Here is a 59,635-nt window from a genome sequence, read left to right on the forward strand (position 1 = left end):
ATCCATTGCTGATGGATTGAGGTGTAACTTGGCCATTCGGTAGATTCAGGTAGTCAGCTGACTTTACTTTATTGCTACATAACATTGCTGAGCAGTAAAAATGATCCAGTCATTGGCTCTTATGTATTTACTGATATAAATTGAAATACCGACTTTTTTTGGGCGGGCAGTGTGTGTGTATATATATATATATATATATATATATATATATATATATATATATATATATATATATATATATATATATATATATATAACGAACCTATAACGAATGAGGTCCGCTGGTCCTGGCTGTGCGCCTTTAAGAACATGTAGAAAAAGCATCGGATATAGCGGACTCGCATATAATGGAATTTCACTTATAACGAACAAACAATTTGGTCCCCAGGGCTGCTTTTAGCTGTAGTTTTGTTCACTATTACGGACATGCAGGCTCCGCCTACAAGGCGCGTGGCGTGCCGGTGATATCCAGCGCAGATACGTAGTCGGGATTATTAATAGTCACACATCTGGTCAGGTAAAGTTAGATTACTACACGTATAATGTAATAATCTATACCACAAGTGTGTCTGCTGGGGTATGGCATGAGTAAATGGTGTCCTGTAGTTCAGGGACGGATTATGGGTTGTGTGGGCCCCTGGGCAAAACGTTCGCGAGGCCCCCACCCCCCCCCCACCCCCACCACCACCACAATTCAAGGGCCCTTGGCAGCCAAACACCCTCCCTATAGGGTCAGGGGCCCTTGTAGGCAGAGGATCAAAGAATCTAGGCCCTTTAAAATAGACAAACGAAAATACATTGTTGATAAGCGTTGCAAATTGTTTTGGGCTAGGGGCCCCATGGGCCCCCTGCACCCCAAGGGCCCCTGGGCAGCGGCCCCGCTGGCCCGGTCCGTAATCCGTCCCTGCTGTAGTTGTGTTCTGGCCATACAGCAACTCTGGATATAAAGGACTGTTTTGCTAGGTCCCTTGAAGTCTGTTATAACTGGATTCTACTGTATACAGTATATATGGGTGCTTATCCACCGCACAAAGTATGGTACTTTCGGTACAGTACTTCCGCTTTTTCATTGACTTCCGGTCGAGTACCAGTATCGAAAGTTCCAGTACCGAAAGTGCCAAACCAGCTGGGGTACTTCTCTGGTACTTCGGTACTTTGGGTGGGACTGGCAAACGTATTTGCTGTCGATTTGTTATGCAAATAGCCTGCCGCTGAAACACAAAATACAACCGGCATCACAGCGAATAGCGAGAAACAAAATAAAAAGCAGTAGAAACAAAAATATTTTTTAAAAAGTAAAATGGATGGACAAACGAGGAAACACAGGCTTTAATCGCCATATGGTCGGATGAACAGATCCAGCGGGATTTGGATGGCACGACTCGAAATAAAAAAGTATTTGCCGTAATAGCAAGCTGCTTGGAAGAAATGGGGCACACACAAAACACTGGACAATGCCGCTTAAAAATCAAACAACGTAAGTAGGACTACAGGAAAGTGTAGGATCATAATAACATGTTTAAATTCAGCGAAAGAAATACCGCGCCGCCCTTTGTGATGTCAGTCAGGGGCGGTGACTGATGATGTCATTTGGCACCGGTACCAGTTTTTACGCCAGTGGAAAACAGACACAAAAGAACTTTAAGGAAGTACCGAAAGTACGGTATCTGGTGAGGTGGAAAAGCGCCCTATATATATGAGAATTTGCATTTATTCTTCTTCCTAATAACTTTCCATTTCTGTTTCCTCTCCACATGTGAGGGCTGAGTTATTAGATTGAATCTGCCTATAGGAGTGTGTAAGAACTGGTTTTAAGTCCAGCCATTACGAGTATGGTGTGGAAATAAGAGCGCCTTGGGGATTAATCAGGTCAGAGTGTCTCCCTGCAGGATTTTACTCGCAACACTGATCAATGTCATAATAGCGAGCTGTTCTTCAAGGGGATCACGAGGGGCTCATAGAGGCCATCATTAATTAGAATCCCGTCAGTTTCTTCATTTGCACCTGGACCGTGGGCCCAGTCAATGCTTTTTGCGAGTCTGGAGTTGTCACTCAGAATGGGTTCAGGGAACAATGCAAGACATGTACGATTGGGTTAATTAATACATAGTTTTACTTTGATGAAGGGGGAATCTGAGACTCTCCACACACTAAGTGAGAAAGCATTTGCATACATACAAGTCTGCACAGGCCCAAACACGACACGTTCTGACACTCACCAAAACTGCACAAAAATCTATGAGCTACTGTGGTTTTCCAATAGAGAAGCAGCAGCCTGTAACATTGGGTTTGTCATTGGGACCTCTGTCTTCACTGACTGCTCCGAATCAAACTATTAAGATCTGCAGGAATAAGAGGCTATGGTCGTACATTTCTATTGACTAGGTCAATGAGTCATTCCGTCACCATTGTCCAAAGGGAGAAGCAATCTTCCTTTTTAAAAAGGAACTATTGAAGTATATAATTTTTTTTCCCCCCGATGGTGATAAAAAGCCTTTTCTGAGTTCTCTGATGCTGACAGCCTTGGCAAGGACAGGGTACTGTATAGTACAGCTACACTAAACCTGTAATCTGTTAATACTTATATAAGGCCACTGTTGCATTCTAAACATGTGAGGTTCTAGACCCTGGAAAAAACTTTGCATTGCACATTCATTTCTGGTAGCCCAATCAGCACTGGAAGACATTCTTTTTATCTGGCTATCCATAAACTAACAGCGGAATATTTATCGATATGTCTAAATTTTAAAAATGGTTGCAGGATAAGTGTTTGGGAAGAATGTGTCACTTCGCAACTATGTAAAACAGTCCTTTTAGCAGTCTTGGGTCAGTCGGGCATCCTGATGTGCTCATGCTGTTATTACCTTGGAACCAGCCCTTGTTATTTAATCTAGGCTTTGTGTTATAAATTGGTGAACCGTAACGCTGTAATGACCTAATGACCCAAGTCGCCTCTGATCAAGGGCCTGCTGGACTCTGCTGAAAAGCTTCTCATTGTTTAAGGTTCTGTATGTTTCCAGAGCTGCATGAGGTGTCCATATTTATCCCCCTGAGATGCAGATTGCAGAATTAGCCTGTTTGTCTGAGCTCCATCACTGTTACTTTCAATGGCAGGCTGGCTGCTTCCGATAGCATCTCACAAGAAAATGTTTCCCTTGACGATATCCAGTTTTGGTATGTTGCTGTCAATTTGGTGCCAAGATTATACTAAATACTAGTAAAAGAATCAGTGCTAATGTCATTAATCTATATTTTTATTCAGATTTGTCAGTTATTTCTACCATTTTATATATCAACATGGATTACTGCAACAACTCAGTTCTTCTACTTCTCCAGGTTCCTCCTATCAACCAGGAGGTCACACAATACCTTTTCACAACGCTCTTAATCACAACAACATCCTCCAGCTCTGTATTTATAGACTTAAAAAGATAGTGTGTTATATTTGTGCCAGAAACGGACAGAAAAAAGATGAGTAAGTCCTTAGTTTGAAGGATGATGGTTTTTTTGGCAGATTTTTGGCGCCACCAAGTGGAATTTATATCCAACTTCAATGCTGAAGTGAAACTGAAACTAAGGCTTTTTTCACACCTACAGTTCAGTCCATATCAGTTGCAAATTTGCAGCATTTTCCCCTCAGTTCTGTTTACTTTCACACAGACAAAAATCCAAGTAATACAACAATGTGCCACTACAAACCATGTGAGAACGTACATTCTGCTTATTTGTCAGATGTACCCATGGACATCGGTACGTCCGGTCATATAGGCATATTTTACGTCTAGTCCTGAGTATCTTAGCCCCGATGCCAATCTTCCTTCAAAAACAAAAAAAGTTCAGTTCCAGGTAAACTTGACTTAGCCCCTGATCTTTTCAACAACTAAAACACCCCCTGGATCTGTCTGTGGAAAGAGCAAGGAAGTAAATAGCAGAAGGTCCTGCGTCCTGGGCTATGCAGCTGCACATCTCTCAATTTCATATATTGTTGCCTCAACAGCACTGTTCAGTTGATCGGTCAAGTCATCTCTTCTTCAGCAGTTGGTTGAACATTTTGAATACTTCAGAGTTTTTATGAGTTGTTTTTAGGAGCTGACAGATGTAGCAAACTGCCCAGATTTCAAGAAGACAACGTACCTTTCTGCTAGACCAAGTAAGACCTATGTCCTGCTACTGGTTTGTGTGCTCTGCCACATCTCAGAATGCAAAGTTCACCTGGCAGTGGGAGCCAAACTCGCAGGGGACACCTGGAAGTTGGGTCGGTTTCAGGTCCTATCACATTTGCACCACAGACGACCACTCCAGAGTTCGTGTGGGACCAGATGCAGACCACCTCCTCTCAAGGGTCTCGGTCCACTCCAAAGTGCAATTACTATGGTCACACCTGTCCAAATGATTTGCACTAAAAAGTGCTGGTTTAAAAACACCCTAAGATTACCACACCCACCATTTTAGTTAGTATTACAATCAGGAACTACTTTGTACTGGTTATGTCAACAAACAAACACTCATCTCTGCAACCAATTTAACAAAAACTAATATACAGGCCACATCTTAAAATATGCATCAGCTTTTTTAAAAAGTAACCATGAACAAAACATGTAAACGTTTATATTTGTGTGTCTTATATAAGATTCTTAATCCAATTAATGAAAAATCTGTAGAAAAGGGGAACACTGTATTAATTGTAAACTCATTCTGTTTATATATGTTTAAATGTGTTCAATAACAACAGTTTTTCTGAAATTAACTGTGTATATATAGAGTATTAAACGCTAAAATATTTCCTGTTTCTCCTGGGGTACATTTCAAGAGCAACCAGAGTTTCTCTGTCTTGTGGGATGTTTTTATTTTTCTGTTGTTCTTTTTATGATCTATATGAATCATTATCTTTGGCAAAAAGACGTGCCATGACTTAAAGCCAAGGATCTTTATAGTACAGGAGTGGCCAATCGTATCCACAAAGGGCCAGTGTGTATGCAGGTTTTTGGAATAACCTTTAGGTCAACTGTTCAAACCCAGGTGTGAGGATTCTTCAGCCAATCAGTCCTCTAATTAGTAATCTAATGAGGGAGTTTCAGTGAAAACCTGCATACCCAATGGCCCTTTCTAGATAAGACTGACCACCCCTGGTTATAGTAGAAAGATCCTCCATCCATCCATCCATATTCAGAGACCGCTCAATCCCAACTGGGGTTGCGGGGGGGACCGGAGCCTATCCCGAGAACAATAGGCGGGGGCAGGCAACCCCAGGCAGTCACCAACACACCACAGGGCGAGAAAGATCCTCAAGGTCAAATTGTGCTTGTTGGCAAAGTAACAGAAACAACTGAATTGTTGTTACACAACACAGAAAGGGTCAGTCTTTACTGTATTTCAATGTCAAGTTCTTTTTTTTAATCCCAGTTAACTGAAACGTGTGCCACAGGTGGATAATCTAGAAAGTAAAATTCCAGACCAAGATTTTGTTTCAACCATGCACTTGAGTACTCTGTGACTGTGATTCTTTATACTCAACTGATTGGTTGAAATAAAATCTTGGTCTGGAATTTTTGAAGTATTCACCTCCGTGTGTCCTCTCGATATTATCAAAAGGGCCGAATCTAGGGGAGTAATAATAATAATAATCAATACTTTATTGATCCCTGTAGGGAAATTGTCTTTATGCCTCCCACAACTTGCTCTTTTTTCATAGAGGAAGTTGTCTGCGAAGGGCTGCCACCCGTAGTGGCGCCCAGGGAGCTGGGGGTTATGGGCCTCGCTGAAGGACCCACAGGCTGAGGCTGGGTTTGAACCTGTGACCTTCTGATTACAGGCACACAGGCTTAGTCCACAGACCCACACGCTGCCCCCAGTACTGTTTGGAGTACTGTGGTGGGATATGAGCCCAACCCCTCCCCCCCGCCCATAAACACCGATGGCAGGTCATGGAGCCTCCCAATAGTTCCCAGAATAGAGTTGTAGGAGAATAAACCATTTGTGATGCACCTTAAAAGGGTAAGATGTTTAATAAATCTAATTGTGCATTATCAGAAGCTCAGTATCACCCCACTAAATTACTAGATTTAGGGAACATTAATACATAAGTCAGGGGCAGCATGGTGGTGCAGTGGTTAGCACTGTTGCCTCACACCTCTGGGACCCAGGTTCGAGTCTCCGCCTGGGTCACATGTGTGTGGAGTTTGCATGTTCTCCCCATGTCGTCGAGGGTTTCCTCTGGGTACTCCAGTTTCCCCCCACAGTCCAAAAACATGCTGAGGCTAATTGGAGTCGCTAAATTGCCCATAGGTGTGCATGTGTGAGTGAATGGTGTGTGAGTGTGCCCTGCGATGGGCTGGCCCCCCATCCTGGGTTGTTCCCTGCCTCGTGCCCATTGCTTCCGGGATAGGCTCCGGACCCCCCGCGACCCGGTAGGATAAGCAGTTTGGAAAATGGATGGATGGATGGATGGATAATACATAAGGCTGAAATGCTGGATAAAGTTAGCAACACGTAAAATTAACCACAAGCAGCCTATTAAATGTAAATTCTATTCTCTTAATGCTGTTTCATCCAACTGTCATGATCCTCCTGTGTGCCACGCCCCCTCATTAAACACGTGTGAAACCCTGATGGTTCCCAGCTCTTTGATGTTATTTCCGGCTTGTCCTGTGTATTTCAGTCCACGTCTGAGTCAGTTCAGCAGATCTGTCTTTAATGTTTATTGCCGGTTTCCCCGATCCTCTTCATTCTCCCTTAATAAATCCATCTGTTTGGATTCCTGGCTCCTGAAGTTGCTTCCTCGCTCTCCGTGCACGCACGCTACATTACACCAACGTTGTGGCAACAGAGAAAAAAAGGCTCATAGTGTGATTTATTTCTTCTTTTTTGCAGGATGGACGGAACGAAACTAGTTAAATATAATACTGGAGCAGGGTTTTGCAAGCCTTTCTCTGTTGGCTATTCTTAATAAACCAAACGCTAAGCTTCCCATTGGTGTAATTTTTGTGAAAATATGTAAATGCAGTGTTTGAATATGATTAACAGACAGACTGCTTGGGATGCTATTCATGTTTGAGTTTATTAGTGATTATGTCAGCACAGGATTACTGAAATCACCATGAGAAGTGAAATGTTAAATCATTCCCTTCGCTTCCTCTAAATATATCAGTAAACATTAGCATATGGTTGCTCTTCACTACAGTACAGGTTTAAGAACATAATAATAATAATAATAATAATAATAATAATAATAATAATAATTCTAAACAATAAACAGCAGCAGCATACTCTTTAACCAAGGTAACCATAGCCTTTAATAATACCAATTTTTACTTTTAAGAAACATTGGTGTAAATACATACACGACAACGTGCTACATGAAAATTGTAAATGAATGCATTTATTGACTATTGATTACCAAAAATCGATGTTCTCTCTGTATTTAATACATTCAAAAGGCCTGCCAAGCACTTCCTGGAACTATTTGATGGCCACATGAATCATGTGATGATCAAGCACTTTGAACTTCTGTTGATGCAGCTACTGTAACTCTTCACAGCACTACCCCTCCAGGATAATACATACCTCTGATTGGCTGATGATTTGTAACCCGGAACATACAGAATAAAGAGTGGTTTTCTTGTCTGCCAATCATTCTACTAACATTCGATTGGTCATTTGTTTTCCGCTTTCCCATTTTCCAGGTACTTGGATTGTTGGGGGGATTTGATGCTTATGGGCCCGACTACCTGGTTTGCCTTTCATTTTGGCACGTTTGTGTTAGTTTCGTGAAATTTGATGAAAATATCAGTAATCAACGATAACCAGGGCTGGGGAAGTTACTTCAAAAATGTAATCCGATACAGTTACTAGGTACCTGTTGAAAGTAACTCAAAATGAAAGTTACGTAATTATAATTAGTTTTAGTTACTTTTGAATTGCATCAATACAAACTAAAAGCAAGAGTCACAAAGAAACAAGATATACTACAAACAAAGTACGAATGAGCATATACTGTAAATGTTAAAATGAATGATAATTTCTTGACATATCAGCGTAAAATACACATGAAACATGTGCCCATTTGCAATCAATTTCTGCACGTATCGCTTTTAAAAGTGAATGTGCATCTCGTGTGTGTGTGTGTCTGTGTGTCTCTCTCTCTCTCTCTCTCTTTATATATATATATATATATATATATATATATATATATATATATATATATATATATATATATATATATATATATATATATATATATATATATGAGAGAGAGGGCTGCATTATTATGGAATTCCATTGAGATAAAAATTTTCCACATGGCTTTTTCCCCTTATGGAAACAATAAAGAACAAGTAACACTACTCGTACAATGGAATGCAGTTTGGCCTAACAATAATAGTGGGAATTATCCTATCATATATGCGGCTTTAAGAACAGACATTATCATAAGTACTGTCCATGTGATGTTAGGGTAATTATAGGTATGAAGGACCAAAAAATGCTTTATTACCTTTGCATGACCAGTAATTCTGCATTCTCTAAGTTCAACTACTGTTATTCTTCTGGCAAGGTACTCCTGGACCAGCTAGTTCCAGATTCTGTCTGAAAAATGCACTACAGAATGAAAGAATTGATTCTTTGAATGGATATGAACATCCATAGCTTTTCAAACCAGAGCTTCTTTCTGTAAAATATTTGAAAGACCTCTAGTCATATACACGTTGTTTTCTCTTTGGCAAGGAGACTGAACCTAAATGAAAGTGCAACAAATCAGCTCAAAAACTACATTAGAGAAAAAACATTTCCTCAAGCAAAAATAACCTGTCACAGCTGTGGATGCATTTCAGAAAGCACATTTTTTTCACAGCACCTACATTTCGAAGGACTGATTATGTGAACCTTTGATAAGCAGCGTATGCTGAGAAGCGATTGATAGTGTGCTAGGTGACAGATTTTATGTATTTCTTGAGTTGGCTACTGCACAGCAGAGGTCAATATGTCCCCTCCTCCCTGAGACTAATCAAGATACATCCCTGTGCAACATTCTTACAGAGGCTCGCAAACACCAGCCTCACAAACAACCAGACGGACAGGGAGTCATAACCTGAAAGATTCTGGCTTTGCAGGACAGGCCATATTGTCTCAACCAAGAGTGGGGCCTGTAACCCTGTCTGATCTAGGGAAATATCTAACTGTATTTGTCACTTAGAATACTGGGAAAACTGTAATAATATTAAAGCTTAAAGCAACAATTGTTGTAATTATGGCTTTATGTTAGACATTTGTGAAGCGCAAATTAACCTTTCCTGTGTATGTGCCCAACAGCCCATTAACTTCAGCTTGCTGTTAGACTTTATGAGTGTCAGCCAGGGAAGGAATATTGCAGTTAATGCACCTACATTACCGCAGCATGTTTAAATAAAGCTTCGTATTTTGGAGCTAGAGAGCCATGCAGGAGACAGGTTGGTTCAGGAAATAATGCAGCTACCCTCCAATGACATCAACGTTGCACTGATTCTACAGTGAATTCTGAATGTGTTTATTCCACTGTTCCGATCAATATTTCATATGCAATATTTAACATCACATTCTCATTAATCTATCTAAAACAATGTGGTATTAGCTGCATTCATCATTCATGGGGTGCAACATAATTGCTTTTGTTAAAGCTAACGTGTAATTGCCATGACTAAGGATAAGCAGGTGTGGCAACACAGGGGTTTCATAGTATTTTTGACGTGCATGTTCATAGTACGCCAGGAGGTTTCTTGAAAGTGTGCCACTATTTCACCATTAACAGCTCAGAATAGAGTGACATGAAATCAGCCAAGCCAGTTTCTTCAGCTGTGTGGTTTAGCGTCTGCTGGTAAGAAAAAGACCCAGCATTCAGCTCTTAAGAATATGTAACTGAATGTGGCTTGGTGTAGATGACAGACTTAATGAGATGGGTTTTTTAGACAGGTTTCTGTAGACAGAATAGTTGGAATGACAGATGAAAGGTTCACAATTAATTGTTGCTTTGGTTTTTCCTCAAAACAGAGCAATGTCCTGTTCAAAGGATTGTGTAGAATAGATCAATTGGAGCTGGTTACGCAGACCAGACTGGATTTTCCACTACTTTGTGTTGAAAGACTATGTCAAGAGGGGTCAGATTATTGGATAAGCACATCCATTCCAGAAGAAGCAGCTGTTTTGTGAATTTTAGTTATATATATTTTTTTAGAAAGACACACTTTATAGAATTTGTCTTTTTGTAACACCACTTAAATCATGCTTAGGTATCTGTTGCGATATTCCTTCCAAAAGGTATTCTTAAATAGTAAAGTCTGTTCAGTATAACTTAGAACATTTAAATGATTTTCAATGCAGTTGGCAGTCTAACCTTAATGACAAAATCAGCCTTTAAGGAAAAAAAACTCATACTAGTACAATTATATTTCAGTTAATATTCACGAAGCATCACCCATGTTGTTAACCAATTACATTAATCAATAGGCAGATTTTTTTAAATCTAGAACATCTTTTAAAGGCCATACTATTATCAGTGTATTATTACATTATCTTCATTGTTTTATAAAATCCTATCAAATGGAGAGTTCATAAACAGTATGCCAGGAATTGCCTTGAAACAAAATGATCATCTAACTACTGTCATAAATGAACCAAGTCTCCAAGGTCCAGAATGGTTTGTTTCACTCGATACTTAGAAATCCACATTAGACATACAGAGATGCTCCCCGTTAATGACAATGATTTCAGTCATACAATCATTATAATGATCATAATTGTAACCCCAAAGAGCTGGCATCATCCCCAATGGAGGGAGTCCTGATCAGTGCTTTTGGGACAGGTAGGCCTTCAACCCAAAGCCAGTCTCTCCAGTGACGGTTTTATCTACCATTAAGTGTCATCGGCCGGCATGTCATCAGTATGTGACCCATCCTTTTCCATGCAGGATTGCTCCTCCAGTTTTCCTTCCAGTTCATTGCCATTCTCCTCTCTAGGATAGCCTTTCTCAACAGTAGAACACATCTCCTTTGCACTCATATTCACAGCTACCTCCTGGTCCTCCTTTCGCTTTTCCTCCCTATCCAGCATCCTGTAGTTGTAGAAGTTCATGATAAAGAGGAATATTCCCGAGGCCAGCACCACAACCCCACATGCGTAGTACATGTATCTGTAGTCCTTGAACACGTCCACTAGGGCTCCTGAATGACAGCCGAAAAACAATGATAAAACAAATTAAAATTCCATTAATACTGTTTTCTGCCACAATGACAATGGTTTGGGAATTTGTGTTGATTATGCATCCCATCAGGAGGTCTACTAGTGAGTGCTGCAGGCAATTGATGCTAAATCATTTAATTTATTTGTAAAAAGTATTGTGCATCTCAGAAACTTTCCTCTAGGACGATGTGTATAACACTGTTAGAATTTCATTACTCCAAACAAAAGGAAAGTATTGATAACAATTTTGGTTGCAAAGGCACATGGAAAAAACTGTTCTGTTGACCCCTTGGAGCAGCATTCCGCGTTAAGCATTTCTAGGAATTGTCCAGTGCACCTCTTGCAATATTCTACAGTCCTTCAAAGACTATTTTTCATTCATTAAACTACTGCTCAGTCTTGTCTTCAGTAACATTTATGCATTTTTTGGCCATTATAACCTACCTGATATCGGAGGTCCTAGAAGCACAGGACCACATTCAATAATGGTGACCAGACCAACTGCGCTGGAGAAACGATGAGCACCAACAAGGTCCATCAGCACCTCGAAGAGCAAGGCGCACACCATGCCAAAAGCCACCCCAAAAAAGATGGCGTAAATGACCAGTCCCACAAACCCCGTGGCCTGGGGGCACAGGATATGGCAGATGCCACTGTAGGCTACGGAGAAGCTGAAGAAATACTGAATCCTAGGCCTGATATACTTGGTGTTGGCAACCAGGCCGGTGCCAGGACGTGCCACCATATCAATAATGGCAAATACAGATAGCAGTAATGCAGCTGAGTACTCGTCAACACCAAGATGCTTGGCATAGGGAGCAAGGAAGACAACTGGGGCAAAGAAGCCAAAGAACATGAACACATTGCCGACAAGGTAGATGATGAAGCCTCTGTGCTTGAAGAGTGAGAGATCGATGAAGGTGTTAATTCCGCCACAGCACCCAGGCTTCCTTTGCTGCTCCTGTCCACTCAACAGACCAGCGACAGGAGTGCTGCTGCCATCTTCTGCATCTGATTTGTTACGATCCTCTGCACATTTAACTTGGGGCTTTACCTGAATGGGCCTCATCAGGGCTCCTGCTACACAACAATTAAGAATTATAGCTCCCAAGATTAAAAACGCTCCTCTCCATCCAAAGCTGTCAAACAGAAATTGATTCAGGGGCGCCAAGGTAGAGAGGAAAACTGGACTTCCTGCCATGGCCAGACCATTTGCTATAGGCCTCCGGACTAGGAAGTATTTCCCAATGATTGTCAGGGCTGGTTGAAGATTGAAAGCAAGGCCAAATCCTAAAATGTAAAATAAGCAACTATTAATGTGATGCATCATCCGAATACATGTAAGAGGCACATTTTTCCCCTGCATTGTATCTACATGTAAAACATTTTCATGAAAAGTTAAATTTTAAAATTGGAATCCTTGCCAGAAATCAAGAGTAGTCCGTCCTTTAAATTTAGGCAGAGGTGGCAAGGAATGGGTAAACAAAGGATCGAACTGGGTTCAAACCATGGCACAGGTCAAAGTGCCGTTTTCTGCTAAGTGCTGGACAAATTTACCTTAGTCATTGATAAATGTTGGACCTGCATTTGAGCTCATATTTTACTCAAGGTTATTTTTTCCACTACAATCATTTTTTATCCCCTCTGGAATAATATGCATAAGATACATAAACACTTTCTAAAGTGAATCATGATTAGTGACATTCAGAATCACCCACAGTGCATGTGCTCAACTATTGACATCACAGCCTGTACAAGGTCATATCTGAAGGGACATAAGGCCATGCAAACAAGGGTTTACCATTTACTCAGCATACAAGTGACCAGCACAGAGGTTAAAACAGCAGACTTGTACCTGAAGATATTCCTTTAATGTATTGTCCCAGAAACTTCTTATAAAGTAGAATAAAAAGAGTGCATTGTTGCTGAGCTTTCTGGCCTTATACCAGTGGTCACCCCACTGCTCTGGCAACGAGGCAGGGAGGACATCAACCCCACTAGGCTGGTGATAAATAAGTAGGCAGGAAATATGCCTGCTTAATTTTTACTACATACTAACTCCAGTCCAAGTGTCGCAACCCTAACAAAACCAAAATGGGCAAAGCTGTAGGCTTCTTTCCGAGAATGATATAGCACTTGTGGAAATTATAACAGAAGTCAGAAAACAATAAATTAAATCAATCAGTAATTAGATAATAAATTAAATTGCTCATAAGTACCTAAATTTGTTAAATGGAGCATTTTTGGAAAATCAGTATAGATTTGCTTGTATTTTGCCCTACATTAGTGGAAGAAATTTCTCATGAAAGTTATCCCACCCAAAGTGCCCCCTGCCTCGTATCCTATGGTGTCCAGGATAGGTTTCAGGCTTCCCTGTGACCCTTTACTGAACAGGTGGATGGATGGATGGATGGATGGATGGATGGATCTCTCACAAAATTTCTAATCTGAGAACAATTACTGAATATTACACTACAAATGACATCATTAATAAAGTAAATAATAAATACCTCCAATGACTCCAATGCACAAATACAAATGCATGATGGTGCTGCCAAAAGAAGCAGCTACCATAGCAATCCCACACATTATCCCACCAGCTATGACCACAGGTCTGCTGCCATAGCGATTGACTAGTATGCTGCTTACAGGTCCTGAAACAAGAAAGAGTTTGTGACCATAAGTCAATAAATTGAACGAATATACAAACCATTTATGGTGGATTTAGACAATGAGACTTTGCAGTGACAAATAATCTGAGTCCAGGGTCTAAAGTGGAAAAGAAACTGAAATCACTACTATTATCATACAGGTTAAATGGTATAAGGAAAGGTGATATGGAAACTCCCTGTTATCACCTAGACAACAAACCAGTTTGCAGTCCTCACAATGGCTTTAACATACATAAACCAAACCAACAAAACTGAGTGTCATTTTTATCCTGGTTAGAATTAGTTGTCACATTTTTTAAATACTGTTCCAACTCAGTTCTGAATTCTGAATAGAAACTAGTCTAAAAAAACAAATAACACAAAAAAACTGGGCAAAATTTCAATCCATAATTCTTTTCTAAAACAATAAGTGAAATTACTTGAAAATAGTTCTTCACAAGTTTTAGTGATCCATTAAAACAAAAGTAAAGTGTTAATTTCCAAAACTCACCTCCTGCATACATAGTTGCTAGCATGATAGAGGACACCCAAGCAATCTCACTGTAGGATATGGAAAAGTATTCCTGGATCTCCTTAAAGTAGATGGTGAGGGCCTTGGGAAAGGCGTAGGAGAAGCCTATGGAGATGAAAGATCCAAACACCACTGCCCAGCCCCACCCACCATCTGGCGGGGGGTACCCAAGGTCTGTCGCAGTCGCTGGAGGCATGCTGAGTCAAGGGCTGTGTAGAAAATAACATGCTTCTGGGTTCCCATAAAGAGGCAAATCCACCATCTCCTAAAAATGCTTTTTAATAACGGGGCACTATCAAGATCCGTGATTGTCTGGCTTCTGACATACTTCTTTTTACTGCAGCTTATCAGCAGGTATTTTTTCTCCAAGCCTTTATATTGGTCAAATGATTAGTTGTTTTATTAGGTTAACTTCAGAAGTTAGTAAAAAAAGCAGTCAACTCTATAGGTGACATAGACATAGACCTTTCGAGGGGGGGCGGACATGACAGCTAATTCCCACTCTGCCTCGGTTGGGGGGGCGCTGGCAGTGCCACACTGGCTAGGACCAATTCTGCTTGAGGCCCTGGCCTGTTTGCCCCATGCTTACCCTACTAAGGCAATTTCTGGATGCCAGTACGCTTAAGCCAAAAATACAAGGACGCTGAAAGTACCAGGAGTAAATCCATGCAAACTCCACAGATATAGAGTATGAGTAGGTATGACCGGAAAGGAGCCATTTCCTCATTGTCAGATTATCAGAATGATTCAAATTCAAAGTACAAGTATATAATCTTTCTTTCAACCTATTCCAAAAGTGATATATGTAGCAAAACTTTAGAAATATTGAAATAGAATTACCTTCAAGCAATATCATCAATGTATATTCAATCATATTTTAACTTTTAAACACATTCATGAACAAGGTGAAACAGAAGATACTGGGAATGATCAAAAACCAGCCAGGTAGAGGACGGAAGTGACTTTCTAATGTCAGAGATGACTGTTAATTTATCTAACAGTTTGTCATGAACTGTAGTATGACATGAAGAACCTTCAAAAAAGAATAGGAAACATTAAGTGCAGGTGTGAAGTGCACTGCTAGGACAGTTCGTATGAGGATTGTATCAAAAGTCCCATAAAGTAAGGAAGAAGCCCTTTTCCAAAGCTGTAAATACATAGAGAGAGAGAGAGAGAGAGAGAGAGAGAGAGAGAGAGAGAGAGAGAGAGAGAGAGAGAGAGAGAGAGAGAGAGAATTTTTAAACAGTAAACTATCCTTCACTTCCTCAAGTGGGTATAAATCAGATTGTACTTCGTGTAATTGATTTTCTCGCAAAACTACGATTAGAGTGTGTATAAGGGTATAAACTATGCAGACCCATAGTCGGTTAAACATACGTATAACTGAAAGTACATACGACAGAAGGCAATGCGCTGTTTCCCGGACAACCCTAAACATCCAGTATTTGCTCTTGTAGTGAAGGTGGACCTACGTGTCTAACGCGCAAAAAGTACGATAGTAAATATATGGTGCTTATTGCTTAATAATAAATAAAAAATAAACGCTCCATGATCCTGCGCCGGATAAGCGGCTTGAAGGATGAATGGATGTTCATTCTCTACTTGCAGAGGTGACCAATCTATTAATATGTGGTATAAAAAAATACTTTTAAAATTACAGGCAGATTTGTCTTAACGTTGTATTATTTTACTTTTAATAAAAAAAAGAAATCCCACCCTATGGAGCATGACAGAATAGATGCTTACCTCTCTTTTAGCTCACTTATTAACAGTGCACTATCCCAAAGACTGCTTCGCAATGGGCTCCAACGAGGATGGAACTCCATCCAAGTTTTCATGGGAATCACGTGGTGGCCAAGGAATCGATCGATCGAGGTATGTTTATTATTAGTTGTAGCGGCAGTAGTAGTAGAAGCTTATTATTAGTAGTAGTGTACTAATAATAGTAGTGTTGTTATAATAATATGTAATAACGACTTTTGAGTTTTATGTATTGCAAATCCAGTGTCAGTAACATATCGACCAGCGGCAAACAGCAGTGCCCTCCGCAGACTTTGCAATGGGCAGGTGCTCGAACGCGGGTGGCGTGGTTTTCGTACATTTTTGTAAATTTGGCAGGGAAAAGAGGCAGGGATGACCGCAAAAGAGAGGCACTTTCAATGAAAGAAGTTACATGAAAAATATGACTCAAAAATACTGGCAATTTGATCTTTCTGTAAGGATAACAATGTGTCTATTACCGTTTTTTTATTGATAAAACATTAAACCTCATTCTCAACCAATCACCAATCACTCGTTTGTAAAAGGCTTCAGCAATGTTAACAATGTTATTCACAATTTACAATCTGAATCACTCCGTCTGCAAAACTATAAACACATTCTACATCCATCCATCCATCCATCCAAACTCTGTACCTGCCTCCCCAGAGCATATTCTCATTCACCACAAATCCATAAGATGGAAAACATAGACACACAGCAAACACAGCAAAAGTTAAACACAACCACCATATGGTAATTATAATAAATAGTTTATTTTGCAAGGTGAGTCAAAGTTTTGTGAATGAAGTTTGAAAATTGAGTTTTATGTTTATGGTTTTGAGAAAAGGATGGATGGAAAAAACAAAATTGTCACTAATGTTTTACAGTGTTACTGCAGAGACAGTATTAATTTAAGATGTTAAGGTTATTTCAACAGGGCAAAACCATTTAGCAGCTATTCACACTTAATGTATATAATAGAGAGATGGAGTAATAGTTGAAAAAAAGCTTTCAAGTTTACGAATTCTGTAAAAGAGAAGTACAGCAGACATAGTGGAGAAAAGCATATTACCAAAACAATACACTTAATGCTTAGTGCTGTGTATTGACAGCATTGTGCAATTTTGTTCCCATAATTCAGTTCTTCAGACTATTGTGTGTATTTCAAGTTCTTTTTGGGGGGGGGGGCGGTAAATACTCACCCATCCATCTTGACTGATGTACAAAAGAACCAGTTACCATCCCATCCAGGGTATGCCCCTTGTTCCCTCTCTTGCCTGGCATAGGCTCCAGGCCCCACTGGTTATAAGGCAGATGGATGGATATTATCAGCTATAAAGCCACTGTGAAACTTCACTGCCTCTGAGGACGATGGTTTCTTGCTTTATATTTGTAGTACATATTACAGAATTCTCTCACAGAGCATGGGAGTAAACTTTAAGAAATCGCCGCCTCGAGTGACCAAACAAAGTAGCACATTGAGCTTGTAATGGTCGATGATGTTTATTAACTGAAGATAATCATGCATCCATTTCTCATACATTATTGTATTCAAAATCCAAACCAATACCAAGTGTGTTACAGGTTCAAACACCCGAAAGGGTACTAATGCTGTAGCTGGCAATTAAAAATGCACAAAATGTGTAAGGAGGATGTATAAGTCTGCTTGGAGAAGGATATTAAAGCCCAAGTGCACACATGTTCCCAGCTGTGAGGAAAGCCGGGGAACTTGAACATAACATTAAAAGTTTATGTTTAGAGCAACATGGAGAATGAAGTTCAGATTTTCAGAGTGAAACAGAGAATACAGGAAGTACAGCTGATTAACCCTCTATTAAACCAACATTCCAAGCATATATGTCACACATTTTCTTTTACGTTATCAGAAAGACTCCTTGCACAGTTTCAGCGTAAACCTCTAGAATCCTCTAGTAATTAGACTACAAATCAGTCAGTTTCACTTATATTTCAGTAAGACTGAGCAAAGTCACCTTGTACTTAAAATGGATCACGGATCATTTTCATTCAACTTGGGACCCTTCACTCTATGTTTTCTCATGCAAACATTAAAAAGAAAATATCAAAGCCACTCTAAACCCTCATTTGTTTAAGCTTTGTTTTTTTTTGTTTAAGCTTACTGTCAGTACAGTACTGAATAACACTGATCAACACAAACCTAAGACTTTTGAGTTCTTCTACTATCAATCAGCATCAGCACAACAATTGTACTAATATGTGGAGTGCCTTAGCCCCCTATGACAATTGGTTGGAAAACTGGGAGATAGAGGACAATAAACACTGTGGGTTTTAAAGGCCCCTATTGTATCAATAAGGATTCTTTAATACTCTTAAGGCTCTATATCCTCTCGTCTATGGCATGTAAGGTAAGGTAAGGTATACTTCATTGTCCCCAAGGGGACAATGGGCTCTTGGGCACAAAGCCATTGCATTCCATAACATACACTGCATTCAACAGAATCACACCATACAATATACAATGCACACCATACCTGTATGTTCCAACATACCTAGCACATTATACATTCATATATATACTGTCCTCCAGACCATAATAAAAGCCACAAATAATAAACAATCAATAATAATGTGTGTGTGTGGCCACGACACACTCAAAATTGAGGCCTAGGTCCCAGAGGCAGTGCAGTGCGTCATAGACCTTGGTCCAGTTGTCTGCCTCCTTGTCATACTGGTAGAGCGAGTTTTTGCAGCTAGTCCTGAAAATACACTCCTCCATGGTCACCTGTGTGGTCTGAATGAACACATGATGTCTGCCAGCAGCAAGGACAGCTTCCATGTTGGGACTGCTGTCTTGCTCAAAGGGTTGTTGTTTGTTGCGTATCCTGGTGTTTTGCTCGATGTCGTAGGCTTCCACTGTGAGGCTGCACTGGTGATTCCTGCAGATGCCCACATTGTAATAAATGCTTTTCTTGTGCAGAGCTGCCACTCCCTGACTCCTAGGCAGACGCATGAGGTCAGGTAACCCCTGAAGTCTTTGTGAGGATCAAAGCAGGACAAATATTCACCTGTAGCAAAACAAGACAGGCACAGTCACTATTTATGCACTTTTACCAAAACGCACAATTCATTATGTCATCCGGGATAGGTTCAGTTAATAAGACTTACATACCTGGCTTTTTAAATCACTATATGATTTAATCATGTTACAATTTATCAAAGTGATTTCTCATCTCTTTACAAATGAGTGATGCCCAGGAGGAAATATGTGGTAACAAGACCCTTGTTCCAATAATTATTAATGTTATCGGAGATGTACAGCTCCAATCTGCAGGTGTTACCTGGAGAATAAGAGCATGATTTAAAAAATACTGACATTTTTATCAAATTTATTTTAGAGATCTCCATCACAGCAGTCAAATTTTATATTCTAAGCATTATAACTACAATCACATTACTATTCTGAATTATATTAAATACAAATTAATTGGCATTGAATTTAAGTTACGTCAGAATGCGCAAGATACTCTGAATATAGTTCTACACCTAAGACTAAGATGCTTACTACATAACTACTTAATACTACGTAACAGTTTGCAGCCTTGGAGCAGATTAGCTTTTTTTCACTGCACGTTGTACCTGTACAACTGTGTGTGAAGAAGACAAAGGATGAATGATTGCTGGAAAGCTACCACAGTAAACAGATTCACCTTGGAGGACATACATTTGGTTTCTATATTCCACAGTGTTGTGAAACTCCATGGCAACAGACTGCTGTCCAGTAATTATCTTTGGTTTCATAGCACTCCAGTGACTTGAGTGAGTTACACCCATCACCCTCATACACACGGCCGTACAGCTTCCCGCAGCAGTGGACCAGCCGACCTCCCTCAGGTCCGTAGGGGGCTTTGCACAGCTTGAAGATTTTCCCAGAGGCCATGTATAGACAAGGCAATATTTGTCTCTTCCCTGAGTGTTTGTGCGCCACATCGAAGACAACGAACGACACAGTCATACCCAGACGTTGTGGCCAGTCACCATTGCCAAACAACGTCTCCTTCTCTGCCCAGACTCGGGCCAGCACCTCTTCAAACAAGGGCAGAATCTTCTCGAGAAAGGTGTCATCCAGAAGAGGTAGGGGAATACATTGAGTAAAAACATCCAGCGGTTCGGATTTCCTCCATGCCCGGTCGTGCTCCATCCACCAGATGATGTTCTCGTACACGTGTATAAGACATAATTCCCCTTGGGGATAATGAAATACACCTTAGCATACCTTATCTGACATGACATACACGGGAGGGCAGAGAGTCTTAAGGTAATTACCATTAGGAAATGCCTCCATGGGAAAGGATGTAATGACTCGGTTCAGAGTCACTATCATCACCGCCGGGTGAAGCTGTATCCACGAAAAATGAAAACAAAATAGGAAGATGGAACGACGATTCTGAAGTGACTTACCTGTAACAAACAGCATTAAACAAACACAGGGTGGGAAGGTCACTAGGGGGAGCCGTCATTACTGCTGTGGGCTTCTGCAGTTGCTGCCACTCGCTTTGGGGGAACCCCAAATAAGAGTATAAAAAAAGAATAAAGAATACAGTAGCCACTAGGGGGCACTGTTGATACCCACTTTATTATTTAGTTATCATCACTTCCTTGACGTTCGTGGGGGATCCTAAAGCAAATACAAAAATAAGGTTAAGAGAAAAACAGGGGCACATTTTTAACATCAGTGATGACAGGAATAAAGCTCACATATTCCGACATTACTAAATACTAGAGCAAAATTTGGTCTCTGTACAGTACAGGAGGCCAGGCATTCCAACAAAGCAGGATTTCTTGCTTAGCTGTATAACTTGTTAAATTAGTCTGAGCTAAGTGAACAAAGATATAGTCTGCTCAGTCCAAACTCCCCAGTTAATATGAATTCTGTTTGCTATATAATACGGTGAATACGGCCTGCAGCTGCACACATCCTGTCACTTGGGGCAAAAATAAATGCTCAAAATAAATCCTGTCAGAAGCAATAGGTCATCCAATTTCTATGCTGAGCAGAACTCAGTTACCTGTTATGTATGGAACATTTACCAAGAAATGTTTTATAGAGGGGGGCGGCATGGTGGTGCAGTGGTTAGCACTGTCGCCTCACACCTCTGGGACCCGGGTTCGAGTCTCCGCCTGGGTCACATGTGTGCGGAGTTTGCATGTTCTCCCCATGTCATCGTGGGGTTTCCTCCGGGTACTCCGGTTTCCCCCCACAGTCCAAAAACATGCTGAGGCTGATTGGAGTTGCTGAATTGCCCATAGGTGTGCATGTGTGAGTGAATGGTGTGTGAGTGTGCCCTGCGATGGGCTGGCCCCCCCATCCTGGGTTGTTCCCTGCCTCGTGCCCATTGATTCCAGGATAGGCTCCAGACCCCCCGCGACCCAATAGGATAAGCGGTTTGGAAAATGGATGGATGGATGTTTTATATAGAGAGAGCTGCGTTATTTTATTTAGCAAACTAACATGCCTGTATGCTCCAGGTCATCCCATAAATTAAGAGTTCAATTCTAGCGTCAGGTACTAGTAACGGCACGCGGGCTCAGACTGGGAAGAAAATTCGGCCCAACATACGTGAGGCAATATCAGGTTATTTATAATATGAGCTAAGTGACGGATATTAATTCGGCCTTTGATTATTAATTATTTAATTGTACATTGGCCTGGTGTTAAACTGGTATTTACCGTACCATCTGTGGCTACCCTATGGAAATAACCCATATGTTCAGAAAAGCCAAAACAATCATTTTATATCTCTGTCATTTTGAATCTCCCCTTTACGAATACTGAGCTGTAAGCGGCTACCTTCTCATATTCATGTAAACATATGAATCCGGATGCATTTAGAAGTCCGTCATTGAGATAGGGATGCACACTTGGAGTTTCTGTAAATTGTATTAGATGTCACACTTCTCCACTTACACTTTAGTGAAGCTTAAAGGGCTTGATGACGATCTTATGGAATCTCACGTACTTTCGATGGTGAGGGCCTCGTACTTAGGCGTGTGGTTGACTAAGTGTAAATCAGCAGGTTAAACTTAGGGTTCCAACTTAGGGTCAAACTTAAGTTTGCCACTTAGGGTTACTACAATCCATGCACCACCGGGACCTCCATGGACGACCACCCCGGAAAGCCTTCCAGGGGAGCCCCGATACCTCTCGGACCCAGCTTGGAGCTCCTACCCCAGGCTTGGTTCAGCCTGACCCGGCCAGCACCTCCGGAATGTCCTCCTACCACCCCACCACCTCCAGGAGCCGGCACCCCACTGACTGCCGAATAGCCAAGACTTATGCCCTCCCTCGACTGCCCCCAGCCCTGACTGCATCCACCCCGGGGATTATTCGCTTTAAATGCCGTGAAATGGAACTCTGGCCATCTGGTCCAGTAACCCAAATTTACTAAGGAGAAATGTGGCTTCGTCATTTGTGCCCATCTGGTCAACCATGGGACTTAAGGCATACTATAGGTTCGGGCACCTGGTCAACCGTGGCACTGTGAAAATTTTGGGGGTTCGGCCACCATTCCGAGCAACTTTGCTAGTATGATGCCGTTTGGATTTCCTCATCTTCACCCCAAAATTTCAGCCCAAAGTCATTCCCTGTCATAAGCCCCCTCAATGTGCTCTAAAGCACATTCGCACTGGCTCACTTTTCACTGATCAGGGCCATTTTGGGGGAGGGGGAGTGCATTTTGATCATATCGTTACAAATGTTAATTGGGACTGACACAGACAAACAGACACACAATAACTACTGATTTTTGCAGTGTTTTCTGTCAAATTCCTTTCATTATCAATGCCTGGTCAAGGTTCTTACCCTACGTAATACTAGGAAAAACATGTTAGTCTCTCAACTCTGAACATTCAGTTCAGTGAGGAAAGTGTTTATATCACTATATATTTATTTTTAAGCAAATATGTCCTTGCATTTCATGGATAGAAGTCTGAATACATCTGCCTTCAAGAACAAGTCATTTCGTTCACAAAACGCATTTGGTGAATGAAAGAAATGCAGCGATTGTACAAGGGTCCGCAGATACTCCGTCTGTGACTCCTTGTATTAATCCTTGCGTGTTTTAACCTTGCATTCCGTGTGAATATTCAGGATGCCTGATCAGAACTAGTCTTATTCAGGTCAAAGTGGCAGGGTAATATAGCCTACAACGGGAGGGAATCGGTGCCGCGATTTTTCATTGGCAGGCTTACAAATGTTAGAAAGGTAATGAAAACAGTGACACTAATGAGCACATACAACAGTAAAAAGCATGAGCTCGGGAGCTGTTTCAATTTATATTGCATTTCAATGACATTTTTTATTCCATTTAAATTAAAGTCAAAGATAATTATACGGGTCTGCAGAATCAAAGCCAGCACTCCACCTTCTGGTCATTAGAAAGTACTACACAGGCGTGCGCCTGCAACGCACACAAAATGCATTTCTTTCACTCCCGAAATGCATTTCGTCCACAAAGGGAGATACACACAAAGATCCAGTATAAAAATTAACGGATGTTTATAAGCTAAAATATAAAATACAAAAACCAAATCACACTGTTTACATTTACATATCATGTTTATTAGGGTGGTCCTTAACTTTATGGTAAAAATCAAACTAAGAGCAATGTTAAGTAAAAACAAAAGTAAGGATGCCACCTGTCCCTTATAATATGGGATCCTCCCGTCTAATAAGGAACGCAGCAGGTTATATTCCAATGTAGGACAATCCCATATTATAAGGCATGGGTGGCAACCCTAGCTCAAATCCTGTGGCCAGCAAGAATCTCATTTCGCTGTTGGACCCTTGAGCGAGGCACTTTTTGACCAATATAGCCACACTTCCAATACGGCGGCGCGCGCAGACGCAGCGACTTCAGGCTCTCCACTCAGGTGTGTTTTTCGTTCTATTAGTGTGTTATCAGTTAATTTCGTTGTCCAGGCAACTGAACAATGACAATAAAAGTATTGAACTTGAACTTTACGCCATTTGCTCGAGGGATGGCAGCTAACCTTGCCTGCGTGTTGCTTTCGACAAAAGTGTCCACTGAATAAGTAAACAAATTAGACTCCGAGTCTTTCTCTGTTGATCCAGATTCATCGAGTGGTTTAAATTGTCGCTGAGCCCTCTAAACATTAACAGCCTGTAATCTGCTAGACCTGTGATGTTCTTAGTATTTTAGTGACAAAAAAATATACTTGTAAGAATCACGGACAGGCATATTCTTTTTTTATCTGGAGTAATAACTGTCCAGCAGGTGGCAGGCGATCCGTGGTAAGTCGAAGATCATTTGTATTTTCATTAGGTTTGACAAAACTATTATCTAAGGTATGTTTTGACTCTGGCCATATCTCCTTTTTTTTTTGTTTGTTTTTTTTTAGACTTATATAAGTTCTTAAGTTTAGCTTCTCACATTCCTAATCCAGCCAGTTGCATAATATTGGTTTGGCTGATAAACTCTCTCAAAATAACTTAAGGCTGCTTTACAATTTAAAATCATTGGTCACCTGACCCCTGAGATGAATAGGCATCTTATCAAGTTTGTACCCCTACTTCCCTGTGAAGCCTGGAATACGCCGTACGGTTTATAAACATCCGTTAATTTTTATACTGGATCTTTGTGTCCCTTTGTGGACGAAATGCATTTCGGGAGTGAAAGAAATGCATTTTGTGTGCGTTGCACGCGCACGCCTGTGTAGTACCTTCTAATGACCAGAAGGTGGCGTGCTGGCTTTGATTCTGCAGACCCGTATAAATATCCATCCATCCATCCATTTTCCAAACCGCTTATCCTATTGGGTCGCGGGGGGTCCGGAGCCTATCCCGGAAACAATGGGCACGAGGCAGGGAACAACCCAGGATGGGGGGCCAGCCCATCGCAGGGCACACTCACACACCATTCACTCACACATGCACACCTACGGGCAATTTAGCGACTCCAATTAGCCTCAGCACGTTTTTGGACTGTGGGGGGAAACCGGAGTACCCGGAGGAAACCCCACGACGACATGGGGAGAACATGCAAACTCCACACACATGTGACCCAGGCGGAGACTCGAACCCAGGTCCCAGAGGTGTGAGGCAACAGTGCTAACCACTGCACCACCATGCCGCCCCCCGTATAAATATCTTTGACTTTAATTTAAATGGAATAAAAAATGTCATTGAAATGCAATGTAAATTGAAACAGCTCCCGAGCTCATGCTTTTTACTGTTGTATGTACTCATTAGTGTCACTGTTTTCATTACCTTTCTAATATTTTTAAACCTACCCAATGAAAAATCGCGGCACCGATTCCCTCCCGTTGTATGACATCTGAGCAAGCAGCTGGAAGATGGATGGATGGATGGATGGCAAGTTTATCAAAGGAATACGTAAGAGTAAGCTGGCAATGCAAACGCACCAAGTCCCATCATATTTTTCAAAAGCACCCTCCCACCCAAACTGAGGGTATTATTGGCAGAAAATGTTCATTTATAAAATGTTGTTCATGCTGACGGCAGCCTAATTTTATTACCACCACAGAACAGCTGCCTCATTCCCTGTCTGCTTCTTTAAAGTAGTGTTTTCCTATCCTGTCACTTGCCCTGTACATGCACAAATTGAAAATGAGAGAGGAGAAAAAGTGGCAGAAATAATAAACAAGCTAATGCTGCAGGAAATGAAAGAAAGAAGCTGATGTAACACTTTCTGCTTCAATCACTTGAAAATGTAAAAGTGACCTTGAACTGTGGAATTTCGTTTTTGGCAGATTTTAATTTGTGGTGATGTTTTATGAAGCTGACATTCTTCATCTGTTCACCTTTAAAGTGGGTCATCGCAAACACTGGGATCTCGGCCGCTTGGAGACCCCAAGGAGAAATACACTAAATGGCCATTTCTCAGTGAAAGTGCAAAATGTAAAGTAGTTCTGGCTAAATGCCTATTCACAGTCTGGGTGGGAAATGTAGTCCTGTACAAACTGTTTTCCAAGAATTTGATAGATGCTGTTGACTGACAAGTCATTTTTAACACCATACATTTAAGTGTCTAGGGATCAGTGTGTCCTCTTCTTGTGCTTGGGGGAGGTCAGTATCTCATTCAAAACTGCACCATACAAATTGGAACACGATGTTTCTACAAAAACTGGAGGAAAGAATGATTCTCTCTGTTAAATAACAGCGATATGGAGGCAGATTGTAAGGAGTGGGAACCACTTATTTGAACAGGTAGATCTTTCCCAAGTAAAAGGAAATAAGTCAGGGAATATAAAATGACAGCAAGGTGTTTAAGATATTATTGGTTTACAGCTAACATATTTCTGTCATACACATCAATATACCTGGTTATTAACTAAATTAAACTAATAGTCTACATTTTGTCGTACTTTTTTATTGCCTTTGAAGCATTTCACCAGTTTGGCTGATGGTTTTGTCACTCAGCTGGTCTTGAATATCTCAGACACCACATAATCATGGTGAGTCCCATCGATGAGGCCTGAGCCATTGCTGTGCACGAACCAGCAGGGTACATCTTCACCATACTTGACATTCCTGCGGAAATCTCTTTGCCATCCCCTGTAGGCCCAAGAAACATCCTAAGGTGAGCAACATTTCGTGGCATCATATGTTTCTATGTTTCTGTGTTGTATTATGTATAGTGTGCTTGTGATCAGAGAAGATTCTGATGTACATGGAAAGAGAAAGGTACTAAAACCAGAAGGCCAGGAAAAGAGAGAGATCTGTGCAGATATTTACCAGGTGACAGTGAGCTGCTGACCCTTCACCCTCATGGTGGCATCTAGTTTGTCTGCATCCTTTCCTGCATGCAGCTCACCAACCTTAAACTGCAGGCCGTGGTAGAATTGTCCTGTAGAGGGTAATGGAGACCAAGTAGTGTGGAAGAATTAATACTGAGCTTCAGTTTGGAAGAGAAGTCAGCAGAAAAGTCCATTGTGCATAGCTACTGTTTTACATGTGACCAATATCTGCTGTTTACACTTTGTAGTCCTGTAGCACAGGCCTAAGCAAGGGCACCTTTACAGGTAGACATCAGGTCACTATAAATATGAAGCAGTCTTCATGGGAGAAGTTTGAATTACTGACCAGCAAGTTACCGCCCCCAAGCACTGCTGCCCCCTGCTATGTCAGGATGTCACATATGGGTTAAATACAGAGGACACATTTCTTTGTTGTGTGCTGAGGTGTGCCAACAATGATCACTGATCACCAAATTCAAGATTTAAACCCATTGATGTTGTTGTTACAATCTGAAGGGATAGGGCCAGTCAGATCTTACCAAGGAGGCCATGAACTTTGCTGGAGAGAAGGTGGCTGTCTAGAGTATAAAAGCCCAGATAGTCCCGGTGGTATGGGTGCTTCTTCCACACCCTATGCAAGATGATAACAAACTTGGCCGAGTCCCTCATAGTGACAGTAAGACTGCGCTCCTTTGTGACCTCGATTTCCACACTGCATAAGAAAGAGAGATGACAGCCCACTATGGTCATGAGAAAGCAGGGTTGGATTCCTGAATGAATGCACTTGACAGAATCTCAAAACTGCACAATTGCGGTGTAAAGATGCATCAATATATTGTGAAAAATGGATCTATCAAAATTGTGTCTTGAATACAGTAAAGAGTCAAAAGAGAACACATTTTTCAAAACATGATTACAAACAAGAGGAATCACAAGCTGAGGACTAGAAAATTTGCAACAATCAGGATGATCATCAATCTGCACTTCAACCTGTCTGTCTTTGTGTAATATGCTCAGCATCTCTTTCGGTGTTTTTCATGCTCACCCAGGGCCCCTGAAAATCCTATTGTCAGACCAAGAGAGTAAAGTCTTCCGCCTGTCCTGGGAGACAATGATACTTTGGGTGGTTACCTCTACCTTGAGGTTTAGCTTTTGGTGAGCTATCCCAAACCGTCCAAAGTAGGTGTGGACTTTGCTTCCAGGGTCCACTTTCTTATCCCCTATGGTCTGGCCATTGACCACAATTCCTGCAGAAATCACATGAGTGTGAACCCACAGTTGATTATCAAGTGATACATTCAAATATTTACTTATTTAACAGCAATAAGACATAGAATATCCTCCTCTTAAACATTGTGGAGTATTATCAATCTTTTGTCCTCTGTAACAGATTTACTGTGGCTTATTGCAGCTTTTACCATAGTCACTAGGTCTTTTCCCAGTATTTCCAGACTAAAATCTCACCTGATAAAGGGTCTTTCACCAGGTTGAAAATTGTGCCTGGTACATCATCAATGTTAAAGCACAAAGTGTCATTCAGGTCTGCAACTTGGATGATAAAATGGGGATCTCCATCCACTGGGGAAGAAAAGCAATTTTAAATGATTCTTTTTTTTCCTTCGTGTTTTTCATTAATGCTAAGTCAAATATGAATACTACATAGAAACTGTTGACATACCGCTTGTGACTGCACGATAGGTAGCTGCAGGCTGGGGTTTGTGAAAAGCTGTGTTTAGAAAAAGATTTATCTCTGACATCAGCTGCAAGCTTTCAAAATAAAAAGTTTGATGTGGTTTTTTTTTCAGAATGATGCTAAATCCATTGATGATTAACTTGCGTGCAAAATGCATAATTCTTTGTTAGTATTTCATCTGTATTATGTTCAAAATATTAAGTAAATTTCCAGTATAACCTCCTGGGATCAAACAAGTTTGAGCTCCTTGACCAACCTACATTCTGACACAGAGATCATGCTCTGGATGCACATGTTCAAATTCATGCTTAGAAGTAACTATAACTTACCAGCAGAATTTGGCCTCTGACGTTCATCTGCAAAATGACAAAAGTCAGCAGTGGTCAGCTTCACAGTACACGATTCAGGTAAGAGCTGGGATGTTATTTATGGCTTTGGTTTAAAGTTTATCAGAGGGTCATACCATAGTGACTGGTTTCCCCCGGTCTATTTCTCTGTGATTGTAATAGTATTACTGGCATATGTTTACTACATTATAACAAATTTGCTTGCTTGTTCACCCGGCTTTGTCAATTAACTTAGATTAATTAGGAAATAATTTTGTAGCTTGTGGAGTCTTATACATAGAGGCCATCTAGCTAAGACCCCAGAACACCCCCCAACTGAAGAGCAGGACTCGCACCCTCAGTCAGCTTGTCTGCAACCATGGCATCCTCTGGTGTTTCATCATTCTGAGGTTTGGTCACCACCATGGAGGTAAGTGGAGTCACAAAGTTGTAACGCAGGGACAGCGCCAGGGCTTCAGCCGTCGCATTAGCCTTCTCCTCCACCTTGCCACTCTCCCTGTGAAGACAAATTCCCAGACAAGAGCATCCATGATTACTCTGCCTCCTCATGTATGCATGCATGACATGGAAATTTGGTGGTTTAATATTCCTTAACTGGATACCAAAGACACCAGAGACAGGGCTAGTAGAAAAATTCAAAAGGCATACTCTAGTAAACAACACTAGAATTTTATCAGATTGGCATATTATACTGCCATGGCAATGACATTCAGCTCAACCTTTTGACAAGCAACTGCTGAATAGAAATATATGCCCAAAGACGCTCAGTGAAGTCTCCGAAGATGTATTCCTTTTCTGGAAAGATGATATTCCAATCCTCAGCACTTGCTTGACCCTGGAACTTTATGTCATTCACCTGAAAAAAAGTATAATGTGGTAGTTCTTAATTGTACTGTTGTGTTTGGGACAAAACTTTCCTACTTGGGCGCAAAATGATGGAAGTAATCTCTCACCCCTTGTGCAGACACCTCAAAAATGAAGTTTTGAAGGTCATCATCTGATATCTGCCCAGCAACCACAATCTCTGAGCCATTGAACAATTGTTTGAAATGCTGTTGGGTTAGCCTATCAACTGCATTGTGCGGGTAATTCAGGTGCACTTCGGAGAGCAAAGGGCTGGCCACTTCACGGTAAAACCCCTTTGGCAGACAGTAGCAAAAGATGAAACGCAAGATCAACATAGACATCTTTGCAAAGAAATGTCAACAGAGAATAGGTGATATACAGATATAATTGTGGTAATGAAACTGAATAGATTATTTGTTGGCATGCATCCACTCCAGCATGTAGTAACAACATATATTCACACTTCCAAGTAGCTTGAAAAAGACAATGATTGTTGTATTGCTTTGCTTTTCATTCTATTTTACTTAGACCTTTATCCCATTTGCCCGCCAGGGTAATGGTTGTCTGGCACAGTACCGTAAGCTGGAGCGCAGCATCTGAATCTTCATAGATCCTCCTGGCTAAGCCATTATTCTGCTGGGCCAACACTTCCAGGAAACTGAATGGCAGATTAAAGCCAAATCCCAAGCAGAAGAGAGTCATATTCCCTTGGATTGCATTCCGCACATTCCTCTGAATTCCTCCATGAGATCTCTCCCCTATAAAACACATGCACATAGCATAAACATATATTTATGTTAATTTTGATTGTATGTATATGGAAAATCATTGTGTTTTGCTCTTGATCTGCTTTAGTTCTGCATGCAGAAATTAGTGAATTGGGGAAAACAAATCCCATCGTAGTTCAGTTCCTTATAAAAAAAAAAAGGATTATCCATTGAAACTTTACTCAGATCATACCGGTTGTCTTTTAAATATTTTACCTTGCAGGTCTTCATCAGACTTTGGTATTTTAATGTATGCAGGGGGAAGCAGCTACAAATGTGCTCAAAATGTTGTGACAGAACTAGATAAGTGATGTCTGTCTTACATGGACAAACATGGCAACATTCAGGCATTTCATTACAGGTGTGGATATCTGAGGCTGAGATTGTTTGGGCCATTTATGAATTGAATTGTGACTGCATGGTAAATTCAAATTTACTTCCTGGAGTAGGAACTTAAATTGGAACTCCCCACTCTAGAGAAAGTGAATTAGATCTGAATTGGAATTATAAAAAAGAGAGGTAGGCTTGATTTCCTAAATATTAGACATGTAGCATAAAGGGCTTTATAAAAACATTAAGACCCCCACCGAAGACCAAAGACAGCAAAGCTTTTTCAATTGATGGATTTCCAAGTCACGTCTGATTCCCTTACTGTAAAATGCTTTTTCAGTGTCACCGGCAAGATATTTAGGTCTGACAGATCAGTAGTGATGTGAAATTTGAACAAGTGATGATTTGTTAAAATAAGAGAAAAAAAAAAGTTTCAGGCATCATGTATTACAAAAGCAAGCGCTATACATTATCTCCACATTTTTAGTAAAATATTTCTGTTCAAGTAATCTTTACTGTTATAAATACTATTTTCAAATCTGCATTGAGGCATAGATTTCCACAGGTGTCTTAGTTTTCCGTAACAATGTTCATTTACTGTATCACTCTTCATTTTTCATTTTTATTTACTCTATCTTGCATACACTATTCTTCTACCTGACATGTACCTCTGACATTTTATTATGTTCACGAGTGGAAATATAGTTCACTACTTGTAATCTGAGAGATATGCTAAGGACAGCTATAAAACATGAAATTACATAGAATTTTATTGAAATCAACTTCCTGAATTCCAGTTGAGTTTAAATTCTGCATCTGACTTTATATCAAATTACAATTCTTGAATTGAGATTGATGAATTCATTCAGGAATAGCCCTGAACCTGCTATGTACTGTATAAACTGATGACTCTGTGATGGTGAAATATAACTGAGACAGACCTGAATTGGGATACCCATCCGTTAGGAGGATTATCATGGAAGCACTGTTGTCTGGCAGCTTTTTTTCAGCAGTATCTTTGTAGAGAAGGTCTACGGCCTTCAGCACAGCCTGGTTGATATCAGTACCTAATTGGAATTGTTAGGAGGGGGTGATTAATGGGAATATTCATGTCTTACCAAAACATTACATCCTCTGTGATTCGATTTTGAGAGTAAGATAATGCTAGACAGACAGGTAGGATGTGGCAGCAAGAGACAGAGAGACTTTGGAACTTTGGACAAAAAACATCAGTAATATGACTGCATTTGAGAACCACCTGTTTTGCATCTATATTTCGACATACTCACCTCCTCTGGCTCTGATTTTCGAAACAAAGTCTTTTGCTTGAGTCACATCCTTCTTTGTAGCCTTGACCAGGGACTTATTCCAATACTTCATCTCTTGATCAAATAAGATGAGTGTGAAGTGGTCATCCTCATGGAGATCATCCAGGATAGTGTGCAGAGCTTCACGTGTCTGATGCAATGGAAAATATGTAAGGAAGATATTGGAACAGAGATATCTTATTCATCCCCTTGGAAAATTGCGTCCTGCCCTCCATGAGACACACACACAGGTTTGGGGTTAACAGCACAGGGTCAGCCAGCACGTAGCACCTCTGGAGCAATTTGGGTTAGGGGCTTTGCTCTACTGTCCAATGCTGGCATCATTCTGCCAGGCATGAGAGTTGAACCATCAGCCTTTCGATCACGGGCACACAGTCCTAAAACGCACATGAGCTATGCAGCTCAGTTTGAGTATCTATTCAGGTCAAGTCAGACCAGGTTGGGGAGCTTGCGCTGATGCAGTGTGTTCTCGCACCCATCACATGGCAAAACACTTCGGGATCCTGGTCGATGACCCCCTAGGCAGACGCGCAGTCCAGTCCCACCCTCCAGAAATGGCCATCCATCTGCCATCCATGACCAGGGGAGTGTGACCTTGTGAACACCCATCAACCACCGAGCAAAATTGGTCCTGGTCCCACATATGACGTAAAACTGCATCCGGAGCTACAATCAGTCCTCCAACTTGCAGGGAAAATTATGGGGGGTTGGTGGGATTGGCACTTTAGCCACCATAAAACACTTTACAGCAGCTAGATCCAAACAGTATTTATTCAAAAGAAGTAAAATAATCCTTTTGGTTCATTTTTGAATGAAGCCAATACCTGAGACAAGTTATAATCATTCTGTCCAATAGTAAAGAATAAACCGGCCATCCCTGGACAGCCGAGTAGCTGGATATGTGTCCCCCACATACGCTCTGCAGTTGCCATCACTGCTGCAGGGATTGTTCAGAACAAGTGTTTGGGTCAATTAATTTTTTCGTTAATTAGGATTTTGATTCGCTCTTGGTAGACGTTTAGTTTGATGTTCGGTCGGTATTTAACAGGCACAAATGGGTGCCCTTTGACCTGAAGTATTAAAAATGCCTTCATATGAAGATACTTGAAGACCCTGGAGTTTAATTTGTGATACATAGGAGGGGTGGTGGGGGGGTTGTTCTGGGACCTTGTAAGCAAAAAAATATCCTTATACAGCATAGAGCATAGTTTTTTCCTATGATTCAGTGAATATTTTTTGGGACAAGTTAACAATAAAACAATCGTCGTTTGTGCATGTGAGTCTTGAATGTAGCAGTTTATCAGATAAATCCCCCAAAATGAGATGCTTTGTCTTGCCTAGATGCTGCTGCAAGGACATTCTGTGATACTTAACCGCAGTTGCCACTGGGATACAGGGTAACCCTGTTCTCTGGTCACACATTTGTGTGTCAACTTTGAGCAAAAGCGTTTGTAAATATAGAAATAAATGGTGTGACTTTCCCACAAATGGAGTTAAACGCATTCCTGAGTCCACAAGTACAGCTTTCCTTACCTGGGCAATTTTTTTTCCATCCATGGATCCACTAACATCTATCACGAAAACGATATTCTTCGGTATGTACGGCAAATCCGCAGGAGCAAAAAAGTGCACAAAATACCCGTTCACTATCTGGAAAAAAAAGACATTGTTATATATATATATATATCAAACTGTATGTTATTTTGCTGAGAAATATCTCCAGTGAAAAGTAACCAGACCTGTATGTTACCAATGTCTTTCTCTCGCTTCACATCATACTTAATGAAGAAATCTCCATTAATCAGTGTGCCATCACAGGTGGGGCAGGTGCGTTGCTGCTCCACCGTTGGCCTGAAGGTCACGTGTGCCTGGGGGGTTGAGGGAGGTGGCAGTAGGGCTGGTGAGAAAGGGACTTTCAGACTTCATTGTCGCTGTTTTCTTAACATTTAACTAACATTCTAACCACGAGCACAAATGGTTTTACTTTTAAATCGTTTGCTGCTCTTGAGCATCCTCTTAAAATGGTTAACTATATCCAGACTGACCAACAGACCTTAGTGTCAGTGACAGTTTTCTCCACTAGGGGGAGCAGCTCATTGGTGATGAAGGTGCCATAAGCATCGAGAAAGGCGATACCTTGGGGTTCATAGATGTCTGCTACGATCTGTTGAAGAAAGATCAAGGAACCGCACTGACATTTGTGTGTTAATGTCAAATAACTCATACATGGCAGGAACTAGTGAAGCTACAACCACAGCTTCTGATGTGTGTGAGGTGTTTGCTCATACAAGACCTCAAAATTCTGGACCAGCTGCTTGGGTTTGACCCGGATCATGAGCTCATACTGGCCCAATTGACGCTGAAGCAGCTCCTCATTTGTCAGCATGAAGGTCACATCACTGTGTGCCGCGATGTTCACGGACACTGAGAACTTCTCCATCTTCCTGCCCGATGCTCTTTGGACACAAAATCAGAAAATCTCTCAGATGGACATGGCTTTCCAACCAAACCAGACCAGATGTTATGTCAGTAATACACACTTCCAGAGAAAGAGCCAGAACGTACCAACCCTCACTGGAAACAAGTCCGACTTATTGCCGCCCATGCGGACCAGGCTCTGGCACCGGTCATACAGGGACCGAATCGCCCTTAAAAGGAAGCCCGGTACCCCATACTCCCGGAGCACTCCCCACAGGACTCCCCGAGGGACACGGTCGAATGCCCTCTCCAAGTCCACAAAACACATGTAGACTGGTCGGGCAAACTCCCATGAACCCTCCAAAACCCTGCTGAGAGTATAGAGCTGGTCCACTGTTCCACGGCCAGGGCGAAAACCACACTGCTCCTCCTGAATCCGAGGTTCGACAATCCGGTGGACCCTCCTCTCCAGGACCCCTGAATAGACCTTACCAGGGAGGCTGAGGAGTGTGATCCCCCTATAGCTGGAGCACACCCTCCGGTCCCCTTTCTTAAAGAGGGGGACCACCACCCCGGTCTGCCAGTCCAGAGGCACTGCCCCCGATGCCCATGTGATGCCACAGATGCGTGTCAGCCAGGACAGCCCCACAGCATCCAGAGCCTTGAGGAACTCCGGGCGAATCTCATCCACCCCCAGGGCCCGGCCACCGAGGAGCTTTTTGACCACCTCAGTGACCTCCGTGCCAGAAATAGGCGAGTTCACCCCTAAGTCCCCACACTCTGCTTCCATATCGGAAGGCGTGTCGGTGGGATTAAGGAGGTCTTTGAAGTATTCCTTCCACCGACCCAAAACGTCCAGAGTTGAGGTCAGCAGCGCACCATCCCCACCATAAATAGTGTTGATGCTGCACCGCTTTCCCGCCCGGAGCCACCAGATAGTGGACCAGAATCTCCTCGAAGCCGTCCGGAAGTCGTTCTCCATGGCCTCACCAAACTCCTCCCACACCCGAGTTTTTGCCTCAGCAACCGCCAAAGCAGCATCCCGCTTGGCCTGCCAGTACCTGTCAGCTGCGTCTGGAGTCCCACAGGCCAAAAAGGCCCGATAGAACTCCTTCTTCAGCTTGACGGCATCCCTTATCACCGCTGTCCACCAGCGGGTTCGGGGATTGCTGCCGCAACAGGCACCAACCACCTTACGGCCGCAGCTCCGGTCAGCCGCCTCCACAATGGAGGCACGGAACATGGCCCATTCGGACTCAATGTCCCCCGCCTCCCCCGGGATATGGGAGAAGTTCTGCCGGAGGTAGGAGCTGAAACTCTCCCTGACAGGGGATTCCGCCAGACGTTCCCAGCAGACCCTCACTATACACTTGGGCCTGCCAGGCCTGGCCGGCTTCCTCCCCCACCAGCGGAGCCAACCCACCACCAGGTAGTGATCGGTTGACAGCTCCGCCCCTCTCTTCACCCGAGTGTCCAAGACATGCGGCCGCAAGTCCGACGACACGACTACAAAGTCAATCATCGAACTGCGGCCTAGGGTGTCCTGGTGCCAAGTGTACATATGGACACCCTTATGCTTGAACATGGTGTTCATTATGGACAATCCGTGATGAGCACAGAAGTCCAATAACAAAACACCGCTCGGGTTCAGATCGGGGGGGCCGTTCCTCCCAATCACGCCCCTCCAGGTCTCACTATCATTGCCCACGTGAGCATTGAAGTCCCCCAGCAGAACAAGAGAGTCCCCAGGAGGAGCGCTCTCCAACACCCCTTCCGAGGACTCCAAAAAGGGTGGGTATTCTGAACTGCCATTTGGCGCATAAGCGCAAACAACAGACAGAACCTGTCCCCCCACCCGAAGGCGAAGGGAAGCTACCCTCTCGTCCACTGCGGTAAACCCCAATGTACAGGCACCCAGCCTGGGGGCAATAAGTATGCCCACGCCCGCTCTGCGCCTCTCCCCGTGAGCAACTCCAGAGTGGAAAAGGGTCCAACCCCCCTCAAGGAGACTGGTTCAAGAGCCCAAGCCCTGCGTCGAGGCGAGTCCGACTATATCTAGCCGCAACTTCACAACCTCGTGCACCAGCTCAGGCTCTTTCCCCATCAGAGAGGTGACATTCCATGTCCATAGAGCTAGCTTCTGTAGCCGAGGATCGGACCGCCAAGGTCCCTGCCTTTGGCCGCCGCCCAGATCACATCGCACCCGACCCCTATGGCCCCTCCCATGGGTGGTGAGCCCATTGGAGGGGGGACCCACGTGCCTTGTTCGGGCTGTGCCTGACCAGGCCCCATGGGTGTAGGCCTGGCCACCAGGCACTCGCCATCAAGCCCCACCCCCAGGCCTGGCTCCAGGGGGGGGCCCCGGTGACCCGCGTCCGGGCAAGGGAAAACATGGTTCCAAAATTGTTCTCTTCATAGGGGTGAAAAATATTATATGAAAACAAAATACAATGGTAATTTACATTCCTTTTATGCTGTGTCATAAATGTCCAACGGACATCCTTCTCGCACCTGACTAGTCCAGCTGTTTGGCCTCTGGACACAGCCTTCTGAAACTGCTCTTTGGCCTTCTCCTTTTCTTTCACTTCCCCCACGTAGATTTTTCCTTCAATCTCCCTAACATGGACACACATTGGCATATACACACTTTAAGCATCACAGCCTGCAGTTATTAGAGTGTCAAACATGTTGTTAAAAGAGAGGTGAACTGACATGCTGAAATTGGTGATGAAGGCCGTTTTAGGTAGCTCGACATCGAAAAGGACCTCTTGGGAGGTGTTGGCCCTGTTGACCACCTTAGAGGTCATGACAGTATGAGCAAAGCGAGATGCCACCTTACAGTTCACCGTCACACTTTGCACTTCAACAGCTCTCTGGTCCTGAGAGAAAAAAGATTTGGAGGGGGGTTTTAGTGAGATTTGTGTGTAAAGATTGATATCTTATATGTAGTGCAGCGCACTGGGTATGACAATTTACAGCAGTAACTAGGGACTTTTATGCTTTTCAGCATCGCAGTGTATAAAATAAGATGGTCCAGGTGCCTTTCTACCAGAAATTTGTAGCAAAGCAAAATGATTTGGGAACGGGAAGGAGGATCACACGATCAAAAGGTCCAGTGACATGAGCAGATCTTTTATAGCTAAACATTTTTGTGGTCACATTTCCCGACCAGTGAGCTGAAATTATCATTAAAATTTCAGGTTGTACTAGATGGATAATTCTTCACTCTTACCAACACATTTTCAGGGCTTCGTTTCTGTTAATAGATAACAAAATGAGAAGTTTAAACACAGCACGGTAAACAAAGAGAATTCATTTCACTTTGATACTGCACACAGATCAATTGAGAAATTCCTGGGTCAGTGACCTGATGAACATCCATCGCTCTCTTTTTATTTTCACTGACTTAGTCAAAATGCTGTTTTTGCTGTATGCAGAGCAAGGATTTTCATCTGGCATTCAAGCAGATGTTTAGCACTGGTTAAGCGACAAGAAACCATTTTCAGTCGTTACCTTCATCATCCTTGCCTCAGTCTTAGGGCCCTGGAATTGAGAGAATATGGTGGATTAGCGATGCACAGGACAACTGCATGATGCAAGTGTGTTTTGTGCTGGTTGCTTTGGGCTGAGATCACAGCACAGATTTATGGATCTTTGCCGCATTCTGCGGTCACTGCATTGCCATCTCTCGCACATACTGAATGAAATCTTGTTTGATTATTATGACTGTTAAATTAGGCTTTACAGCTTTAAGCTCTCATTACCACAGCACTTCCAGTCACTATCTGTGGTAGCACTTCTGCCTGTAGCTTTGTGTAGCACAGCTCACATTAGGAATAGCATTAGATCATCGCTGTAGATGGTGTCATCAGTGAATCACAGTCTACCGAAGAGGGCTGAATTCAAAGACTCCAGTTCATATTCTTCCATTTCTTCTTAATAATCTCTCATTCCTGCGTTCTGATATTGGGGGAAAGCAGACCTCTCGCTCACAGAAGCTGGGCAGGATCAGTGAAGGCGCAGAGTAGTACGAGAGGAGCAGCATCGCTGTAGCTACTCACCTGAAGAGTAGGGTCCCAAGAGACGAGGAATGCGGGTGATACAATCGTGGGTATGCCCACACACAGAAGCAGCACTGTCCACCATCCCATCATGAGGCTCCAAGGGTCTGACACACAGTCAACCAGAACACGCTGAAGTAACCCTTTCCAGCTGCAGGGAAAGGTGGTGGGAGGGGATTGATTCTGGTAAATGAAAGAAGCAGTGTGTTCTGTGCAAGAGGACTGGCCTGTCAAGCTGACGAAATCCTGAAGGCGTACCCAGATCTCAGGGCCCTGGTGATTTTAGTCATGCTGTGTTTGTTACAGTCACACCCAATTCCCGTGTTTAACTGGCCTCTGGACTGGCCTCTTCATACTGCTTTTTGGTGTTCACCTTTTCTTTCACCTCCCCCACATTGATTTTTCCTTCAGTCTCTCTAAAGTGGGCACAAACATTTACGTGTGACAAAGGAACTGTGCAAGAGTCATCACACTTTAGGTGAAAATGTGTGAAAACTGAGTCCCAGTGGTTAGCACTGTCATCTCATACCTCCTGAGTCATGTTTGAGTCCCTGCTGTAAATGTGGAATTTTTTGCCTCCATATTCATGTGAGTTTTCTCTAGGTACTGCAGTTTCCTCCTGCATTATCAGAGACGTGCAGTTAGGTGAAATTGTGTTTCTAACATGCCCATGGCACATAAATTCTAGTCGACTAGCATCCCATCAAGGCATCAGAATCAGAATCAGAATGGACTTTATTGCCAAATGTTGAGCAGGTTTACAACATCAGGAAATTGCTGCGGTGTTCAGTGCGATATTATGCAATACTTAAACAGAGAGAAACATTCAGTTAGATAAATAAATAAACTCAAGTGCAATATTATGGGCAGTACTTAAATACACATAGAGTAAAAAAGTTCCTTTGCTGAGCAGATTGATATATTTACAATATATCAATACCTCCCCATATCAGGATACCCTCCCCATGCCATGTTTCAGGCAATCGCAAATGTTCAGTGTATGCTCTGAGATTGGAAGGCTTGGAGAAGACTTTTTATGGTGGTGATATGTTGCTCTATGGTTTCCAGTAAAAGGCCCATTTATATCCTGTACTGGATAAGTGGTTAGTAATGATGGATGTGCAAAAACCTCTTCCTTTTCCCTTTGCACAAGTACAGGTACACTGGGCATAAACTGGACCTTATGCTTACACAGAACTGTATCCCTGACAACCCACTGGTTTACATGGTTATTCTCCACTTTCCATGCCTTCCTTAACCAGAACATAATCTGGAAGACCTACAGATTGACAGTTACCCAAACATCAGTGAGGGCAGTGAGGGCAACTAGGGAAAGATTCCCGGGAAATCGTTTATACCTACCCCCAAATTTGACAATAATATGAAAAAAGACAACTTCTCCAGCAGTACCATAGGAGGCTATTGCTGATGGCCTTCTTTGAAGGCAGGAGGCAGCGGGAGCCTCTTCTGTTTGTCCCCAAAACCACTTGAACCCCAAAGTTATCCCAGGCACCTGAAACAATCAGAAAAATCATTAGAGCTCATAATTATGCAGTCCAACACTTAACTTGGAGTAACAGGCATTCGCCCAATTTGAGCCCAAGGAAAAGAAGGACTTTGATCCAACTTCGGCGCAATAAAAACATGATCAAACCTGCAGATAAGAGAGGTGCCATGGTGATAATGGATAGGGCTACATATGTGAATGAGGCATACCACCAATTCAACCAACCATTCGGTCAGAATGGGAATGGATTGACCCTGGGAGGGTCTTGGGCCGGGAGTGATGTTAATGCCGTTGGGGGGGGGGGGGGGGGCTCTATAACAACCTATAAAAGAAAAAAATGTAGCACAAATAAGTAGACTGAATCTTATTGAAGGTCATTAAAGGGCAAATACCTGTCGGCATTGTCGCTCCTCCTTGTGTTCCTCTAGGTTGGCTGCCTGGTGTCTGGAGCTCTTCTGGGTCCTTATCCATCCATCCATTTTCCAAACTGCTTACCCTACTGGGTCACAGGGGGTCCGGAGCCTATCCCGGAAGCAATGGGCACGAGGCAGGAAACAACCCAGGACGGAGCACACTCACACATCATTCACTCTCACATGTACTCCTACAGGCGATTTAGCAAGTCCAATTAGCCTCAGCATGTTTTTGGACTGTGGGGGGAAACCCCATGACGACATGGGGAGAACATGCAAACTCCGCACACATGTGACCCAGGCGGAGACTCGAACCCGGTTCCCAGAGGTGTGAGGCAACAGTGCTAACCACTGCACCACCATGCTGCCCCTGGTCTAAATTCAGTAAGATTAAATTAGAATGTAGGGAGGGTAAAATAACCCACCATAAAATAATTACAGTCGACTGTCGTTTATCGCAGTTAATCAGTTCCAGACTCTGCCGTGACAAGTGAATTTCCGCAAGGCAGGATTCCTTATTTATAAATCGAATATTTTCGTAGTTAGAGCATAGAACACCTGTTTACGACCTTCTGAATACGGTTTTTAACATTATTACACATGAAATAACACCCTTTAGTCACCATTACTGTTATGATTGCTGGACACGGAAGCAGGAACGGAGAGACGAGGAATCAGGATCGAAGAGTTTATTTGAAATCACTCCAAATGCAGGACACAGGAGCATGTGTCTTGGGCACTGGGAGGTGGTTCCAAGGGACACCGGGAGTTGTATCGATACCACAGGTGGAAGCCATAGCCAAAATAGGGCGGATAACCAGACCTGTAGGGGGTGCCAATTGTTCTTGAGGCCAGCATTGTTGTGGGTCCAACACTGGGAAACCTAATTGTCCAGAAAGTCAGATCTGAGGGTGTCCCAGTTCATCTAAAGGGGGAAATACAAAACATTATTAAATGATTATTGAACTTTATCCAAGGCAAATACCTACCTGTTGGTGTCGTTGTTGCTCCATCTGTTTCTCCAGGTTGGCTGCCTGGCGTCTGGAATTCTCCTGGGTCTTCATGTCTTCTCCACCCCTGCAAAAAGAAAAGGAAAAAAAAATATTTAAAAATCAAACAATTAAGCCCCAGCCAGAGGGATGACGGTTGATGCAGGGATAGATCCAGATTGGCCCATGCACAACTGTGCTCCTGGGACGCAGGATTGGGGTTCTCCCCCTTCCTCAAACCTAACCCTAACCCCTAACCTTAGTAGCTGGAAGTGTACCCCAGGGAAGGTGAATCTAATCCTGAGTAACTGTCCCAGGGTCCACCGGTCCCTCCCTGGGTCTCCACTCCAGGGAAGGTACATCCAACCCTCTATACCTTTCCCAGGGACCACTGGTCCCTCCCTGGATATCTACCCCTGGGAAGATTCATCCAATCCTGGGTATGCTTTTCCAAGATTCACCGATCCCTCCTCCAGGAACCACAAGTATCTACATGTATCTCTACCTAATTGCTTATAAACCTCTGACAGAAATTTCGCCAAACCGTTTAAATAAGTTTTTGTCATATACACATTTACAAAACACTCTCAGAAACCTTCTACTTTCAAATATATATAAATAGAAACTAAATATAGTTTTACAGCTTCGCAATATGAATAAAAATAACAATTAAAAGTGACTGATTTAAGCGTCTCGAAGCAGCTCTGATCGCACTCCCGCTTGCAAATTGCGCTATTCGCATGATAAAATGATAATCCGACAGTTGGTATTGGGTAAAGAAATATGTGAATACGCCCATTGTGACTCAAATAAACAAGAGCACCTGTCTGGGTAGTGTTTACATTGATCGGCTACAATATGGCACACGCATGCGTCTCTGCTGCTGAAGCTTTGCACCAGCGTTGCCACTTAGAGCAGCGAATCTCATACCTGTGTTCATTTCAGCGCTGTTCATTCGCATGCGAATGTGGTTTGAATACGCGGTAATGCGGCTATTTAGAACGTGAATACCGATCTTCAGTTGAGGGCGGCGCTACGCGCCCCCGATGCAAGTGAAACAAAGGAAGGTGACATGGTTTACTTTTTTTTTTTACCTATTTAACCTAAATTTAAAAACTTTAATACTTCCGACAATGGAGGTTTTGAAAAGAAGATAGATTACGGATTTATTCTGTTTTTTCACGATTCGACATAATGATTTCAGCGAGAGGGTTAATAAGGCCACTTAAAAAAAAATTGGTTCTCGTCCCCGCCCAACCCGCCGAAATGCCTCGGACCCAAATTTTTTTTTATTTTTTATTTCGTAAAAATCGCATGGAAAATGCCCAAGAATGACGAAATTTGAATTTGAATTACATCAGCATAAAGTATCCAAATCCATAGTTGGGAAGGCATTTATGAGATACATATGGATCAAGGAATTTACATTCTTGTATTTTCTTACATTTAATATATTTGAAACGCAACAAACGAAGAACTGAGGAGGCGTACTAAGTAGGTCTGCTCTCTTCGGTATGTATTTTCAAATATGTATTTTCTTACATATTTGAAAGTCCAAACAGTCAATCAAAATTTGTAAAAAAAAATAATTAAAAATAAAAATCCCTCCCGCCCGACCCACCCCCTCCAAAAAAAGACGAGAACCAATTTTTTGTGGCCTAATACTGAATTATTTTATTTCTGTTAACTCTGCGTAGACACTGCATCATATTTATCGCTTTCTATAGCGACCGCTCGTAGTTTTTCATTCCATCTACCAATAAAAATGGATTTTATTGTTGCTACTTTTCTTGCGTTTCAAACTGCCACTTCAAAATGATGGGTGTGGGGTGTAGTGACATTCCAGACTGATGGGCCATTGACAGTATGTACCTATCTCATCAATATTGTGTAGACCACTGACTTTGAAAAAAAAAAGTGTGTCACTCCAAAGTTCTAACACTTTAGTAATCAAAATACATAAAATTTCAGAACGTCTCATTCACCTATGTGTAGCCAACCCCTGTGTCTATAAGCTTCAGAGCTCAAAAGTCCTGGCTAGAAATGTTTATAATGTTTTTTTTTTATTATTTCTTAAAAGGCTAACTTTTATGGCGCAGGCAGGAAAAAGGTGACGATCCACTACCGCTCCAAGACAAAAATGGTGTTTAATAAAGAAAAACAGAACACCCTGGGGTAAAATACTAAATAAAAGGACCACGAAGGATCCAAAACAACCTGGGAGAAATAAGAATGAACTAAAGAAACCACTAATTAACAAAACTAAGGAACTAGGCTAAACAGAGAGCAGCACTAGAAAACCAAGCACACAGGTCACAACTAACACTGTCCACGGACGGACAAACGGACGAACGAATGAACGTGTACGCACGCGCACACATACTGTCATGCATTGATCCAGGGAAGCACAAGCGGAGACAAGTCTGGGATTACGGGTTTTAATGGTGCATAAAGCGAGCCAAAACGTAGACAGACAATACAATGACCTGTATGGGCAAACAAACTGAATACATTGGACTGACGACGGTAACCGGAAACAGCTGGTGAACACGGGGAATCCACACTGGGTCAGCGAGAGGGCGTGACACGCAGGAGGAGCAGACGATCGGGGCAGGACACATACATACATACACACACCCACGGACTCCACCGTCAACTATGTTTAAGTGATTAGCTAATGAATAATGAAGAATTTGTTCTGCTACTAAATTAAATGCATTTACAGTAAATCACTGCGGTAGCTCTGAGGCTACCAAGCTGTGCCAGCAATCGGAAGGTTGCTGATTTGAATCCTGTGAATGCCAGCAATGATCTAACTCTAGTGGGCCCTGAACCTACAATTGCTTTATATTGGGAATGCTGTTAAATATTTATAAAATATTTTAGTACATTCATAGCGATATTCTTTGTTCGAGAGGCAAACAAACTACAAACAAATCAAAAACAGTAAGTCTGGTAAAAAACTGATATTGCATGCTAGGATACTGTTTACGGTCACGATATTTTATTCTCTAAATCTAACACGTGCAATTACATTTATAACTATTCATACATTTAACAAAATAAACATTTTTAAAGATTTATAAAATAGAATTACTGTTCAGCATGTAAGCCGCCATGTTGAAATTGCGTCACAGGGGCAACTCGGACAAGAAAACTCTTCGTTGACCTGTCTTGGCCACCTTACCGCACTGATGGGAATGAGCAGGATGTGACTGTGGCAAAATGTACTGACCTGTAACGTACTGCAATTAAATAAACTCTCACAAACTATTTTTCTTGGCCCGTGTTGTTTTTTGGTTTGTGAAGCAGAAAGGTTAATTGTGATTTTTTTTTTTGACAGAGGTTCTGATTCGTTTTGCGATGTAATTTTTTTAAAAGTCAAGCTTCAGAATTAAACATGCGATCAGATCTCCTTAGTATCAAGTCGGCGACTTTACGTAGGGGATCTTATAATATAACAATATAAATATATATAATATATCTTATAACAGCAAACACGCTACGTTAGCAGCAGCATCCTAAGCAGTTAGATAACACGTTTATCGAGCAGATGAACAGAAAAAAGCAGAAGAATCTCCTGTAAAAACATCAAAAAATGATTTGATCAACGTTCACTAGACCCTGAATGAAAAAAATCCTGGATCAATAACGGCTGCTAATGAAGTTCTGATAATATAATAAAGTTTATGGAGACAGTGTCTTGCAATTGCATGTCTTTTATATTTATTTATTTAAAACAAATAATACCAAACTTGGGGCGGCATTGCGGTGCAGTGGTTAGCATTGTTGCCTCACACCTCTGGGTCCCGGGTTCGAGTTTCCGTCTGGGTTACATGTGTGTTGAGTTTGCATGTTCTTCCCATGTCGTCATGGGGTTTCCTCCGGGTACTCCGGTTTCCCCTCACAGTCCAAAAACATGCTGAGGCTAATTGGACTTGCTAAATTGCCCGTAGGAGTGCATGTTTGAGTGAATGGAGTGAGTGTGCCCTGCGATGGGCTGGCCCCCCATCCTGGGTTGTTCCCTGCCTCGTGCCATTCTGGCATAAGCTCCGGGGACCCCCCGCGACCCAGTAGGATAAGCAGTTTGGAAAATGGATGGATGGAGAGAATACCATACTTTGTGCATTGTGACACGACGGCCTGCTGGCAATCAGCACTATACAGCCTAACAATAATCATGGTATCCACAGCGTTGGCCCAACCATTAAACCAATGCAGGGAGGATGTGAAGGACAGCAGGACAGGAGATGCCTGCTACACAGGTGTGCTCACTGTGTTTAAACTCTGACAGGACAATATCATTAAACTTACTGACAGTTAAATATATATTACAAATTGTATTGTTGTGTGTAACATGTTGGATGCAATTTCGCTGCCGTCTCCACTATCTGGAGGATTCATTGCAGAAGCAAGAATAACTTCATGTCATTTTATTAGTTTTCTTTTTTTTTTTAAAGAAAAACGTCCGACGAACGTCCTATAAGTAGATATACAGAAAATGAAGCAGATCTCTGTATAATTCAGCTTCACAAACAGGCAAGTACTCCTAATTGGATACAGGGTTCTTGTTTTTAATGACCCGAAAATGAGTTTCAGCATTCTTAATGAAATAACTCGGCCAGAAAACGAAATGAAACAGAATTTTCAACATATTATTTTAGAACAATTCTACACTTGAACAAACTTACCATAATGTCAGCTCCATTTTCAGACACTACATGGGTCAATGAAAAAGACGGATTTCTATTCGACCGTATGCGGACCAATAGTTGACATCATCTGCCGTGACTCGGATTCGAACCGGGGCTGTTGCGGCCACAACGCAAAGTACTAACCACTATACGATCACGGCAAGCCACACGTAATTGAAAAATAACACTTGTTCGTGTTTGTGTGGAGCACTTCCTAACTTCCTGTTAGGAAGAAGACTGTGTGTAACCCCTATGTTCACGTGTTTTAATAATTGTTCTACCCAGATCGGTGGAACAATTATTAAAACACGTGAACATAGGGGTTACACACAGTCTTCTTCCTAACAGAGAACATAAAAAGCCCGGTCACCTATCCATCAAAATAATGCATTTTAACAAAAACGACATTAAACGACACACGAATAATTATTCACAAACGTAATCAAAAGCAAAGCTACAAACCTTTATACAGTATAACTGAAAATACATTCCTTGTACGCGACCGCCGAAACACTACGTACCGTCTCGCTGTCCACGGGGCAAACTGAGGTGCCTGGAAGAAGGCATCAGCAGTTGGTACTTTCTTTAAGGGAAATACACACAAACATCCAGTATAAAAATTTATAAGTTTAAAATATAAAAACCAAACCACACTGGTTACACTTACACATAGTTTTTATGTTAAGATCCATTGCACACCGCTGGTCCTAATCTCTAGTGACAAAGCCGGCGTCAGGAGCCGGACGGGTTAGGCGCACCACGAGGCGCTGTGGGATTCCGCCCAGGACTAGCTGCTGAAGCTCGGCTAGCACCAGCGAGTCGGTTTTCGCTTACCGCCCGTAAAACAATCGAGTGCCACCTACCGCCACGCCGCGCAATTCCGGCGATTCTGAACAATTTTGCCAGTATGGTTTTGTTTGGATTTCCCCGTCTTCATCTCTGAAATCGCAAATTTCAACCCTCTTGCTGTGTCCTAAGCAGTCAAATAACACGTTTATTGAGCAGATGAAGAGAAGAAAGCAAAGGAATCTGCTGTAACCTTTGTAGGCGCTCATATTATCTGTTGGCTATTTTTTACGGTGGAAACTGATGGACTGGGAAGAAAATTCGGCCCAATATACAGGGGGCAATATCAGGTTATTTATAATATGAGCAAAGCGACGGATATTAATTTGGTCTTTGATTATTAATTATTTCATTAATTGTTATTAAAACTGCATGATACATTAGTCTTAAGCAGCGAACTAGTGTTTACTGTAGCATTTGTGGCTACCCTATGGAAATAGCCTATATGTTCAGAAAAGTCACGTACACAAAATGCATTTCTTTCACTCCCGAAATGCATTTCGTCCACAAAGTGACGTTCTTCCATTCTGTTCCAGTCCGTGTCCAATGAGATGTTGCGTGCCTAGCTAGCGTTTTACGTAGTTGCTCACGTGATATTAGTTCTAGAACCTAGGGTGGGTGATAAGGGAGAGTCTGCAGAATTCTCATTTCATTTTCAGCGTACCAGCAAAGCAGTAGTGATAATGTTCTCTCGGATAGCCAGATCAGCTGTGAGTATTGCTCGCAGCTTCTGCAGCTCTTCCCAGAGCAATACAAAGGTGACAGTGTTGGGTGCATCTGGGGGCATCGGCCAGCCCCTGTCACTGCTGCTTAAGAAGAGTCCACTGGTCAGCCAGCTCTCGCTTTATGACGTTGTCCACACCCTCGGAGTGGCTGCAGACCTCAGTCACATTGAGACCAGGGCCCAGGTCACTGGCTACGTCGGCCCTGAACAACTCCCGCAAGCTCTGAAGGGGAGTGAAGTTGTCGTCATTCCTGCTGGAGTGCCCAGGAAGCCCGGGATGACACGGGATGACCTCTTCGGTACCAACGCCTCCATCGTGGCCACCCTGGCTGATGCCTGTGCCCGCAACTGCCCTGAAGCTATGATTTGTCTAATCACCAACCCGGTAAACTCCACTGTTCCCATAGCTTCAGAGATTCTTAGGAAGCATGGAGTTTACAACCCTAAGCGGGTCTTTGGTGTGACGACGCTAGACATCGTCAGGGCTAACACCTTCGTGGCCGAACTCACGGGACTGAATCCTGCTCATGTCAACGTCCCTGTAGTTGGTGGCCATGCGGGCAAGACCATAATTCCGGTCTTATCTCGGTGCACTCCCAAAATGGAGTTTAGTGCGGATACTCTCGCTAACCTCACGAGGCGTATCCAAGACGCAGGCACTGAGGTGGTCAAGGCGAAGGCTGGGGCAGGCTCTGCCACCCTCTCCATGGCATATGCAGGGGCTAGGTTCGCCGTGTCCCTGCTGGATGCCATGAATGGCAAAGAAGGGGTCATCGAATGTGCATTCGTCAGGTCAGAGGAAGGCGAATGCACATACTTTTCCACCCCTCTCCTCCTCGGCAGACACGGAGTGGAAAGAAACCTGGGCCTTGGCAAGCTCTCTGCCTTGGAGACCAAGCTGGTGGCCGAAGCACTGGATGAGCTGAAGGCCTCCATTAAGAAGGGGGAGGACTTTGCGAGGGCGCCAACACATTAATGCTGCCTCTTCTGGATGAAGAATTACCCTGGCTTTGGATGTTTGTAAACTCTTTTAAAAGATACTGTTAACATTTAAAATGTACCAAAAAACATTTAAAATGTGTTACTGTTTGCCAAAGGGTAATGCGTAAGAACACAATGTTCTGCTGGTTCAGTTGCTGAATTTAGTAGATTTTTCTGAATGTGAAATATAACGTGAACCATTAATACTTTGAAAATGGACACTGAAAGTTCAGATATTTTGTTTGTAATTATAAAAGAAAATAAAACAGGATGTTTATAACTTATGACTGCTTTGTCTGTCTACTCTATATACAGTACATGCATGCTTATTTTTTCCTGAATTTTCTGAATTGTTTGTTGTGGAAGTAGCAGTAAAAACAATAAAACTCTAATAATAGTTTAAGGAAATGGTTTCACATGAAACTCAATCAGGTTCTCTTTGTGTTAACTATAATTCTGGACTGTTGGTAGACGATTACGTTCAGGTTGTAGACAAGTAAAATAAATTTGAAAAAAAAAACACTGAATCTCTTGAGCTCTGGACATGCAAGAATTTATTTCCAGATTTACCCCTTTGTCCGTTAGTCTGGTGTATAGTTATTGTGTTGAAACCACAATAAGGTACTTATACTGGCAACAGAAACCTCAGACATTTTTTTCGAAGTACAGCTGTACTTGGTCTTCAGTCCACAAAACTGCAAACAAGATCCAATCCATGTATGTCAGGGGTAATCGCTGGAAGGCCGGTGTCCTGGAGGTTTTCCATCCTACTTGAACAGTCTTTTCTGGTGGTTATCTACCTGAGACCAGGTGTGAATGCTGTGAAATGCGGTAGGATGCAGGACACTGGCCCTCCAGGACCAGAATTGATTACCCCTGACCTATGTAATTGACTGTATCTTTCATTGGTTTTTGTTTTATGAGACACAAGGTAGTCAATGAGAAATGTAAATAAGCTACAAGCCCAGCTCATCATCTACACAGAGCTGACTAAGAATCTTGGGCTTCCCATCCATCTCTTCTGGGTTCTCTAGTGGTGAACTGGTTTCCACATCCTGCTCTGGAGAGATACATCCCAAAAGCAGTGACTCCCCTCCAGGTAGGCCAACAAAGCTTGGTCTGCAGACTAACTGAAGTGGAAAGCGGCACAGGGCTCCATGCTGGCTTGGACAACTGGGTGCTCAGTGTCACTACACTCTGTAGACAAATTGATGAAGTTCAGGTGAGATGATGCGAGACCCCTGGGGGTTGCATGGTGGAGTAAATACAGAAAAACATCCAGACTGACTAAGCATCACACTGACAAAGGTTAATTTTCTTAAATTTAAGTTTAAATTTAATTGGCCATTTTATGCATCTCCAGATTATTATTTTTTTGCAGAAACACCACATGGCTACATATTACAGTTTTTTCCAATCATTTTTTCACTAGTTATAGAACATTGATGTTATTTTCCAAAACTCTAGTCACAGAACACAATATGGTAACCACTTGTAACACACACTCTCCAACATTCAAAACATTGCTTTTTGCGTTCATATTTATAAAGAAACATTACATTCAGAGAATCATAGTAAAATTTGTTTAGATCGGCCACACACAAGCTACTAATAGTTCCACTGTTTGGTTGTCCTTCCAAGCATTAGATATAGTAATACAGAATTTTTGACACGTGTTTCATTGTGGTGCTTCATATAACATTGTTGTAAAGGAAAAAAACATGCATATACAGATGCAGTGGAATCATTTAAACAAATCCAAAATTTATTGATAAAATACACAGCATAAATTCTCACAACTAAAGTTCTGCAATGTTCCTAACCTGCCTTACAAAAAACTAAATAAAGGATTACATGTCGCTCTTATGTCCATCAACCATGTCATGTGGATTTGGCCACAGGTTCTCATCCACATCACTGAATCAATGAATGTTTTCTCTTGCCAAGCATCTTGGAAAGAATCTTCTGGCATGGCGAATCTAGGCCTGACACTGGTTTAAAGTCATGTCACTGCATGCCTCATCCATGGCTTGAATAGTTGAAAAAAAATGCGCAATAGGGTTGAGGAAAGGAGAGTATGATATGTACTGTCTCCATAAACAATTATTGGTTCGTTACCATCGCATCTCTATGTTTTCTAATAGTTAACCAACAATACATAATCTCAGGTAATAATAATAATATTCTCATTCTTATTAACCCATTATAACAACTGAATTTCATAAGGTTGCATTTTGCTATAACATACCTTCTTCCTGGAACTTATGACAAAATCAGTTAAAACTTCATTTATTTCACTTTCTGGTTGGAAATCTTGTAAGGTACCATTGTGAATGTATTGGATTGTGTTTTGTCATACACTTCATCTTTTCTTTAATCTGCCTTTGTGTACGATTATGTTTTATGTTGTGTGCTATGTTTTAACCTTGTGCTGCTGTTTCTTGGCTAGGGCTCGCTTAGAAAAGGGACTTTGTCTCAGTGTGACACTCTGGTTAAATAAAAGAAAAATGAAATAAACTGACTGCTTGGGATATTTCTCCTAAACCAACCCGAAGGCGTAGGTTTGGTTTCAACGTTGGTAAGGACAAAATCAACCTCGAAACTCCCGTCCCCCTATAACACACACAGTACTCCCAGAGTATTTATAGGGACATGTCCTTACTGTCCGTACCCAAAGCTACACCCTTGAATCAGTCTGATAGCTACCAGGTCTGCTTGCTTGGCTGAATCGATGAAGCACTGCATAAAAACTCCACAAACACCATGGATGGCCAAGTACTTAAGATGACTAAACATCTTCCTTCGCCTCTGTGTCCCTCCTGTGCCTGACTGTGATGGAGAATGTAGGTAAGACGGACCAGAAATGTGAAGTCGCACCGCACTCTTGGTAACATTCTGCCCCTGGGTGATAAATGACATAAACACGTTGTGTTTTAATATGTTTGTAAGTTTGTACGGCTGCTATGTTGACCAGGTCTGTCTTATAAAAGAGACTTTAGAGGATTTTATTGTTGCTACTTTTCTTGCGTTTCAAACTGCCTTTCCAAAATGATGATTGTGGGGTGTAGTGACATTCCAGACTGATGGGCCACTGACAGTATGCAAACACCTACAGGTGTGGGACACCTGTGTCATCAATATTGTGTAGACCACTGACTTTGAAAAAAACAGTGTGTCACTCCAAAGTTGTAACACTTTAGTAATCAAACTACATAAAATTTCAGAACATCTCATTCACCTATGTGTAGCCAACCCCTGTGTCTATAAGCTTCAGAGCTCAAAAGTCCTGGCTAGAAATGTTTATAATGTGATTTTTTTATTTCTGAAAAGGCTAACTTTTATGGCGCAGGCAGGAAAAAGGTGACGATCCACTACCGCTCCAAGACAAAAATGGTGTTTAATAAAGAAAAACGGAACACCCTGGGGTAAAATACTAAATAAAATGACCACGAAGGATCCAAAACAACCTGGGAGAAACCACTAATTAACAAAACTAAGGAACTAGGCTAAACAGAGGAGCAGGACTAGAAAACCAAGCACACAGGTCACAACTAACACTGACCACGGACGGACAAACGGACGAACGAATGAACGTGTACGCACGCGCACACATACTGTCATGCATTGATCCAGGGAAGCACAAGCGGAGATAAGTCTGGGATTACGGGTTTTAATGGTGCATAAAGCGAGCCAAAACGTAGACAGACAATACAATGACCTGTATGGGCAAACAAACTGAATACATTGGACTGACGACGGTAACCGGAAACAGCTGGTGAACACGGGGAATCCACACTGGGTCAGCGAGAGGGCGTGACACGCAGGAGGAGCAGACGATCGGGGCAGGACACATACATACATACACACACCCACGGACTCCACCGTCAACTATGTTTAAGTGATTGGCTAATGAATAATGAAGAATTTGTTCTGCTACTAAATTAAATGCATTTACAGTAAATCACTGTGGTAGCTCTGAGGCTAGCAAGCTGTGCCAGCAATCGGAAGGTTGCTGATTTGAATCCTGTGAATGCCAGCAATGATCTAACTCTAGTGGGCCCTGAACCTACAATTGCTTTATATTGGGAATGCTGTTAAATATTTATAAAATATTTTAGTACATTCATAGCGATATTCTTTTTTCGAGGGGCAAACAAACTACAAACAAACCAAAAACAGTAACAAGTCTGGTAAAAATCTGATATTGCATTTTAGGATACTGTTTACGGTCACGATATTTTATTCTCTAAATCTAACACGTGCAATTGCATTTATAACTATTAATACATTTAACAAAATAAACATTTTTAAAGATTTATAAAATAGAATTACTGTTCAGCATGTAAGCCGCCATGTTGAAATTACGGCACAGGGGCAACTTGGACAAGAAAATTCTTCGTTGACCTGTCTTGGCCACCTTACCGCACTGATGGGAATGAGCAGGATGTGACTGTGGCAAAATTTACTGACCTGTAATGTACTGCATGTAAATAAACTCTCACAAACTATTTTTCTTTGCCCGTGTTGTTTTTTGGTGTGTGAAGCAGAAAGGGGTTCATAGCTTTTATGGACAGAATTTCTAGGCGCAGCCAGGGCGTTGTCGGTGTCCGGTTCGGTGACCTCAGGATTAGGTCTCTGCTTTTTGCAGACGATGTGGTTCTGTTGGCCTCATCGGACCGTGACCTTCAGCTCTCACTGGAGCAGTTCGCAGCCGAGTGTGAAGCGGCTGGGATGAGAATCAGCACCTCCAAATCCGAGACCATGGTTCTCAGCCGGAAAAGGGTAGAATGCTCTCTCCGGGTTGGGGATGGGGTCCTCCCCCAAGTGGAGGAGTTGAAGTATCTTGTTCACGAGTGGGGGAACGATGGAGCGGGAGATCGACAGGCGAATCGGTGCGGCGTCAGCAGTCATGCGGGCGCTACATCGGTCTGTCATGGTGAAGAGAGAGCTGAGCCAAAAGGCGAAGCTCTCGATTTACCAGTCAATCTACGTTCCTACCCTCACATATGGTCATGAGCTATGGGTAGTGACCGAAAGAACGAGATCGCGGGTACAAGCGGCCGAAATGAGTTTCTCCGCAGGGTGGCTGGGCTCTCCCTTAGAGATAGGGTGAGGAGCTCAGTGATTCGGGAAGGACTCAGAGTAGAGCCGCTGCTCCTCCGCATCGAGAGGAGCCAGATGAGGTGGCTCGGGCATCTGATTAGGATGCCTCTGGGACGCCTCCCTGGGGAGGTGTTCCGGGCATGTCCCACTGGGAGGAGACCCCGGGGAAGACCCAGGACACGCTGAAGAGACTATGTCTCTCGACAGGCCTGGGAACGCCTCAGGATCCCCCCAGAGGAGCTGGATGAAGTGGCCGGGGAGGGGGAAGTCTGGGCCTCCCTGCTGAGACTGCTGCCCCCGCGACCTGACCCCGGATTAAGCCAAAGATAATGGATGGATGGAGGGAAGCAGAAAGGTGAATTGTGATTTTTTTTTTGACAGATATTCTGATTTGCTTTGCGATGTAATTTTTTTAAAAGTCAAGTTTCAGAATTAAACATGATCTCCTTAGCTTTAAGTCCGCAACTTTACGTAGGGGATCTTATAATATAACAAGATCTTATAACAGCAAACAGGCTACGTTAGCAGCATCATCCTAAGCAGTTAGATAACACGTTTATCAAGCAGATGAACAGAAGAAAGCAGAAGAATCTATTGCAACCTATGTGGGCGCTCATATTATCTGTTGGATATTTTTTACAGTGGAAAGTAATGGTGATGAGTTTGAAAGTAATACTCCCGTGTAATGTTCTCTCGCGTCGCCAGGTCAGCTGTGAGCATTGCTCGCCGCTTCTGCACCTCTTACCAGAGCAACACAAAGGTGGCAGTGTTGGGTGCATCGGCCAGCTCCTGTCACTGCTCCTGAAAAAGAGTCCCCTGGTTAGCCAGCTCTCACTTTATGATGTTGTCCACACCCTCGGAGTGGCTGCAGACCTCAGCCATCATGCTGAGATGTGACATGAAGATGTGAACCAGTCCAGCTGTGGTACTGTGGAGTCTGTCTGCCGGGGTTTTCTCTGGGACCTTTGGTTACTCTCTGGTTATTTCTATAAAAGATGCTCAGTCCATGTGAACGCTCTGTAATGGATGGAGGGTGGATGGCGATCGGAATATTAAGTATAATTTTGATGATATGCAAGAAACGTCCTATTAAATTACACACAGTTCATCTGCAGCACACCCACGAAGACGCTGCTTTCGGCTGCTTAATAAGCTCCTCCCATCTCCCATGTGCCATTTGCATCAAAGTCCTTCTTCAACTTGAGGTTCAACAAACAGTAATGAAAAAAACAAGTGAAGATGTTCCAGCCCAGTTTTGGGAAATATTAATTTATCACTATGTAAGTAAGTATCCCTGCCTGCATTTGGTGAGTTTTTCAGGATAAAATGCAAAAATTACACCATAACAACCTTTGCAATGTAATCGTATAAACCAAGGTCTCCCAGATATTGTGTAATATTTAGGGTTTTCCACAGCAGTCATTTGTCTTTTAAAATGGAATAATGCTCTTCCATTTATGACATCCTGCATAATTATTCTCCCATAATGCACTCTGTATTTTTATATTATTGTCCCATAATGGAAAAATAATTCCTCCATTGTCAATTTCTAAAGAGGGAGATGATCATGAGTGAAAAATTTAAGATTTTAGGGGCAGTTACTGAAAACGAGGGCCAAAGTGCAGGTGTAATGCAAATGTTTTACTGAAAGTAGTTTTACTGGTGTTAGAATGGAGATATTTCGCATAGGAAAGTTCCTTCTCAATATTTGGTGGATAAATGACCAAAATATGGGAATGAGAGATAATTAAAAACACAGTTAAAACTAGGTGGAAATCCAGTCACTACAATGAACAGAAAACTTAATCAAAAACCTGAATGAGCTCACTCTCTAGATGTACGCCATCGGCAGTACATCCAGAGTTCTGGAGACTGGAGAATATTCGGTGACCAGTCATCACTAATACTCATGAAACCCGAATCAAGGAGAGGAAAAGCTGGATCACTAAACAACAGAGAAACTGCATTACCTGAAGCAATATCTTTGCTCATTTGGTAACACTACTTGGGGGGCACATACACTTATTAGATACTCAGTTACTACTGAAGTACAAATCATGAACAAATATAATAGCTACTTGTGTTATTCCTCATTTGTCCCTTCAGTAGTTCACAAAGGCTTACAAAATTAACAGTTATAGTAACAAATATAGCAACTGCTTGAGGTAAAAGATGTGTTTGTTCATCACGATTTATTCATGATGAACAAACACAAAATAAGTATTTCACTTGTGTTATTCATTACCTGTTCCTTCGGTATTTCACAAAGGTTGGCAAAATTAACAGATATAGTAACAAATACAGTAATTGCTTGACATACAGTAAAACATGTGTACACAATTCACGAATAATGAACGAACATGAGATCAATGTGTAGCAAAGACTTAGACTGTGGTTAATTAATACACATGTAATAGCATAATCCTGTATTATTGGTGCCCCCTCAAGTAAAGTGTTACCAATCAGGTTAATCATTACAAAACAGGGTACAGTCAAACAACACAAATGTGATATTGATCCTTCAGTTTTATACTGGTTATGCATTAAAACCAATAGATATTTGCACAATCTGATAAACTTTATTCAGCAACCATGTCAGTTGATCACCTGGAAGATCTCTACAAGACTTCAATTTCTTTTCGCCTTTTTCTAAGTAAATATTTAATTTGCTCACTATTTGGGATCATGACAAAAACTGACAGGCTTCATCCCTGTAAGCATCAGTCCCTCCTGTCTTTGTACTAGACCCTTGTGTGTTTCCCTGGCTCCCAAGACAGCCATGTAGCTCAACGGGCTGCCTGTGTGGTACAGAAGCTGTAACCCTACAGTCGTGGATTTGAGGCCAGCTTCCCCTGTTTTGTTTGTTTATTGGGTTTCTGATTTTCCTAGTGTTTAGTCCTTTGCTTCCCTGTTTTGGTGTATCCTTAGTTTGACATTGATTTATGTTCTGTTTTACTTGTTTCTTGATTTTTCTCCTAGGGTAGTACTTCCCTGTGTTTCCTTATTTTCAGGTCCTGTAAATTCCTTACAGTACCTGTTTCAGTTTATAGCTTTGTTCCCTTACCTGTTCTTTAGACTTCATGTAGTTAGTGCTTGTTAGTTCAGCACCATGGTTAAGTCTTATTTAGTTGTTAACTCAGTTTGTGACACCTTGGGGCCCTTTGTTTTTGTATTATTGTTTTGTTGATAAATCCCGTGTTACTTGGAGCCGTATGTGGATCATTGCCTTCATTCCATATGCGCCAAGCCACACCGCCGTAACACACCCCAGATCGGACGGCTGACTCCTGTCTGCCTGAGATACACTTTCAGATCAGAGACATGTCATTGTGGCCTGGCTCTGAGGAATGCCCTGCTCTTCTCTCACCTGAGAAAGTGAAACCCAGGACACTGCACCGTGGAATTCAATTATGGACTCTGACTAGCCGCTAATCAGTGTGATGCCTTCAAACGACATGTAATGCTCCCTCTGCAAATACTGATTCATACGAGCTCTTGGGACGCAGAATTACACGGATGTCCAGGTCTGGTGTGACCATCACAAGTTTTTTTAGCGTGACTTTGTGTCTCCTTCCCGTGTCCCTTAGTGTCACAGCAGAAAGTCACAGTGTCCGTCTGCAGACATAGGTCACACCTGTGCCTGCACAGCTGGAGGGCACGTACAGCGCACCTTGGGGGCCTGGTGCTGTAAACATATCACCTTTAGAGAAGAAGGATGTAAACCCTAATAATCCTCCATGTCTGCTCAATACTCTGGTGTAAACACCATGAGAGGAACACTAGGTGATTCTATGCCATAAAGGACGACACACGGGACGCAGGGCATCAGCATTTCACTGGGTTTTTGCATGTCTTCCTCCAGTCCCAGGTAACAAATCCAGCTGTTTGGATCTGTACCCTAATTATCAGTAACCCGCACCAGTGGTACTTTCTGCCTGTCTATTGTGGAAGAAATTTCTCAAAGTCCGATGTTTAAGTGTTTGACAGAACTTTATTATTCGATGCGCTCAAAGGGAACAGACACTCAGCAATCATGCGTTGTGCTCCCCGAGCAACAAATGCATACATCTTTTATGGCCTAAAATGCGACAGTCATCTGACAAATCAAGGACAAATCGGATATCTGGACATTCCAGTTACTTGTGCCTTTCAAGGTCCAGGCAGCAAAAGGAAAGATTGCTGATTAGCATAATCAAGAATTTTCTATCACACAATCCTTATATAAGGGACTTTGGCTTGGATTTAATTTATCAGGACACTGCTGATTTAAGGACTTCAAGACACTGTAAACACAACGGGCAGATATCTGTCCACAGTGCGTTTCTGCTGATATCTTTCAGGTAAGAGCAGTGCTGATAAATGTCATCAATGAGGTAATCTTTCAAATATGGCAATTTAAAAAATCTCCTGATATATCATGACCATTGGCTTATCAATAGTCTAAAATGAAATAATTTCTGACATAGGTTTGTTTGATGTTTAATTTTGAGTATTCCATTGGGCTGTGCAAATTAAGTATTTAATTTATAGGCGCTGACAAATATTGACTTAACAAATATGTAACCTTTCCACAAAATGAACACTTGTTTGCTAGTTTGAAAATAACAGAATAAACACTGAATATTTTGTAGTTTCATTTAAAGGCACCAACATTTAAACACGGTGAAATCTTTCTTATCCAGAGTTACAATAAAAGCAAATCTGCTGAGACTGCGACTCTGTTCTCAAAACTGTAAGTTCATCAGAGGTGGAGACTTCCAGTCCACAGGGTACAAATCCAGACCAAGATTTTGTTTCAACCAACCAGTAGTATAAGAAGTCACATTCACAGAGCACTCAACTGGTTGGTTAAAACAAAATCTTGGTCTGGATTTGTACTCTCTGGACCTAAAATCTCCAGCTTTGAAGTTCATATGCAAAATAAGCCCACTATTTCACTAAAGCTTCAGGAAAGTCTGTTCAGTATAGTACTGTGTTCAAAACCAAATACACAAAAAGACATTTTGCAAGCAAATCCAAACACAAGTGGACACATAGACCGGTTCACCCTACGCCATTTCCACACTAATGAATTTACAGCACCACTGGGTTAGGAATAAGGCTTGATGTGATAAACCACCTATAACATTATATAACACAGACCTGCTCAAAGAGAAGAGGCGGAAAGCATCAAGGGAAATAACTTTCAGAGTGAAGGAACCAAACTGGGCAGGGAATATTGCCCCTCCCCCTGCTTCCCGGGGGCCATAGATATAGGGGCTGAACTCATATACCTCATGTCAGTGTCATGCTGAGAAAAGTTCTGTTGGGCTAAAGAGACGGGAATATGGAGGCTCATGGACTCAGTTCTTAATTAGATTGGCCCACTGGAGTGTCCCGAGGTCCCAGGTGACACAGGGTATTTATGTCCCAGCCTCACCTTCTTGCGTGACGCAGCAAGGAACACCTTCCTGCTCACTGATGGATGTTTCCTGCGCTGATCAGGGTCATGAGCGACATCTCAGAGGCCAGCTACACACCAGCCACAAATCAAACCCAGCTACATCAAGGAGAACTGCATCTAAGTGAGACCTTGTCTATAGTTCACATAGTGTCTGAAAAACAAAATGGCATGGAACCTCTTTAAGTTAACAGTGAAGGACATTAAAATGCTGCATTCCTCAACCAGCCTGATAAATTTC

At 42.2% G+C, this 59,635-nt stretch overlaps 4 protein-coding genes and 1 long non-coding RNA gene across 5 annotated transcripts; 2 read left to right on the top strand and 3 right to left on the bottom strand.

The window, feature by feature from the left end:
* Positions 1 to 7,352: 7,352 nt before the first annotated feature.
* On the bottom strand, positions 7,353 to 16,237 carry slc16a7 (solute carrier family 16 member 7). Its single transcript, XM_049018331.1, has 5 exons — positions 16,138 to 16,237; positions 14,371 to 14,600; positions 13,719 to 13,862; positions 11,653 to 12,498; positions 7,353 to 11,189 (listed from the first exon to the last, which is right to left on the bottom strand). Exons 2-5 carry the CDS (start codon positions 14,585 to 14,587, stop codon positions 10,882 to 10,884), a joined length of 1,515 nt encoding a protein of 504 aa, XP_048874288.1. The 5' UTR covers positions 14,588 to 14,600; positions 16,138 to 16,237; the 3' UTR covers positions 7,353 to 10,881.
* A 3,389-nt stretch (positions 16,238 to 19,626) lies between these two features.
* LOC125745451 (kelch repeat and BTB domain-containing protein 8-like) lies at positions 19,627 to 20,490 on the bottom strand. Its single transcript, XM_049018357.1, is given in 3 exon segments — positions 19,627 to 19,897; positions 19,899 to 20,373; positions 20,455 to 20,490. Coding segments are annotated over 3 exon segments (651 nt in total). The 5' UTR covers positions 20,474 to 20,490; the 3' UTR covers positions 19,627 to 19,740.
* A 5,855-nt stretch (positions 20,491 to 26,345) lies between these two features.
* LOC125745420 (inter-alpha-trypsin inhibitor heavy chain H3-like) lies at positions 26,346 to 38,929 on the bottom strand. The gene is made up of 22 exons (XM_049018309.1): positions 38,698 to 38,929; positions 38,150 to 38,179; positions 37,869 to 37,892; positions 37,349 to 37,515; positions 37,148 to 37,252; positions 34,512 to 34,674; positions 34,272 to 34,382; positions 33,958 to 34,086; positions 33,752 to 33,868; positions 32,180 to 32,348; positions 31,832 to 31,957; positions 30,370 to 30,551; positions 29,901 to 30,086; positions 29,667 to 29,803; positions 29,283 to 29,443; positions 28,930 to 28,956; positions 28,586 to 28,633; positions 28,372 to 28,485; positions 27,953 to 28,154; positions 27,447 to 27,619; positions 26,906 to 27,017; positions 26,346 to 26,725 (listed from the first exon to the last, which is right to left on the bottom strand). Exons 1-22 carry the CDS (start codon positions 38,788 to 38,790, stop codon positions 26,587 to 26,589), a joined length of 2,715 nt encoding a protein of 904 aa, XP_048874266.1. The 5' UTR covers positions 38,791 to 38,929; the 3' UTR covers positions 26,346 to 26,586.
* LOC125745463 (uncharacterized) lies at positions 28,931 to 29,804 on the top strand. Its single transcript, XR_007398682.1, has 2 exons — positions 28,931 to 29,007; positions 29,207 to 29,804. It is a non-coding gene; the product is annotated as an uncharacterized LOC125745463 (long non-coding RNA).
* An 8,819-nt stretch (positions 38,930 to 47,748) lies between the features above and the next one.
* Positions 47,749 to 49,135, top strand: LOC125745446 (malate dehydrogenase, mitochondrial-like). Its single transcript, XM_049018350.1, has one exon. It carries the CDS (start codon positions 47,830 to 47,832, stop codon positions 48,844 to 48,846), a length of 1,017 nt encoding a protein of 338 aa, XP_048874307.1. The 5' UTR covers positions 47,749 to 47,829; the 3' UTR covers positions 48,847 to 49,135.
* The last annotated feature ends 10,500 nt before the right edge of the window (positions 49,136 to 59,635 follow it).

The sequence above is a fragment of the Brienomyrus brachyistius genome, chromosome 6 (assembly GCF_023856365.1).
Source record: "Brienomyrus brachyistius isolate T26 chromosome 6, BBRACH_0.4, whole genome shotgun sequence".
NCBI classification, from domain to species: Eukaryota; Metazoa; Chordata; class Actinopteri; order Osteoglossiformes; family Mormyridae; genus Brienomyrus; species Brienomyrus brachyistius.

Coding starts and splice junctions, on each gene's coding strand:
- slc16a7 (XM_049018331.1), bottom strand. CDS start 14,587: ATGCCTCCAGCGACTGCGACAGACCTTGGGTACCCCCCGCCAGATGGT. Junction 12,499..13,718: donor GTGCATTGGAGTCATTGGAG/GTATTTATTATT, acceptor TTTACATTTTAG/GATTTGGCCTTGCTTTCAAT. Junction 11,190..11,652: donor TCTAGGACCTCCGATATCAG/GTAGGTTATAAT, acceptor GCTGTCATTCAG/GAGCCCTAGTGGACGTGTTC.
- LOC125745420 (XM_049018309.1), bottom strand. CDS start 38,790: ATGATGGGATGGTGGACAGTGCTGCTTCTGTGTGTGGGCATACCCACG. Junction 30,087..30,369: donor ATGCTGCGCTCCAGCTTACG/GTACTGTGCCAG, acceptor TGTCTGCCAAAG/GGGTTTTACCGTGAAGTGGC. Junction 28,155..28,371: donor GGTGAAAGACCCTTTATCAG/GTGAGATTTTAG, acceptor TGATTTCTGCAG/GAATTGTGGTCAATGGCCAG.
- LOC125745446 (XM_049018350.1), top strand. CDS start 47,830: ATGTTCTCTCGGATAGCCAGATCAGCTGTGAGTATTGCTCGCAGCTTC.